Raw genomic sequence first — 72,089 nt, 5'->3', positions numbered from 1 at the left:
ATTGTCCGATTTCTGGTTCAGCAGTAAGTAACACATGATACAAAAGTTATAGAACATGGTTTTTGTTTACCATGAGGAAGCACTATTTCTCAAGCCCCTTTCTCAACCTCTTATATCCATTGGCAAGAGTGATTTATGGTTTCTATGTTGATGTTAAGGAAGTGTGACTATATGAAGTTTTAACATAATATTAGGAAAGGATCTACTTTGCTAATGTATGTAATTAATTACCAATGTATGCCTTTATTATAATATATGTATAGATTAAATTTTTTTTTACAGGAATTCTTAGTTAGATAATGGTTAGTATTCTCGACCATTTATTTTATATTTTTTTTACAGGAATTCTTAGTTAGATAGTGGTTAGTATTCTCGACCATTTATTTGATATTGCGACTTTTAGTTTTTGGCTTTTTGTTATTCAATCCGTATCTTTTAAATAGTCAACAAAAGTATTTCGTCGATATTTCTTTTTAGGAAGTAAATTTGGCTCTGTGTTTAAAACATCGGCGCATCCATAAGCTGCCACACGGTATAATACAACACATTTCGGTTTACTTTTTCAATAGCATTTATTTTAATTGTTTTTTTTTTTTTGTTATTCCTGATTCCTCCCTCCTCATGCCTAAGGACATCGTCCGACACAGAAAGTATGTAGTATTATTTTGGGGTAGCATTCTTATTAGTCATTTAATACTTCTATTGCCGTGACCTGCGTCCAGGTCCCACTACTGCTTCAGATTTATAGCGTTGTACTTCGTCTTGTCTTAATATAATTGCTCGTTCCAACAGCCTTTTGTGTAAATGTACTCTTTATTTATTAACAGAACTTTTAATCTACTACTGTTAAGTAGTATTTTAACTATTCGGATATTGAAATAATGGCGAACTTTAAGCATTTAACGCAGAACAAAAGAATTGGAACTGCGAAATAGGAATTAAAAGGACCTCCTTTGTTCGTTTAATTGCGCTAGGTCATTTAAAAACAGTGTCTTCAATTCCTTCAATAATGAAGATGAGTTCAAACGGTAAAATGCAACGGTAAAATTGAAATGATTTCAATAAGTTACGTTAATTGGAACATTAAACACATTTTATTGCTTAATTAACATGAAAATTGACTAAATAACTTGCCACATGAACTTCAAGAAAAAGCAAATACTTTTCTTTTTTCGAAAATTAAAGAACAGGGGAAATCTAGCACAGCAGTCGAAGTGACAACAAAAACAAGATACTTTGTACATTTTAATAACAGATAAGACATAACAGAATGTTCTGTAGATTAAGAGGGAAAAATCATCAAATCACTGTGAGGTCATGGTGAAAACTTTAGATTTCTTCATTCTCAAACAGTCAACATTAATCGGCCAATAGCAATCGAAAGCTACTACGAAAAACAAAGACTTCAGCTTATGCTCAGGAGGCGATTATAATATTTATACATTGCGAAATGTAATGACTCCGCTGAAATAACGGAAACCCTAACAACTTCAGCATTAAAACGAAAATAGTCAGATAAGTCGGTTTAATTTTTGTTTTCACACCCCAAGTCGAAAGAGTGAACATTGGACGTATTACCGCTACGCGTAATTATACATCGCGGGTGACTCTAACCCACACCGGGTCATCAAACTTTCTTGGGCAACATGCAGTTGGTATGTTTACAACGTTTTGGGGCGTATGCCATTAAAATGATTTTTGTCTTTGCATTGTTGGTTTGTTTGTCCGTCTGTCTGTTTGTCTGCTTTTCTGTCAGTATTTATAGCCACTACGTTTAAGCCTATTTAATTCATTTCTCTTCGTTTCACAGTAGACTCTTTAGTTCATTTTATTTTGGTCTGCTTAACATGGAAGACTGGCTTGTCAATTTTTACTTTATATTCTTTCTATTTGCAACTGTTTATATTACCGGCTCAAAGGTTTTCCTTGTCCTTTTTCATTTTAAGACATTCAGATACTGTGACCCATTTTTCTGAAAATTTCTTTTGATTCTAATTTCATTTTTACGCCGCTAAGGCTCATTACATTTGCAAAATATTTTGACACTGTGTAGACATTTCGACGTTAATGGCCGCAGAGGATGCTGCGTGAACGGTACTTAAGGACAATAACATTCTTTTGGAGTCCATTAAATTACAGAATATTTTTTTGGTGCATTAGTAAAAATCAGCCACAACTACAAGTGATTATTTTTTTACTTCGTCTTGAGTCTTTCTTCTCTTGCTTATTCGATTTTGATTTCAAAATCCTAAAAATTCAATTAATACCGATATGCTTCAATCCGATATGCTCTGCAGCAGTGATGAATATTAATGTATTAATTTAATGGAACATTAGGTAAAATTTGTAGGCACATTATTTCGGCGATTATCTGTTTTATTGAAAAAATGATTTATTTGCGATTAAAAGTACAAAAAAGTTGAGTTTTGTTTGTTTTAAGTTTGTACTTTTAATTGTATTATTTAAAGGATAATTTTGAATCTAATGCCCCACCAAAAATTCAAAGAAAATGTGGCAGGTTCGTTTTTTAATACCGAATATTTCTTAAATTCCTTTAAATTTCTAAATAATAATTTACTATCTTATAACAATATTACTCCTCGGGAAGGTATGCAGATCTGAGGTCAATTATGGCTTAGTCTGATGAAGTGATAAACAATAATCTAATCAAGGCGTAAAGAGGGATTTTAAAAGTACCACTAGTTAATACAGAGTAAAAGTGCTCAATTGCATTAGGTCAAATAGCTTCAACATAAAAAATAACAGTATTGTGTTTCTACTGGAAAGATGTGGAAATTATTTATTTGCAATTCTTAAAAACTCTGACGAAATAGTAGATTCAGCCTTGTGATGGAATCCTAAAGTAGTAAGAAGCAGAGCTTAACCCAAAATGACTTGGCACAGATGTATTAACAAGGAAACATTGTAACGACACGGATTCGTCGTTTTAATTCTGCTGAGGTATGACTCAGTCGCGGTCCGGGTCGTTGCAATAAATTTGTTTTATTGACTAGTTCGAAGCTGGTAAACCAATGAGTGGAAAGTAAAAGACCGTTTGTTTTTATTATTTTAAAATTTTATTTATTAAAAAAAAAAGATTATTTTAAATAACTTATTCTAGTCTTGATTCTACTCAGTAAGTTTTATCCAAAGACGTCAGAACATCAAAGGGTTTTTTTCAAATCTACGTAATTAGTTTCTAGCCAAAGACGTCAAAACATCAAAGGCGTTTATAAAGTCTATTCAATAATTTTTACCCAAAGACGTCAGAACATCAAAGGGTTTTTTCCAAATCTACGTAATTAAATTCTAGCCAAAGACGTCAAAACATCAAAGGCGTTATACAATCTACTCACAAGTTTCTACGAATTTATTTAGCCTTAGCGTCGAAACACTATAGGCTTCTAAAAGTGGACTTAGCGCTGGAGTAGTGATCTACTCACTTCGGTGTGCCGGTGCTAAGTGATCTTTCATATAAAATCTCCGCTATTTATATACGACACTTTGCTTTGCTTAATTGCACGCACAACCGCACAAGTATAATTCGCTGTCAGCTTTGTTATGCTTGTCGTGTGTGCGTATGTTCGCGGTTGGCTTTGTTTTGCTTGTCGTGTGTGCGTGTGTTCGCGGTTGGCTTTGTTTTGCTTGTCGTGTGTGCGTGTGTTCGCGGTTGGCTTTGTTTTGCGTGTCGTTTGTGCGTATGTTCGCGGTTGGCTTTGTTTATTTGTTTCAAATATATAAATCGAGTTTTATCCAGATGATTTTTAGTAAAAAATAATAAGTTTTATGTAGGGCGGAATTTGTACAAAATTCCGTCCTTACATTTCCCTCCATCTTCGGGGAATTTGAACTGGACTACTTCGTTGAATGGTTTCGTGTCCGCTTTCTAGGATTCCTAAAAACTTTGAGGAATTCATCTTGATGTGTACTGGTGTAATCATAATCCTGCTCACGTGGTACATCTGGACTCTGACTTTTCGACTCTGTGATGAGTATGAAACTTCGCTGACGCGGTACATCTGCACTCTGACTTTTCGACTCTGTGATGAGTTTTAAACTTCGCTGATGCGGTACATCTGGACTCTGACTTTTCGACTCTGTGATGAGTTTTAAACTTCGCTGACGCGGTACATCTGGACTCTGACTTTTCGACTCTGTGATGAGTTTTGAATTTCGCAGACGTGGTACGTCTGGACTCTGACTTTTCGACTCTGTGATGAGTTTTAAACTTTGATGACGCGGTACATCTGGACTCTGACTTTTCGACTCTGTGATGAGTTTTGAATTTCGCTGATGTGGTACATCTGGACTCTGACTTTTCGACTCTGTGATGAGTTTTAAACTTCGCTGACGCGGTACATCTGGACTCTGACTTTTCGACTCTGTGATGAGTTTTGAATTTCGCAGACGTGGTACGTCTGGACTCTGACTTTTCGACTCTGTGATGAGTTTTAAACTTTGATGACGCGGTACATCTGGACTCTGACTTTTCGACTCTGTGATGAGTTTTGAATTTCGCAGACGTGGTACATCTGGACTCTGACTTTTCGACTCTGTGATGAGTTTTAAACTTCGCTGACGCGGTACTTCTGGACTCTGTCTTTTCGACTCTGTGATGAGTTTTGAATTTCGTAGACGTGGTACATCTGGACTCTGACTTTTCGACTCTGTGATGAGTTTTAAATTTTTCTGACGCTGTACATCCGGACTCTGACTTTTCGACTCTGTGATGAGTTTTGAACTTCGCTGACGCGGTACATCTGGACTCTGACTTTTCGACTCTGTGATGAGTTTTAAATTTTCCTGACGCTGTACATCTGGACTCTGACTTTTCGACTCTGTGATGAGTTTTGAACTTCGCTGACGCGGTGGTACTAAGCACCTACAAGGTGTCTGCTCTTGTGGATTTTCTTGCTGGGCTTTTAAATAATCTCGAGGTTGTACGCGTCGTGTCGTTATGCTTGACTTTGGTAGTGATGCTGAAGTCACATTTCCAGTTATAAATGCTGTTGCTTGCTTAGCGGTTGATTGGTTCTGAGGCTGATTACTTCGTTTCTGATCAGGAATGGACGACTCGAAGCTTAGACTATGGATAATTTTATCCCGTGCTGGCATATTGGGTATGCTTCTCATTGTATTTTGTACCACCATCGCTTGAGGGGACTCGACTATCATGCGCCCTACGTTCACTTCACGGACACAATTACGGCTCACTTTATCCTGTTCTGTACTTAGTTCTTCGAAGTCATCGGCAAGTGTTGTTAATTCATTTAGGCTTGTAAACTCTGAACGTTTAATGTACATCCGGTAGTCTGCCTTCATGTTTCGATACACCCGCTCCAATTGCGAACCTGGATCCATGCCAGTGTGTCGCATTAGATTTATAATGTCAAGTGAGTAATCCTTGAAACTTTCTTTTGTCTTTTGTAGTCGTGTTCGTACCTCATTTTCTAAGTTTTCGAAATATCTACATGATATGAAGAATTTGAAGAAATCTTCCTTGAAGCTTGACCAGAGGGGCCAAGGTTTCTGGTTGTTGCGGTACCATCTTAATGCTTTATCTTCAAAGAGTATTGGCATCATCTTGGGAATTAGATTAACATCGATACTGTACATAGCCGCCAGTTCCTCTATGTGATCGATGAAACCTAGTGGATCCTTACCACCGTCATATTTACAGGACCACTTCTGTACCTCTTCAACCACCTGAAGGTAGGAGCGCACTGGAGGATTTATTGAACTTCCACATGTTCCTGGTATTCCTCTTGATCCCACCGACATTGTTCCTTGTTGCGATATTCGTTAATATTTTATTCTCTGGATCGTAATTTTTTTATTCAAGCCTTGACCACTGTGATTTGACCAATCAGGTCCCTGGTAAATCTTTTTCTTTCCACTTGGAATACTATCGAACACTAGTCCCTGCTCGGGCGCCAATTGTAACGACACGGATTCGTCGTTTTAATTCTGCTGAGGTATTACTCAGTCGCGGTCCGGGTCGTTGCAATAAATTTGTTTATTGACTAGTTCGAAGCTGGTAAACCAATGAGTGGAAAGTAAAAGACCGTTTGTTTTTATTATTTTAAAATGTTATTTATTAAAAAAAAGATTATTTTAAATAACTTATTCTAGTCTTGATTCTACTCAGTAAGTTTTATCCAAAGACGTCAGAACATCAAAGGGTTTTTTCCAAATCTACGTAATTAGTTTCTAGCCAAAGACGTCAAAACATCAAAGGCGTTTATAAAGTCTATTCAATAATTTTTACCCAAAGACGTCAGAACATCAAAGGGTTTTTTTTCCAAATCTACGTAATTAGTTTCTAGCCAAAGACGTCAAAACATCAAAGGCGTTATACAATCTACTCACAAGTTTCTACGAATTTATTTAGCCTTAGCGTCGAAACACTATAGGCTTCTAAAAGTGGACTTAGCGCTGGAGTAGTGATCTACTCACTTCGGTGTGCCGGTGCTAAGTGATCTTTCATATAAAATCTCCGCTATTTATATACGACACTTTGCTTTGCTTAATTGCACGCACAACCGCACAAGTATAATTCGCTGTCAGCTTTGTTATGCTTGTCGTGTGTGCGTATGTTCGCGGTTGGCTTTGTTTTGCTTGTCGTGTGTGCGTGTGTTCGCGGTTGGCTTTGTTTTGCTTGTCGTGTGTGCGTGTGTTCGCGGTTGGCTTTGTTTTGCGTGTCGTTTGTGCGTATGTTCGCGGTTGGCTTTGTTTATTTGTTTCAAATATATAAATCGAGTTTTATCCAGATGATTTTTAGTAAAAAATAATAAGTTTTATGTAGGGCGGAATTTGTACAAAATTCCGTCCTTACAACATAAATCTTTTAATGAATTGAAATACATTGCTGGAAATCCCGATATGTGGAAACCTTATGTAAATAGACTAAGTTCTTAATTAACAATTTTTTTTTTGAAAATATCAATAATAATAATATTAAAGTCTTGAGCTAATCATTTAATATTTTATATACGAATATTATATTATACTCATATATATTATAGATTTCATTATTTTGACATTTATTTCGAAATATAGAATTAATTAAGAAAACATCAAATAAAGGATTTTTAATAAAAAATAAATAAAAACTAATTATTTAAAAAATAGAGGAATTATGTGCACCTATAGACATAAATATTTTTAAAAATTTGAGGATATTATTATGTTCCAAAAATATAATATTATAGTATAATATAGTAAATATACGTATGGGAATACATATACTATATCATCATTTAAATATTATATGATTCTCATGAACTGATATAAGGATTCTATTGTATTGTCTTTTCATGCAATTTAAAAATATATGAAACTGCCGTTATATATGCACTTTTCCAAAATTTTCTGTATCCAATACCAACAAAAAGACAGCTCTATTCTATGGACTTTGAACTATGAAAGAGTACCACTGCGATAAAAGTCAAAATTTAGTTCCTTTTTAGTCTGTGATGTTCTTTATTTAAAGCTTCTTACAAACTAGTTGAACTTTCAGAATATATAGATATAATAGTTAAGTATGATGAGTTAATGGTTATCAATAGGATGATTAGACCACTAAATTAATGTCTAAGAAGAATATTGTTGTTGAATATTTGATGGCATCAGAGAAGAAATCAAAAGAAAATCAAGAAGCAACATTGCTCAATAGAGACACCCCGTCTATTTCTAAGGTTATAGACGAGGAAGTTTTAAAGAAATTTTTCATAACAAAACGCTCTGTTGCCAACGAAGAATCGATTGACAATAAATTTTAAAAACTAATTTAGTAGAAATACACCGATGACTCCAAAACAGTGAAAAGCGAATTAAAGGATGCAAATTATTCATAGAATAGGGATATGGATAGATGATGCCATAAAGTTCGATTTTATTTCAGACGGGGGTTTCGACCTTAAACTTGAAGTAAAGAATTACATACATATGTATGTACTAGGTTAGGTTACTGGAGCCGTCCGAAGACCCACTTAGACCAAGAGGTCCATTGTGATACCCTAAAGAATTTGACACCTGTCCCTATAACCACCTGGTATTGGCTACAAAGCCATTGACACGAGCTATGGAAATAGAATCTAGCTCTCTTAGTGAATAGAAAAAGTGCGACCCTAAGTAGGATAGTCTATGTCTTGCGAACACAAGACACTGTAGCAGATGTATGTACTATGTATATGTATTGTTTGTATCTCTTGTTATTGTACAAATAGTGATATATGTTGTTTTGTTAATAACAAAGTGCTATAAAGCGTCTTTTTTTGTAGTATTAAGAGTATAAATTTATATTGCAAATCTCAAAAAAAAAAAAAAAAAAAAAAAGAAAAGAAACAACATGGATTATCTGCGTTCGAATTAAATGCTGTTTTATTACTGCTAAAGTGAGGCAGTTGTGGAGCTGCCAAATTTTGACTTCCTCTTTGTTGTAAAGAATTCAGCTGCATCAGATAATGTTAATTCTAAATTGAGTATATTTTATCAAATACCCTTTAGCTAAGTACAAATTTCAATATTAAAATTGGGCGTCACTTAAAAAATATGTTTGCAGCACAACGTTAAAGCAGCTGAAGCTGAAGCACAATTACTGCAACTCTGAAATATGGCAGCATATGTCGAAATGGATGCAGGCATAAACTTCCAAATGAAGTAAATAAAATAAAATGAAAATTCAATAAAATAAAATAAAACAAAATATAATAAAATAAAACAAAATCGAAAAGTACTCTAAGAAACAAGTTTCGAAACGTGCTTCAAGATAACTTAAAAGTAAAGTAAGAAATTTGCAACTGCAGAAGCCGCTTCAGACCCAGTTACCCCACCTTCTAAATCTCAGAGCAGACAAGACTGTGGCATAGAATCATTACTTGAGTTACTGCCGTAAACTTTTTGTGCTGTTTTCATAGTCCGAGTAAGGAAAATTTGCCTATGAATGCAATTGAATTCGGACGAATACTTCCTTAGGTTGACTGTTTGTTGTACGTATATGCGTCTATGTTTTCGGGGAGTTGCGCATATGATTACATATACTTATATACTGAAATGCATATGATTATTTATATATTTTATCAGCGATCAGCAAACGAATTTGTTGATCATTTCACTCAAGCCTGTTCTGCAGACTCGTACGTGCGGTGAAGCCTTTCGGTAATCACAAATTTAGGTTTACAGTAGTGAAAAAATGGTAGCAGGCCAATTTCAGGAAAACGCAGTGGCTATGTAAACTAAATACAGTATTTTGGTCCGCTTGATATTAAATACAACATTTGCCAGAATTTTCCAATAAAACTGATGTATGAGGAAAGTGTGAGCTGAACTCAATAACATATTTCACATTACACACGCCTGCTTCGCACAAAGATGCAAATCTGAACAGTTGCTTTCCAATTATAGTCAAATTTTGTTTTAGTTTAGTTTAAGGATATTTCCAAGAATAAAATAATTTCCTTTTTTTTTTTTGTGAATATTATTAGTAATTTTTTTTTTAACGAATAAGTGTACTCTAAGTGCTCTACATCGCAGAAGAAGTTTAAATTATTCAAATTATTATCAAATAAATATTAATGATTAAGGCTGTACTTACAAAAAACTTTCAAAAAATACAAAGGAAAGTTCAAATATTGAACTTCTTCTGTATTACTTTCTGATAGATATGACCTCCACACAATAAACTTAATGGAGTTTCACAAAAAAGTTCTATAGTGTGAACTCACCTTTCATATTTGCTCTCAGAGCACTTAAAATCGAAAATTTGAGTGTATAGTGGAAATAAATAAAGCCAACTAAAGTCATTTCTGCGATATTCTGAAAATTGCTTAATTAATTCGTCTATAACATCTCTGAAAAATGTTTAAGTAAAAAACGTAACAGCTCTTTTATTAAGTAAGTTTTCTATAACATCCTTTTATAGCGAAAGAGGATTGTTACAGTCAGAGAGTACAATGAGAAAGAGTACGATAGAGAGATGTGAAGAGCGTAAAAAAGACAAAGAGAAAGATGAATAGAAAGAGATATCGAGGTAGAGGATGCAAGAGACAGAGAGAGAAAGGACGGGAAAGAGGGAAAGAAGGGAGAAGGAGAGGGAAAGAAAATGAGGGAGAGAGAGGAAGAGGGAAAGAGATGAAAGGAAATAAAAATACAGATAGATAAAGACGAAGAGAGATAGAGAAACAGATAGAGAGAGATAGAAAGGCAGAGAGATAAAGGTGAGAGGAGATAGAGAGAGATAGATATATATAGAGAAATAGAAAAACAGAGTGATAGAGAGGGTGAGTCTAATACAAAAAGCGATGGAAATCAAATGAAATGCTTTACTTTTGCATAAGTATTTCTCGTCAGGGTTTGAATCGAATGAAAGTCGCCCCGTTACAGAAGACTGAAGTGCTGAGTTGTTCAATACATCAGCTGAATATATCAAATAAAATTATGTAAAGAATATTTAAAACTGTGTTGAAAGTCAAGCGTTATAAGTTCTCAATAGGACAAGATTTCACCGATGTTAATAAATTAATTGGGTTCTACATAGCGGGACGAAGCTACCGCGTTTTCACATTCGTCGACAATAGCCAAATATAACATCTGATAAGATAAGTTTCCAAATCCAGGAGATCTGGAGAGATCATATCAAAGTAGTCTTTACAAATATTGTAATAGGTAGGTTACCGGTTATGACGCTCAGTGATCGATATTCGCTATCAATGATGACATTGTATCAAAATCTTACCCGATGGAAGCATATTTGGAAGTTGTGTTAATTTCATTTGATAATGAAGTTTACTTAAAACTCCATTATTTCACATTTGCGGTTGAAAATATAATTAAATTTTTAACTTAGTTTAATATTTCAATCTTGTTGTTAGATATGTTATGATAATGTGAACTAAATAAGCTCACATGATGTATATTGTGTGAAGAAACTGCACACAAATTTTTAAAAAAAAGTGATTAAAAAAACGATCCATAACTCCATTTTCTTCACAATAGCTATTAAAATAGATATGGTCTATAAATAAAGGATGTGCGCTAATTGTGGAATACAATAGGTTCAACACTGTTAAAAGTATCCACTGAACAAACTATATACCTTGCTAAAGTGATGCAAGCTGCGTTGTTAGTACCGCTGTTGTTGCATTTGATATCCTTGTTGCATGCGTTAGATTGCAAGTAAAATGCATTTGCATTAATCGCGCAGACAACGTAGGGAAACATATCAGCACGAATATGTACACTGAACTTAGACCAACGTAATGTCTTACTTAATAAAAAAATAAAGCCAATTGGATGCAAACAGGACATGTGCATGCATAATATTTATTTTGTTGCAACATGACAGGAGCAGCGTAATGTCAACATGAGCTACATAGAGTCATAAGTTGAATAATGAAAATATTTTAGGACGCAACAATATTTATGGTATGTACTCACACTGAAGAAGTAATAACACTAAAACAAAGTAGCACTGCAAAAATTATGCAATTTGCATATATGAAGTGCACAACAAGAATAGAATGCGTTTCCACTGCACCAAATAAATTTAGGTGAAAATTTGAAGTAAATTAAATGGTTAATTTTCATTAATTAAGTAACGGTTATAAAGAAATTTAGAGTTAGGAGAGGTTGATGTTGCGGCCTTGTGCCCACAGCCCACTTCAGCTCAAATAATGGCCCGTTGTTGTGCCACGGATTAGCGTTTGGTCATACGCAGACCAGAAGTCAGCGTATGGTCAACGGTGAAATACATCATTCCTCAATTTTATAAGATGACAGCTCAGGCAGTTCGGTAAGATAAGGGCATCCTAAGCTTTTAGATCTACTAAAAGAGTATAGTTTTACAGTACAGTTTTTAGAGTACAGTTTCCTTCCATTATGTTGAGTAAATTACGCCTATTTTGAAGCAGCTGACTGACACGTTTTTTGGAACAGTTCGGATCAGGTTAAGATCTGATAGTAAGATTCATCTGCTCAATTTTGCTTAGTTATGCTCAGATATTTTTGTTTCATTGCTAGTTTCGCTGTTGCAAGTGGGGTACGAATATCTGAGTAATTATTATCAGGGAGCAGAATGCGTATCTTGGTAAGCTCGTCTGCCCTGCAATTGGTCGAGATATTCCTGTGTCAATAACCCATGTAAGTTTAACACTGACATGCTTAACTAACTCGTTAAAGGAAGCTAGAGATTATGACTATTGTATCTACTAGTGATTTAATGGCAGCTCCGAACGAATCAAGATTTTTACATCAGGGATCTGATCACCTACGCCTTATTTCACTAAATAATGGATCTCCATTATTTCTGCTTGAAGGACACTGCAATGGTTTGGCAGTCTAACAGAAAAGCTAAGAGCTAAGACAAGACGAAATTGCTGACTTCTGAATATATCGTATTTATGATAGTGGTTTTATTGTTTAATATAGAATCAATATCTATCAATGTTGAAATGAAGAATTTTGTGTTTTTTTTTTGTCAGCAGATAGTTGTAGTTGACTTGACTTATTAGGAAAGAATGAATATGTTTGTATGGTTTAGTGTAGGAGCGTACTGAAAAATTCGTCATGGAAAGACATAGATTCCTATTTTTCATTTAAGTAGAGATAAAAATTCTCGAACGATTTGACCCGAAAAAATTCAAACTGACCAAAAAAACCTATATTTATATCTATATGCTATATAGCTTTATATATAGATATCATATAAGTATATACCTAGATATTATGTGGGTTTATACTAAGATATTTTATATCTAGGTCTATAGTATTTATGTATAAACCTATATATTTTCTAAGTATATACCTGAATATTAATATAAAGATTTTGATATCTAGTTTTCCTTCATTATTTTGTTATTCTGACATATATTGTAAAAAGACGATATATTAACAGAAAAGTAGAGAGAAAGGAAAAGATAATACGGCGTGATCCCTTTATTATTAGGTTTTATCAGGATTCAGTATATTTCAGTATATATGTCAAACATATGTTTCGCCAATGGTCTTTACTTATACAAAATGGATGCTTTATAACCATGATGCATATTAAACATGCTAATATCGTAAAAACTTACCTCCTAATAAAATGATTGGAGGACATCTGGGCATGTTAAAAGACATAAGCAACTGTCAATAGAATATCGCATCTATGAAAAGTCATTGAATGGTGTGGTGTTAGGTCTGAAAGTGTAATGGATTCGTATTTTTTTAAAATGAAGAACACGTCAAACGCTACAGTATCATGATGCCAATTTCAAAAGTTTGATGGACTGATAATTTGGGTGCTGTGAGTGTAACTTGTATTTACGTTTTCTAATGAAAATTTTTAATTGATACAAATATCCTCAAAGTTGCCTCTACGTTTGCCTGGAGTTTATTATATACTACATACATAATTTAGCGCATTCTTTCGATTCCTACATCTTACACAACCATGAGTAAGAACACATATCAGCCTCTTACACTTTAATTTAAGCAATTGAGTCCTCTGCAAGATATGTCTGCATGCCTCTCATCCATATATCTGCTGAAGTAGAGTTGCGTTATGGAAGCACTTAATCTTGACATGCTCGATAATTGCCACAAATCAAAATCTTTTGAATTGCTTCGCCTTTATGCTGCATATTTGCAAATACATTGCTTATGCTTAGGCAAGATGGTCAATGCGCTTGACCGCAAATTTCTATTGAAAGAGAATGTCCCCCAGTAATTGTTACTGTCAACCTACAAATTAAAACCTCATGCCATATTCACTAGCATTGCATAAAATAAACAAATTGACTTTGACCCACCATATTAGAACACTAAACTTATTGCTTTCAATGCATATACCGTATATTTCGACAAATGTTTGCTGTTAGAGTAAATACGTATGTATGCATTGCTTTATAACTAAGAACTTTTGTACAAAAGCTGGAAATATAGTACAGATACGCATAGACGAAACAATTAAAAGGTAACGCAACTTATGCACCCAATCCATCCGAATGCACTGAATTCCAATAGAAGGGTGCCCGCCTTTTACCAACTGTCATCTTGAGAGCAAAAGTCGTCTGGACTTGTTGATTTTACATGAAGCGTAACTCTGCTCGTAACTGACTGCGATTCTGCTCAGACTTAGTTTGGTGCACTTACAACCATGCACACAAAGTCACCCCCCTTCAGCACAAAACGTTCAGCTGTACTCTGTTTTCTTAGCCATTTTGTGTATTTGTACTTTGCGAATGTTTGGTGATTCTGATAAAGCAGTGCGGTTAGTAACGTGGTGTGAAAATGTATACCGAAAGGTTAATATTTTGCAATGTTTCCATCTGTGAAGCAGAATTGAAGCCACTGCTGGTATGCGACGTCACCCTCACTATTTTTGGTATTGTGACTGTCGACGTCATTGTCGATTCTGTTGCATTGGTTCACCGCTTTGACATGCTCGGACATTTGACTGTGGCAATTTCGTTATCAATACTACAGGTTTGAGTGGTCTTTTGTTCGTATTTATGACTCAGTCAAAATTTCATGATATGATTGTAAGTGAGCTATTGTTCTAAATCCGAATATTCCTATACAATAGAGTGCTAAAATTTGCTTTAGGTATAATTGTAAATTTACTTTCCACGTCTTGCGGGCAAAATGTCACAGCCATCAACAAATTGAGATTCAATCAGAGAGGATATTTCCATTAAAAGTTTTTCTTTATTATTTTTAAATGTTATTAAAAAGTATAATACAATCAACAACCTATTCATACAAAAACAATAAAAATTAATTTTTAATAAAAAAATAAGCTAATTATGATTTTAGACAGAAATATATATTTTTTTATATACTGAGTCGTTCTTATTAATAAAAAAATGTATTTTTGAAAGTGAAATATATGCATTTCTAACCAAGTAGCTACTCTAAGATGTTCGAGCTACTCGATGATGTTCAAGCTACTATAAGGTGTTTGAGCTACTCGAAGATATTCGAGCTACTCGAAGATATTCGAGCTACTCGAAGATATTCGAGCTACTCGAAGATATTCGAGCTACTCGAAGATGTTCGAGCTACTCGAAGATGTTCGAGCTACTCGAAGATGTTCGAGCTACTCGAAGATGTTCGAACTACTCGAAGATGTTCAAAGTACTCGAAGATGTTCGAGCTACTCAAAAATGTTAGAGCTACTCAAAGGTGTACGAGGTACTCGAAAATGTTAGAGCTACTGGAAGATGTTCGAGCTACTCGAAAATGTTCAAGCTACTCGAAGATGTTCAAGCTATTCGAACAGTTTTGAGGCCCTATGTTTATCAAAGCCATTGATGTAGAGCGTTAGTTTTGTTTAGCATGGGATTTTGGCACTTGATATAGTCGTTAAGTCTATATTTAGAAAAGCTCGCATAAATTACTTGTATTACTAAATCTTGTCTGACGTTATTAAGTTCCAAAAGTAAAAATTATAAAAGTTCGTTAAATGAATGTTGTCTTTGTTTTATAATTTAATTGAATCAAATAATCGAAAAAATAAGATAATATTTTTTAAAGCTATTAAAATTAATTTCACCACCTTAAGAGTATTCCGCTGACAATATAATATACGTATGACACATTTTTTTTCCAGCTGTCAACAATTTTTAAAGTTAATTATTGGAATTGTTTTCAAAGAGTGCAGCGATTCAGTTCTTATCTCCTTAATCGTCTCGAATTAAGTACCTCAAATTGATTTCTTGAACTTAAGGACCAGCCGAAAATTACACGGTACTGTATCAGGCGAATATAAAAGTTGTGGAAAGATAGGAGTTAAACCAAAAACCAAAAAATGTCAACTCAATATCCTATACAAATGGATGCATTTTCAGTTTAAAAAAATAAGCGGTTTTCTAAAGCTTCTAAGACCCACTGAGGTATAAAAAGGAACTTCATTAATGCTTTTGGGTAACACAGATGGAAAAGAAAGAGAACTCTATTGAGAAAGACTAACAACACTTTCACAATCTAAATTGCTTTTAAGAACTTACAACCTAAAACGCTTCAAAGATTGCATAGCGCAATCAAAAAATAACCTAAGAATTATTAAGGGATTATTGAGCGTTCACTGCATATTGAATAATCACCTATCGAAGTTAGGAATTCAATCCAACTCAGACTGCAGATACTGTAGAGAAGAGAGAGAAACTGCATACCATGTGCTTAAGGAGTACCCATGATGCACAAGCGGAAGAAACCCCTAGGAGGATATTTCTTGGATCATAAGGTTTCAAGACTAGGGAAAATGGACTCTATACTGTCTTTCATTAAGGACACAGTGCAGTATCCCTTCTTTTAATAATAAATAAAATAATAAGACCCACTGATTGCTTAAGTTGCATAAAAATGGAATATTGGAAATTAATTAAAATCAGATTGTCTCGTCTATTAAATATTATTAAAAATAAATTGGGAAATGTACATAATAAATAAAATATTAGGTGATATATTAAATACAACAAATAAATGCAAAGTTACATTTGATATTTTGTTAAAAAACATGATCCTAAATCATTCTCCTAAGCCGTTGTAGATGGTGTGAGTGCTATTATTATCTTAGTGACTCGATAAGTACTTCCTCTTTTCTTAAATAATCCTTATCTAAACCTAAGCCGAGGTTGTATGTAACGTAGGTATATAACAATATAATTTAAAATTGATTTGTTGACAGCTTGACTAAACGAAAACTTGTGTGTAGTCCACATTTCTGAAATAAAATTATTAACAAAAATTTTTTTTTTAATTAATTTGTGTTTATAAAATGAAAATAACATGTATTGAAATCTATCTGCAAACAGAGTTGAAAAACAAAAAATTTGTTAAAATTAAGAATGGCAAGAATTGAAACAATTATTACATAAAATATATAACTACGTTCGCTACGAGTTTTATATAAAAAAAAATTACATTTAATGAAAATTAATGAAGAATGTGTCCCTCAAGGCAAATGTCGACAAAAAATGTTTACCAAACAGTACTTTAACGTGACTAAATGAAATGTCAACCTGTGCTTTATAAAAAATGATTTTTTCCTTCGCTTCAAATAAGAAGAGACCGAAACTGTTTCGCACATAAGAATGATAATTACAACATTTTCACGTAAATGAAATATTTTTTAAAATAAAAAAAGACGAATTTTTAAGTGTTTCTATTAATAAATGAAAAACTTTAGTAAAAAATTATGAACCCACAAGTTGTGCGCATGAGAGGAAAAAAAGATTGACGCACTCTACATTGGCGAATAGCATATCTTTCGGTTTTCAGATGGTTTAAATGCTGTCTTCATACATAGAGAATACTTTATTAATACCACAATCGTATAAAAACAAGTTACGAGTAACATTTCTGACGTATCTATAGTATGAGCTTGAAAACATTGACTCAAGATTTTATCGAAAATTGTTGGAAAATATTTTGTAGTTCAATCTAATAGAATCTGATATAGAGGACGACATATCTTTGGCTCAGCTTACACGACGAAGTGATTAGTAGTGATTATATGTAAATCAAAATCATGTACATTTTTCTGAACAGATCTTTTAGCTTCCTGTAAAATCAATCGTTATCATCCATAACAATAAAATATTGGTTCCCAATCATCAATGGTGACAATTGAACCACAATTGTGTGGTGTCACCGTACAGATTAAGGTAGTAGCTACCATGCTACGATTGAAGAAGACCGTGGTTTAATTATAGTTGTTTCTGTATATTTAATTTGCAATTTGTTGTTAGATGTTATTGTGATTATTCCATATATAGAGAAAAGGGGGTAATAATGAGAATTTTATAACCGATGATTTGATTTTGAATATAGTGCATTAATGGTTGTGGGATTTAAACATTTTAATTAATTTTTCCACATTCAAAAGTATGAAATATTTTTGTTATAATAAATTTTTCAGTATTTTTCTTAATATCGGGCAATTTAATCAGATCTGTCTGTATGTCCCTCTTCTCTTTATCGCAGTCACAAGATTCAAAATCGAATCTATTACGACGAATTTGACATTGCGAACAATGCATCTTATCGGAGACTACAAAACCCTATTATATTATATTTTAGAAAAGAAGTTCAGAGTTATTTAACGTCATCACCTGTCGTGGAAGCTTAATACGACGATGCTCTTAACACAAGTATCAGTATATTGCACCACTCCATTGGAATACCGACGAGCTCCGCCGGTACTATACGCTTGAATAAAGTTTTCTCCCTTAAGAGGAGTAACACCTCTAACACCTAAGACCTGTTTGTCTTTGGATCACAGTACCTGGTCGAAAAATGCAACTCTTCATCATACAAAAGTAAATGAATACAGTCAATCTATCTGGATCTATGAAAATCAACGGAAAGAAGTTTAAGTGTGCAAAAGTTAATGTATTATACAGTGCACAGACATATTAATTATGGAAATTTATATAGAATTCATATACTGATATATATTCAGATATTATAAAATATATCAATCATAAAAAATATTTATGGATCGTAGCAAAAAATTGTGATTTGGATACTGTTTCAGTTTAGTTTAAAGCATTTTAGCTTTACTCTTGAGATAGTGCCATTGAAGCAGGAAGCGGACTGTGGACTGTGAATCGAATACGAATATAGCGTGTGGGTGATCAATTTAGTTCAATGATCCAAACAAGAATGAAATTTTCAGTACATGCATAAAATTTGCTATTCTTCTACCGAGCTATGGTTTAAGTTTTATAAGAATAACTTTAGCGATACTTTAGGTATAAGAACTCGCTATTCTTTTAATGGACTATGTTTTAAGGTTTATAAGAATTACTTCACCGGTACTTTATGATGAGTTTTGAGTATAATAAAAATATCTTAAAAATAATACTGCAGATGATGACTAGTCTTCAATTTTTATGATATTGAGTTTTTGCATCGAGAACAAATGACATTACATAAAATTATATAAACAATATGTATTATTTCAGATACTATATATAATAATTGTTATTACTATATAAGAATAATAATCTGTGTAATAATTGTTATTACTGAAATTGAAGATACCGACCATATGCAGTAGTGGTTTAGAAATGTCTTTAACTGATCAAAATAATCTAGATATTATATTATACTATTGCTTATATGATATGATATATTTATAAGATTTTATTTTAAATAGATCGAGTGTAGCGCACAGACTAAAAAACTGTAGTTAATTAATTAAAAAAGTTTGCAATGAGAAATTTGCTGAATTTCGTCAATTTTTTCTGTTCGGCGTCCCTTTTTCTGGCGAAACGCCTGATTATTGAGCGTAAAAACTGGTAGCAAAAAACCCTTAGTATGTGTCGCAACGGGTTATAATTTAAATATTTGCAAATATTTAAATTGACATTTTTAAAAATGTTCAAAAATGTCAATTTACGTATGAAAAATAGCTAAAGGCGCTCGAAAAGTTGACGTTTCTGTGGAATACGAGTCGGTTTTGTGTGTTGAATTTGTTGTGATTTCAAATAGTCGAATGGCAAAAGTGTGCAGAGTACGACATATGTCATTTGACTGGCAGATCCATTTGCTTCATTGAACACTATTTTGCAATGTATGTAAAGTGCCATTGAATTGGTGGCATGATTTTTTTTACCATATGTATCCCATTTAGGACCTGCCAACGAATCGGCAGTGCAGAGTGCAAAGTGCAACTTTATTCCAACGGAAGAGAAAGCATCGAATTGAAACTACATAAAACTTAAATTGGTTGGACGTGGAATTCAGCCAAATACGCCACACTTGCAAAAAGTCGCACTTCATTCCGTCGCCTTTCGTCCTCTCAATTGCAAAAAACAAAGCGAACTAATTTTATACAAATTCAATTAAACATAGCAAATCCCTAACAGTTGTTTGGAGTTGTTGTTTTATTTTTGATTTTCAGTTGGGTTTCGGCTTTTCGCATATTGGCTTGCACAGTGGATACTGAGCCGTCAAAGTGCTTTTCGCTTCTTATCTGCTTTGCAATCCATTAAAATTGCACATCGTTTACACCAAAAATCAATTCGCTCAAGCATTTAAGCGTACAAATGCTGCCGCACGAATTTGTTTATCCCGACTTAGCTTCCAGGAATGGAGTTGCTATTTTGCCTAGTGTTGTTGCAATTGCTGCCAGTTGCTGGCGGGAGGAGTGCGACGTATCGTGCTTTGGTGCTTGGTTCACTACAGCAGCATCCACTATAGCAATGCCATCTGCAACGGCAGCTTATATCTTGGCGGCTTGCAAAGCTTCAAATTTAACATTGAAAGCCATAAATTCATTTGTACGTATTTCTGTTCTTTACTGCTCTTGTTTTTATTTTAGTCTTTGTCGTTCATTTTTTTATATAAAATTTTGGAATTCTTATTTTCATACCCGATAAATCCAACTTTACTATGAATATGCCAGTCAAATTGCAACCGAAAGATATTTGTGCACTGAAAGCATTTAAAATGCTGTGTTTGCATTGCATTTCAATATTTGCATGTTTATGCATTGCAAGTTGCGCATTTACTCCGTGTGGCGCATTGCTAGCGATAAAAACCTAATTCGAATCGTCCGTCGTAGGTCTTCTATTAAAGTGAGTATTTAAAAGGAGTTGCCAATTGACGTAATCAGTGACTCAAGTGAAATCAAACGAAATACGATGGGCAAGTGTGGCCTTTCCAGAGATGAGCAATGCTTATAACTAGAATAAACTGAGAATTTTAGTGCAATCAATTATAATAGAAAGTAATCACAATAATTACTATAGTAGAATTAATAATTATAAGAGATAATACTGTGTGACACTAAATTCTCTTTGTTAATTTTTGAGCGCAAATCTTCAATCCGTCTGTCTCGTAGATAGGAGGCAAATTGCCTGGGATATCTGGGAGTATTGGGTTTAAGTTTAAAACTACCGTTTAAAGGTGGTAATGAAAACCTTCTATTTTAAGAGGTATGAGTTCCGTGTTTTCAGTAATGCTGCCACGAATTCCCCAAATTCCCCTTGTCAACGGTTGAAAAGACGGATTTTCCAAATATTTCTTAAAATATAACGGATTAAGACCTCATCTTTATCACAGTGTAATCAATTAAAAGTAGCTCTGAATGATGAAAATTATCGATTGCAACTATCGAAGGCAGTCAAGTGCCCAAAGGGCTTTGAGAAATTAAAGTAACTCAAGTAGACAATGAATAGCACATATATATTTAAAAATAAATATATTTATGCATCATTATCAACTAAGTTTACGCTCTAGAAAATTATATTAGTGCTAATAGGACTTTTAAAAAACTTAAAAATGATGTATCTTTAAATATCATTATTATAATACATACTTACTTACATTCTGCTGTCCTTTTTCTCCTAGTGGAGCATAGGGCCTCAACAATTCCTCTTAATCTTACTCTGTTGCCTGCTTCTCTCATTATTTCGTTCCAGAAGTACTGTGCGACTTTAAAGTCCTACCGGCTGCTACCTTGTGGACTCCAGCGTAGGGCTTGTTTTGTTATACAGGATGCTGCTTTCCTAAGCGTTGTCATAAATCGATATTGGATACGCACTTTGGTCACCATATTTTTAGAATTCTTCTTAAGCATTTGTTTTTGTGTACTCGGATACGCAATTGAATAAAAGTCATGTTTTTCCACATTTCACATCCGTAGCACAATGTTGACTTCAGTTCGAGTTAAATATTCGAAATATAGTATGGATACTTATTTTGTAAGACTTCCAGATATTGTTCAGCTGCACTGATTTGGCTTTACTCAGCCGAGCCAAAACTTTTTTTCAGCACCACTTTTATCCGTAATGGTACTGCCCAGATATGTAAATGATTTAATGTGCTCAACAGCGACATTACCAGTTCTGATGAATGAAGGATTTGGGAGAGTCTAGCCGCTGTACATTATTTTTGTTCTTTCATTTGTTTATATGTATAGACCGACATTGGATGCACATCAATAAAGCGTGTCAATTTTATTCTGTAACTCAGAACTTTTGAGGATTAGAAGACAGATATCAACTGCATAGTCAACATCGCCAAGTTTGCTAAAGCGTGTCCATTGTATTTCCATACTATCGCGGGGACAGCATTATAATACTTAGCCACAACTTACAATTCTATGGCGATAAGTTTCCATAGTACTAAGTTTAGTATTATCGTTATCCATTTATTAAATTTCAGTGTTTGAGATGATATTCTCAAATCAAATTAATTTTTATGGACATTAGTATTATAATTCGTTATTTATTTGGACAATTTGAGTGTACACGAGTGAATGGCCAGTCAATATGAGCACAGTATGAACACTTTATAGATTTAATATTATATATTCGAGTACATGATCTTAAAGTGTGCCATTGCATGGCGGTCCATAGCTTCCATCTGGTCGAAAATTTTTCATAGTACTTCTGTTTCGAGCACTTTTCTGTTTTATGCTTTCAACGGTGTAATGGTCCAGAAGTAAGTAGTATCTACAAGTTTTATATATATTAAATGTTCGATGTGTCTTGGAATGTGTTTTTAATAATTAATTGATAATAGTGTAGATAATAATCAATTGGAGTTGAGAGATTGAAACACACCTCCTTCCGAGTTTCGAATGAATGAATCGAGGGTCTATAGTTATACATATGTACATTCATTATCAACAGATAATATTCATTATTAACATTTCTTTTGAAATTCATCTAAAATTATCGGCAGGTCCCCTTTTTCTGTTTTTACACTCTCTTCTCAATGAAATAAGAATCTGGGTATGGGTCTGATTAATTGTTCTAATATGTTTTGGAATTGATTCATTAAGTTTGATACTAAATTAAATATATATTGATTACTCTACAGATTACTAAAACGAATACCTGTTCGGTTTTCTCAACACAAAGTTACATTCCACATCACTAATTCACAGGCTTCACGTTCTACGCCAAAGTGTGCTTCACTTGTTATCTCAAATATTCAAAGTGAATGTGTTTAACAAATTATATCGGAAACGCGCTTATATGTTTAAAAAGTGAAGTAATCCATGAAAGAGAAAACAAACTAAGTAAGGAGTCGATAGATACGAATGTGAGTAACTTTTATTTTATTTGTTATGTGTTCATTTAATCCAGCGAAATCAAAATGGTAATGAATTTCAAAGTGTCGTGACGCAAATGACGCTGAAGCCAAGAGATTAGAGCATTGCCCAGCACTTCCAAAGACCACAATGTGAGTTATGCGCTGCATTAAAACTGGTCCTGCATTTGACGGCATATTTGAACCCGTGTAGTTGGTGGGACATGTCTACCCGCAATCATTCCGCTTGCGGTATAGTAATGCGATACTTATACGAATTACTGAAATGGGTCAAGTTTCTGATTATTTTGCTTGACATTGAACGAGTTGTAAATTTATTAGGTGAGATCAGTTTATTTTGTGTCAATAAAGTCATTGCTCGATTATATGTACAAATAAAGGGTCAAGCGAGTAAATCTAATAATGACAATACATCTTTAATATCTAAATTAAAATGTTGCTTATAAGACTATTATATACTTTCTTTATATGTATTGACATAAAAATAAATTTTTTATAAGATCGGTACAATCTTACAGCGATAAAAATAGTTATCGCACTAAAGTTTAGAATAATCAATAATGTATCTCGTACTTTACATTATGTACGACTCATCAAACAGACATCGTATTATGTTATTCTACTTGTGTCTTATTCTGTAATTCCCTATTAGAATGCAGTTGGTAATTGGTGTTTATTCTGAAGCCGTAAATTGTTTATTATATTTCACCAGATATAAACTAATGACTGGGTATTATAAGTTATTTCTTTCATATAATTATCTGATTAAAATTTAATGCCAGCAATATTGTATGAAAATAGGCTTGTCACATAATTATTTCACATCATAGTGTCTATACTTTTCAAAAAACGACTTTTTAACATGATTTGACAACGTTCATTAAGTAATGCATCATTATTTAAGTATTTCTTGATCTACATATATATCTATCAGTAATAGATGAACTAGTCTCTCAGTTAATGACTAATGGTAAGAATCTTTACATTGAGAAGATTCGGCCTCAACTTAAATCGACAAATGGAAGATATTGGTTACATATGTCTATATGTATTACATACTTTTAAAACGTGATTGCTAATTTGATTTCATATCACAAAACTATAATTATATACTATAAAAAATAAGTATATAATTATAATTTGCGAAATGTGTTTTATAGATACCGTCAACAATATTGTCTGTAACTAGTGACTTTAGACTACATTAATACAAAAGGTTTCAACGAGATCTGTTACTCAGTGTGTTTAATAAAAATAATATAAAATAAAGAATGAACGAGGTACTGGCTTCAATGGACGTGGAGCTTTGCAACCATGGCTGATCTGCTCTTCTTCTGTCATCCTCATCTCCCAATGGCGCATAGGGCCTCCTGCTAACCGATTCTAATTGAACAGTACACATTTCCTTCTTCGAACGATGGCGAAAATTTTTATTATTGCATCCCAATATAATCTAGACCACACCAAACAATCAATTTTACTTTTTTATATAATGGTTTAGGATTATCGCTTCAGGACGGCTTGAGGATTATCTTTGCTACATACGGACGGCAATTTCGGTTATTGACGTAGCCATTTAACCAGAAATGAGCTTTATTACTAAGCACAGTTCTTGGACGAAGTGTTCCAACTATCAAACCTTAGTTATGAATATCGATAGTTCTCATGCAGCCAAAAAAACACACGTTGTAAGTATGAAGTACAAACTACTCTATTCTAATTTTATAAAATTAATACCTAAACTCTATGTAACTTATTGGGATACCTTTTTCTTTGTATATTTGTTTTTAATATAACATTATATATATATACAATATTTACAATATTTCCTAGTACAGCTACTAGTCAAATATGTCCAACGAGCTGTTAACATTTAGTAAATAGAGATTTAAAATAATATAGTCAAAATAATATTATTGTGTTATCATCACCAGTTCAAATAGTTTAGTATGGAGTAGTCGTCTTAGTAGTGTTCGATATCGAAACTTGTATCAAGAAGCTTCCCAATAGCAGAAATAAGGAGTACAAAGGCCTTTAGAGGGTCTTTTCTGCGGTTAGTAGAACTTACAGACTTGTATTTTTTACTATCACTTTATTGTTCTTGATGAACCAAAATTAAAGGCCTTAACTTCTCGCTGCATTGAAAAGGTCTTTAAAAAGCAGCATAATTTCTAAAAAAGACATGTAATACGGATTTCTAAAATGATTAAAGCAAAGGCCTTACCATCTAGCTGTGCAGAGAAGACCTCTAAACGATTATAAAAAAAGCTTGTATTTGTTATTAATGCCAAATTTGATATTTCCGTAGTTTTAGTAGATATGTACATTGAGATCATTGAGTACCAGGGGCCGTTACGCAGCATTGAGGTACTGACATACGTTAATTTAGACATATATGTATAGCTTTGTTTATATTTACAATTGCACGCTAGAAGAATATACTTAATATTTGCCGGAAATATGCTTTAAAATAAAAATATACTAAATATGATTTAAAATCTATCTAATATAAAAGTATAGACATTAGTCATCAGCTGGCAATAAAGTTCTATAGACAACCTAATTACCTTCTGCTCAAAAAGTACCCGGATTTTGTAAATAAAATACACAAATTTAAATTTTTAATTTATCGCTAAATGCACTTGAGGTAGTCTCACATTAACAGCTGCTGTAAACAAACTATTTGACAAATGGCGCTCAAATTTGTACTATATGTCAAGAAAGGGTGTACCAACATAACAAAAAAAAGGTCTATTACTAAAGGAGTAGTTAACAAACAACAAAATCCGGATACTTTTTGAGCAGAAGGTATGTCTGCAACGTTATTCTTATAAACTTTTCTTTGTCAATCTTTCTTATTAGCAACTGTTGTAGTTAGTTTTAGTTAAAGAATATTATTTATTAGGGGGTTTTAAATATATATGTTTCAAATTGTATAAATAAACGCAAGAAGTATTTAATATTTGTGAAGTAATGAACTTCATATATTGCCAAGAAAATGATAATCAAACGAGAGCGTGTTATCAAATCAAATTTATTCCTTAAACGACTTTTAAGAAGGAAAAGAATATTAAAAAATTTTTAAATTATCTCAAAAGTATTGAAGGTCCTATGTACCTGTTTCCATGTGTATCTCTATGGATCATAAAATTTACATTTTATTAAAACGGTTTATCGAGGCGCATCAAATATTCTTTGACGTTTATGAGAACGAATTTTAGGCAGAGTGAATGCGTCGCATTGGGGCGCAGCGTGTGAACTGTCAACTTAATGTTTGCATTTGAAAGATTTGCTAAGAAATAAAAATGAGTCCACTGTCGCAATGTACGTTCAGACATCAAAATATAATTTACATAATAAAATTCATTGAATGAAATAAAATAACGTTTGAGTGATGTTTATCTGCAGGATAACCGAAAAATTTTAGTGGATTTTTTTGACGTCAAACAAAAATGTTTATGTTGTGATGTTTGCTGTTTGCTGTTTTAAAAGCTGCATAATTTGTAAGCATTTTCCCCTTCACTAATCGAAGAGAATTTTCATTCCTGGAATCTTCCAAGTAGTGGAGAACTAAAACAAATGATGCTCGAAGAAATGTTTTGGATGTAAGCAGTTTAAATAACTTTTGCATTTATTTAGACAAAAACGAAACGATATTTGTATCTACACACCGCACTTACACTGCTTCTGTCTGTGTGAGTGTTTGGAAAACTGAAAGTACTAAAATTAGATTTGACATGTTGCACATCATAGATAAGATACAAGTATATTCAACACCGAAAATCCGTAAATCGAATGAAAAATACTCTTTCACCCCTGCGGCGATGTGCGACGGTAGCACAGATTTGTAATATTTTCAACGGTTTGCATTGTGCTCCTTGGGGTCGGAGAGTTTGAAAGTTGCGGAAAAAGATAAATTGTTTTTCTTCATGTCTTACGAAATATTTTTCTTGTTCGGTTGCAGCAATTTTTTCGGATGTAAAAATGTAAACGCCATATTCTCTGCATATCAAAAGTTACTTAAACGACCAAGGCAGGCCGTCGAATACTCCGACTGCTGTGTGTATTGCCAGAGAACCATTACACAAAATACATCAAAGATACGAAATGTTAATATTAAATTTGATTCCAATTTATATAAAACATTTTGTTTTCAATTTTACTGCATTTGTTTCTGTGAACGTAACTTTTTTTCCAACCAAACTTACTTCGGCAAAGTGGGTGAAACATCAATTTTAATATTTATAAATTATTTTGAAATATGAGCTGTTGATGTTGCATCCAAAATTATGTTATTTATGTTTTTATTACGATTTCAAATTTCAAATTAATGTTATATTCCTTTACCCACACATTCGGCAAAAACCTTACAAATCCCTCTGTACCATGGGGAGAGATGCTGTAGTGCAAATGCAGCAGAAAAAATAGAAAGATGAAGTAACTTAGACTCATTAACAAATTTTGATTTATTTTCACAAATAATTCAGCAAAGAAGTTGACTTATTTCAAAGTTATATAATATATTTGTTACTTGACTTTTGTTAAAATGCAGAAATATAATAGAAAAATATACCAGAATAGGATAGATATTCCAAAGTAATGCAAAAAAGAGCTCAAAGAATTTCTTTCACTTCAACAAATTATAATTATTAAGGAATATAACCCCATAATTGTTTTACAACTCCTTCGATAAAATAATAGAGCGTTATAGTTTCAGTATTATAGTGTATACTGATCGAAAGATGAGGAATAATTATAGAGGTTGAAATAACTTACAGAACTCAGAAGAAATTTCTTGTTTGAAGAGCATGTACTAACCATATTTTGGAGCATTCCAATAATACAGTGGACAAATTATTAATGAATATAACCTCATAATTGTTTAGGGACTCCTTTGACAAAGTTATAGAGCATTGTAGTTTCAGTATTATAGTGTATATTGAGCGAAAGACCAGGAATAATTTTAGAGGTTGAAATAACTTATAGAACTCAGAAGAGTGCGTTACCATAATATAGTTTGCGAATTTGACCGGAAATATTTACGTGTGTTAAATTTCAAATACTGTGAGTAAATTTCAAACAGTTTTGTTAAATTTCGTATAACAAAACAATCCTTTATGTATGGTTAGCCAAAAATCAATTAAATAATATAATAAAAAATTTTGTTGTTGAAATTCACTGCTGTTCAGAAACCACCTCTCTAGCGAAAACAATAGTTTCTTTCATCAAAACGGACGTTAAAAATAAGTTTAATAGGAAAGGATCCATTATAATATGTTATAAATCAAATTAGTTGTCCGTCACCTTCAAAATCAAGAACTACATCGTCAACATTAAATCATAAGTTTTGCATAGCAACTCGTACCTTAACCATGTTAAACAGGCTGGTAGTAGATGTCAGATGTTGGACTTAGTAAGTACTTTTCAAGGTGATGCTTAGAAGCAAAATGTTTGTTTCCTAAAGCTAATTAACTTGAATTTAAATTTTGCTGAAGAAAGTTATAAGCCTCGCACACTATGGAACACACCGGTTATGAAATCAATTACCATATATAAATCCTCACTGAGTTACCTTTTTAATATCGGTGATAATGACAATAATGACAATATTACAAAGCTGTCATAAAGTAATATTAAATATTGCAGATAGAATTATATAAATATTATTTACTATAGATAGCAAATATTTTATTAAAATATTATTGCAGAGTAAAGCTCTACAATTCTCTATAATAAATAAATAAAAATAAAGAAAGCAGCTCGGAGATTGACTGCTAAAGCCACTCTCACTTGAACTCGCGGATATAGAAACATTAAAGTGAATAAAAATCAGACAATTTAGCCTGTATTGTTGCTTTCTTCGCTGTATCTCTTAGGATACCGGTTTATGTTCCTTTAGTGCTCGTACTAAGGGAACAACTTACCTTTATTTTCTTCAACTTATCTATAATAAATAGAAGATGCTTAAGTTATGTGCAACTCACTGATTAACCTACATTCATATACCAGAATAATCGGTAATAAAGGGTTACGGAAGGGCAAATATTTACCTCACATTACAATCAATATAGTTGTTTGGTATTATTATCATAAATATATTTTTAATTAAATTCAATTATTTTTACTAAATTCATTTTGATAAATTTATAATCAATTGTATTTGATTGAACTTATAGCAAAATAAAGAAATATTTGAGATATAGATTTTATTAAAATTTTTTTAATTATCTACTATATTTGAAAATTCGTAGAGTAGCTAAACCTATAATGAATTTACTTATTTAATAATAATTGGATCGGATCAAAACTTAATAATGCCTTCATATTCACAAAAATTTTTTGAATCATATTAATCAAGCTTTCGCAAAACTGTAGGTACATTTTTAAAAAAGAAATTGGCCCATTGTGTTACCGTATGAAGAAGAAACTCAGGGTTTAAAATCACCTATAACCTTTGGCGAAACTCAAAGTGCTGTTTAGTGGGAGGTCTTGTAATTGACCAAAATCCTCAAGACAGGGAGATCCTAAAGTGTTGAGTCGTCGCCGGGCATGAGCTAGGTAAAAATAGAGCAGATGGTAGGTACTTTCATCGTCTTCGCTACAGTTGTGACAGGTACGTTTGAAAGGGAGACTTGATCTTTTAGTATGGTTCCCTAGGCTATGGTATAGTGACATATAAGTAAACCTACCATAATACTGACATGTTCACAGGGCATCTCAATGAGAATATTGGATTTGCTTTTAGTGGAAAGTGGTCAGATTGCATACAGACGCCCGTACTATATGTCGTTGAGTTTTTCCATCTTTTATTAAAATTTTCCGTACAGAAGGAACTCAGTAAAAATTTACATGACAACAATATGTTGTGTAGGTATATGTTATTTGTGTATTTGAGTATATTATTATTATTATTTTTATTTTTTTTTTATTGTATATATTCCTATTAATCATTTAAATTTCCCCAATTTCCAAATATATATAAACTATTTTTATTGTTTATGTTCATAGGTTATTGTATAAATTTCTACAATCTCTATATATATATTATAAACTGTTTTTATATTATATATATTAATATTTATGGTATTGTTTAAATTTCTACAATTTCTAAAGATATTTTTGACTTTCCAATTAAAAAACTTTACTTTAAGTTCTTAATCGTATAAACGAGACATCATTTATTTTTCATAAATTTAAATTGTCAACTCAATAAGGTGCAAAACATAAACTTAGTAATGTACGGAAATGATTCTAATCCTTGCAAGGATGACAAAGATTTGAAGGCAGACGAAGTTGCGTTTTAACCGTAAAAACCGCCGAAATGACATAATATAAAAAAATGCTATCGATAGTAAATCCAAGTCCAAACGTAACTTCAAGTCATTTTCCTTTACAAAGGCATCGAAATGAAGTACTGATAATATTAAGAGCTCTCAACAAAAGGAAATAACTTCACTCTTAAATAAACTCAGACTTGAAGCCGAAAAGAATGATTAATGGAAATCCGCTTATAAAAAAATATAAAAATTTTGCAAGTGTAATATCTAAAGTTAATAAACAGAGACGTGCCCATTTCGTACACTCCAAGTAAAGATAAAAAGTGAAAAAAGTGTCGAAGGAATGACTTTGTCTTGCGATTTTAGTGATTGGATTTGTGACGAGAACAATTGATATTTCAACAAGAAGAACGAAAATAACGAAGCATACTTTAATGCGTTGTGTGCTCTGACTCGATTGGTATGCAGGCCAAGAAACCAAAGAAAAATGTTTATTGCATAAAAAAGTAATCGGAAAAATAGAAATTCATGCCATCATAATTAAACTCGAAGATATGTCAAAAAGTGACACAACTGCAGCTGTCACTTCTTCGAAGGCATCGAGTTGCGATGAGTACTTCTGTATGTGCCACACACAAATATCAGCGCTCTAAATGGTCTGTGGGTTAACTGGGAGCTCTGCACTGCTCTAAGTAACACCGATTCGAAACGAAGTTACAATTTTGACAAGTGTCGATTAGATGTAAAATGTCATTTATCATTTATTGAAACAGTTTGTGGGGACAATAACAGGAATCCACACCAAGCCAAGTAGCGCTTTTGAAATAATACGTCAAAAAAATATACATTTTCTGTACTCTCAGTTGGCTGAGTTTGGCGGTGCTTTCCTTCTTGAATTTAATTACATGTCTTCTCTGTTTTTCTATATGAACTGCTGCATATGTGTATGCTTGAAGAATGCCATATAAATTGATGCCTACCTCTCTCTGTCCGTGCACTGTACGGATGGGATGTAAAGGATGTTAGTACCTTTTAATTATTTTATAGCATTGAATTTTTGCATACACTTTCATGTTGTCATAATTAAAATTATGAGTTAAAAGCTTTGCGAGATTCAACCCATTTCGCAATTACACAAGTCGAAACTCAATCATATGTCTCTACGCCCATATGACAGTTTTGTTTTGTTTGGGACTTTTTTGTAACATTTTCGACTTTTTTGTTCTCTGCCTATGCGATATATGTTTATCCTTTCCGTCATATCAGTTTTCCTCTCCGGATTCGTGCCGCTTGCTTTTATTTTCATATGGTGGAATTCGGCGTTTCAAATGTAATTTTCATGAAATGGAATGTTTTAATTAATTTATATTGTACGCTTTTATTTCGTTAAGTTTCGATGATGAAGGCTATAATTTGTAATGCTGCCGGGAACATATATGACAATGTCAGTGGCACTCAGTGCTTGTGTTAATGTTAGTTCCAGTGCGTCTGCCGAAATAACATTTGAAAGGGTTTAACTGCGTATCGAGGCAATGTGTTCCACTGAAATTACTGTAATTATTGTATATTCGTACAGTTTCGGAAGTAATCATCAAGTGCGTCCCTTTCAATTGTATTTTTAATATTTTTGATTTAATTCATGAGAGGAAGAATTTATTGCAGAACAAAAAAAAAATGATAAAAATTGCAAAAGTATTCGATTGAAGTCGACAATATACATCATAACAAATTAATTAAGATATATTTAGAATTTGGATGTATCTAAATAGTTATATTACTTCTAAGTAATAGAGACAAACTTAGATAACATTTATCTGTAAAAAAAGTAATATATATATATTATATATATATATATATAATTTTTATGTTTAGTATATATAGTTATATAATATATATATTATTTATATTATATATATATGTGTTATATATATTATGTTATTTTTATATATATATTATAGTTATATCATATATATATGTTTAATTTATATATATATGTAAGATAGATTTTTTGTATAAGGAAAATATAATTTATAATCCAAAATAATAAACTAAATATAATTATATGTAATAAAATTCATAAACTCATGGGACCGACTGTCACCGCAATATTTCTACCACTGTTAATTGACTTCTTCTTCTTTTCGACCGCGACTTTACGACTGCTACTTTACGACCTCTGAATTCGACTGCCAAACATCAACTCTCGACTTTACCTCGTTCTTTCTAATATTACTTCTATAACTGGGGTTGCCACCCTTACTTATATATAAAGTATATATAATACATATATATATATATATATATATAATATATATATATAATATATATGTTCTTAACACACAAAAAAAAACCTACTTATTTAGAACAGCAAATCACACTTTTGCTATAAATGCGAAACAACCGCTACTATATTAAATGTTAGGTTATTGGCTAACTTCTATATTGAGTTCTTTGGAAAACAATTTCCATATTTTCTAACAGATGAATATTTATAATTTTTTAGAACCAATTTCACACTTAATGGTACTGTCATAATACACTTCAAGAGTTGATATAGCAATTGTAGTTTCTGAAAATCTAATGTTGTGGCATAGATTATCTTTGTTGCTTTAGTATTTACATAAAAATAGTAAATTTTTTTAGACCATAAAAAAGGTAAAGAATGCTCTTCAAGCAAAAAAAAAAAAATTATCCAATATATTTGGAGCAAAAGTGCTAATCGCGCCAGAACCGCTTTAAAATATTTTATTCCAGTAATTTTGATATTCATGATAAAGAAGGAAGTAACGATTAAGTCGAAAAGAAAGAGAAAAAAATAAAAAATCTGGAAAATAGACGAAAAAATAAAATGAAAAAATTATGTATTATAAGTCAGGACACGATCCACGGGTCTCTTGCGGTCTGCGGCTAATATTTCTGTGGCATGTTTCTAACCTACCACAATTAAACAAATTTTTCTTTATTGTATTAAGGTAACATTATAATATTTTATTTTTATTGTATTCTAAATAAAAGAATTAGAATGTTTTACCTAATTTATTACACTTCACGTTAATTTACTTAACTGACAAAGACTTTAGTATATATTTCTTTTGACAACTGGTCCAAAAACTGCAATCTAAGTCATTATATTAAATAATAAAATAAAATATTTCTCTTTTGACAACAAATAATATTAATAAGGTTGATATTGATAGAATTGTAAAAGATAAATTAATGAAAAATTAATAAAATTAAATTTAATATTATCGTTATATATTTATTTTTCTCCGGCAAAATTATAAACGTATGTATATATTTTTGCGGCCCTCCAACCTATTCAGTCTGGACAGCCTTCTTATAAGTCAATAATAACTGCAAAGTCACTAAAAGTGCAAGTTTGTTGAAATCATCTAATCATATGTTCACAAAACCAAAAACTTACTCCATCACATAGTATCCATAATGCAAATATCTTAAGACATTATGTGGTATAAATGCTGTAATATAGATGTTGGAGTTGTAGACTATATTCTATATTAATATATATTGTTGACGTGAATTAGTTTAATTTACTAAATTTTATATATATTGTCAAGCAAGTACTAATACATTAAATAGTAAAACAGTTAAAGTCGTTTCAAGCATCACAAAACCACATATATATACATATGGTATATTAAAAAATGTGATATTGCCTATTTGCTATGCTCACCTAGCTATGAAAACCAGGTCATTTTCAACAATTGTCTAAAAACGGATTGAGTAACATCTTGAGGCTTTTGTGCAATGAAAATGATATAATGAATTCCACAAAATCGAAATAATCAATTCAATCAATATTTTGTTTTATTAAGTACTCAGATCACAAATCTAAAGAAACAACATATAATATATTAACTAACAACCAATAGGTGATCTCATTCTTTTCTAAATTTCGTAAAAACTGTTTAAAAGTAGTATAATTGTGCTTAACACTAAACTACAACATAAAATTTACTATGTAAAGCTCTGTATATATTACTTTGATTGAGAATTCAATTGTATTCAATAAACGTTATTCATATATTAAATGTTGATAATCATTTAAGATCAAATATATCAATACATATCCTACTGAGTTAATATATTTAATGTTATTACAGCAAAAATTTATTTGAAATTGCTTTTTTATATCTAATTACTTCAGATCGTTACTTTTTGAATAAGTTTTAATATATTTGATATTTTATTAAAACAACTGGTTATAATTCTCAATAACTTTACAAGCTAATTACTATATATAGAAATTGATTCCATACATGGTTGATTAAATTTTAATGCAATGAAATAACTTTTAGTACCTTTATTTTTCCAATTATTTTTTAAACCATTATCTTCGAATTCTAAAACTTCAAAGAATAATTACATATTTAAAATTATTACTTTTATAACAATTCATCCGAATATTATTCATTATTATAACAAATAGTATTTGGTGGGGTTATATGGCAGACTAAATTCTATTTTTAGCGTTTTGATGTGGAATTAATTTTGAGTTCTAATCAGTTTTATCATGTTTTAAAAATAAGTAAATATTTATATAAAAATTCTGTTACGATATACACAATCTTTAAAGAACCTTTTGACCATTCACTACTTTTACTCTACTTACTTGATGTTCGTCATATAAATGGATCTTCTCCGGATCTTACAACTCTATGAAGAAATTTGTTTCAACGTAAAAAGTTCACTAGTACACCCTTTTTAATAAAAATAAAGTATTATATATTATATTTCTTAGGGATATTTCACTCCTTTTTTTAATAAAAAAAACATTTTTCACTACAACAATCTTTAAAACAGGTGTTCATCTGAGATAATCTCATTAATGATGAGGTTATCCCATCAGTTGACAAAAAAACGGCGAAGACTTTTTGTGTTACTAAATATTTAAGAAGTAACCAAAACTCTCCCCAACTAACATGAAAAGCAAACAGATCTTACAGACTTTCGCATCACTCAAAGCGTTAAACTAAGAATATATCAAAGAGTCAGACATGATCATTTAGCTATGAAAACCAAGTCATTTTCAATGATTGTCAGAAAACAGATTGAGTGACATCTTGAGTTCTTTTGAAACCGAAATGATAGAAGAAACTTAACGAAATCCCAGTAATTTGATCTAATCAAGAATTTTTTTTATATTAAATATCCCGAATCACATATGAAACTAAAAAACATATATAAGTTAGGAAGCGACATGTGCTCTGATTCTGTTCTAAATTTCGTGAAAAGTATTGAATAGTATTGAAATTTAACAATTAAAAATAAAAAAATATAATTAATTAATTAATTCAATTATTATACAGCTGGTTTATGATTTCGTTCTAATATAAATACAACAAGTAAATTTATTGATAAAAACTTTCCTAGCAAAAGCAACAAAACTCCAGAAAAATATGCGAACATAAAAAGTCAAGTACGGCTTTGGGTTAGTTGGTTAAGGTGCGCTGACTTTGAGCTTCAAAGTCGGCAGGGCACGAGTTCAACCCTTAGCACTTGCAGTCTCAAAAATAATTATTTACGAATAATTAAATACAAGAATTATTTCCAAGCCTACTGATGATGGTTATTTGGCAATATTCAAAACAACTGCATGGTCAGTCAAAAATTTAATTAATTAAAATAATATTATATAAATGAATTTTTGTTGTTGTTTCACTACTGTTCGGAAAACCTCCTTATAAAATGTTGATATATAGAATGCCAAATCCCATACATAACCAATTTTATCAAAAGGAATTATAGCCTTCTTTGAGCTTGTTTTCCAGTAATACTTTTTTAAAGTCATCCATCCATCTTACTTATTAGTTTTCGTTGCTAATAACATTTCCTCACATAACTCTCACCGGATATTTTCTAATAATGAACTATCTAGCTATTATGATGTATAGCACAAGATTTGCTGCGTACTCTGCGCTGTCAATAAAATTCACAATCCATTTCTTCTCAGCAATCCTAGTCAATCTTTTTATTTACTCGAGTAGATCTGAAGGCTTGATGCAATGTAATGTGATTAATTCATATCGTAAATATATATCTGTTTAAAAACTGGAACTTTGTGTTGTTAAAATTCTTTTGTAGGTCCCAAGTATATTCTGTATTTCTAGTTTTTCATCTCTTTTCTATATCCAAGGTTCAAGTGTTGTTGTCGCCGTTTCTAGATAATTTCTTATTGGTATTTTGGTTTAAACGTTATAATTAGTTAATTAATGAACTATACAATGAAATAACTAATATCTAGCAATGATAGATTTTCTATTAAATCTATTCCCAACGCTGTATCAATAATAACGAATTATCAATAACGAATTATTTTCAGAACTGTATTCAAAAGAAGGTATAAAGTGAAACTCGCTTTATACTACATTCACACAAGAGTTTTGTTTGTAATCTTAACTGTCAATTGTTGTTGCTTTCAATGCAAAATGAAAATTTTTGACAACTAAAATTACAAACAAAACTCTCGTGTGAATCTAGTATTAAAAGAAAGTTCGAACTTTGTTGTACATATTTTTATATGTCAAAGTCAGTTTTGGTAACTGGTTTTGAGCTCAAAGTCGATTTCAATCAGCAAAATTCGTAATATAAACATGATATTCGATTTATTGTCATTTAAGAAATTGACGAAATGAATTAATACAAATTTTAAAAAGTTTTCGTAGTATGGACACATCTTCAAATGTAAACACAAAAATTGAGTCTAAAATATTTGAAAGATCTAAACATATCTTTTGACACGACTATTAAAGAGAAAAGGATATTTGAGTACATAACTGTAGGACTTCTTTAAGAATCAAATCAGTTTATTACTATATATAATCTAGTATTTCATTTGTGAGTCTCAAATTTGTTTCTTTTTTTATGCCACATCTGACGGGTTCAATTGATTTTATGTATCAATATTGTAGACGGGGTTGTATACTAATTAATCCTTAGTGGTGAACGTGTTTAGTATTTGCTACCAAGTAGTATTCACTGTGTAAATCTCTTTGACATATGCAAGAAAGTTTTCCGCTTTCCTGTTAATTCCTCCATTTTACAATTACCTATACAAAGCCAATTTTATTTATTTATTATTTAAATGAAGCAAATGTGTCAGTGTAAACACCATATTTCGTGCAAAATTAGTTTTATATTAAACATGTCCAATACTATATGTTGGTCAGAGTAGCAGTTCATTGTATACGTTTTACAAGAAAAAGAGGTCGTTACGGTAATTGAATTAGAAGTGTTTACATATCCCATATTAATTGAAACAATTTGGCAAACATTGAATAAGTTAGTTCTAGAGACCCTCATACAGAAAAAACACGTTGGAAATGAAAGTTTAAATAAAATTTAATTCAATATTAACTTTAAAAAGAAGCAGGTGAAAATAAGCCTTGCATAATTACTGTTTAACCATTTTTAGATTAATATACTTAAAATTTTTATTTCAAATTTTGTTTAATACAAATGTTCCTCAAAAGTAAATATGTAACATTAAACATGTCACATTAAACATTAGTAATTGCTTTCAATAGTGAGTTTCTTTGGATTAAACTTAAGTTAATGGTACTTGCTTGCAACAACTTTCAAAATATATCATAGAATATTTAGGGAATATAGAGAAAATTATAAACTAGTCAACACTGAATAACTGTCAAAAAACAAAGTTTCTTGACAGTTACAAACTATATTGTTATAATAAAAACTGTTTGTTAGTTAGATTGTTTTGAAAATATCTTGCAAACAATCACTCGCTATGGTAAAAGGGAGAGTGAAATTTAAGAAGTGGCTCTTTGAAAAATTGCGCGAATGGGAAGCAGATGAGGTGATTTTTGGTAATTACATAATAGATATGTTGGAGAGCGACGGGCCAGAGGACGAGAAGGTGGAAATATTGCAGGATCTCCTGAGTGCGATCTTAAGTGAGGATGCCACCAACTGGGTTAGTGCCGTACTTCAGAAATTCGATGAACTTGGTCTAAAGGAAAAGGAGACATTAAAACCTTTCGTCACTGAAGTTAATGGTCGTGTGCCTAAGTTGCTTGAAACTCAAAAAGTCCATATGGCTCCTGAAAAATGGAAGTACACCAAACTCGAGCAATCCATTCGTGATGAAATCGTTTCACGCTACTCATCTAATACTGTCGTTAAAACTGATAAGCTTCAAGCTCGTAGGACTCGTGCATTAACTAGCGTCTTCTCTGACGGTACTGAGTTTTATGATGTCGCCCAACTACAAAAGGAACGCAGAGAAGAAGCACGTCTTGCCAGGGAGGCCCAAGAAGCAAAGCAGCCAGACGAACGTGAGGTGCTTAAACAGTTGCGTCAGCAAAGAAACGAGAAGCGTAGAATGGAAAGAAAGGCGCGTCTAAAATTGTGATCAGCATTTATTTACTGAAGACGAAATGATTACAACGCTGTTTATAACTAATCTTCATTCATTTACATACTAAATATTGTAACACAGACAACATTTTAATAAATACTAAGTAAGATATAATTATTTATTTTTATATGAATACAATATTCAAAATAGTTATACGTTTGTAACTAAAATATAATACATTCTTTAGAATTAATTATTAATTTGATTTTTAGTCTAATATATCAAAAAGTAAAACTAAAAAACTTAATTTTAAAAAGAAAATTTTGTGTTGCACTGAAGTAGAGTGAATACCTTTATTTCTAAAAAAACTGAATTATTGATCAGTGATCTTTGAATATACTTCCCTGATTTAATTATTGGAATATCTTCTCTCAGACTATAAGTACCAAGGATTGCAGTTATTAGTTTTATTTTTAATGATGCTAATACGTTGGAATATTTGAATAATTTTCATACTCTCAATCTCAATCTATCTTTTGAAATAGTTTAATCTATGTATAGATGTGGTCTTCCTACATTTCCTTATAAATAATTCTGCCTAGGAAAACTTATTCTCTTATTCATTCGTCTAATGTTCTACCGAAAGCATCGACAGCCACAGTGCGGGAACTTAAACCACTAAATGAGAGGGGATAGTTGAGATAAAGAAGTCTAGTATAATTAAAAAGGGTGCAAGGTAAGTGGAAGGTAGGGGCTGGAACTTAAAACTCTTTTTAAAATAAAGTAGTTTAATTATAAAAAATTTTTACAGATACAATATTGTAGATATTAAGAAAGTTAAATAAATTAAGTATTTAAACACTGCACTAAACAATTTTTCTATAATAAAACTTATGTATTTAAAAAGTATGGTTATCATATTCGAAAGCTTAGTTGGAACTGTTCTGTCTTTTAGCTCACTTCTAATTCTTATATATATGGTAATAACCATTTATCTTAGTTTATCCATCGGTAATTGGAAATAGTTAATCATGCTTATATTTCGTTGGTTTTCCCTCAGAAAAAGTGGATTGCCAATCCACTGTTTCTGTCATCGTCTTCACATCATGTCATTAATCAATCTCTTCAACATTGATTTGCCTGGTATTCTGTACATAAGGCCAAGCCTTTAAATATGATGAGCCGTCATAATTTGAACAATATTGTCTCCTTAATTCTGCCTCTTACTTAAAACAGTAACAAGACTGAACCAAAAATTCTTAGTACATTTTTTCTTTAATATATTGAGTTGTTAATCGCATAAGTATGCAGCCCGTAGATCTCACACATATACTCTGCAATCGGATAAACTAGTGTTTTAGTATCACGTGCTCAAAAAAGGTTATGATAAGGAACTCGTGTCATGACGTCAGCTAATAAAAATTTATATATTTGAACTTATTGATATTTCAATTTAGCGGTTTTAAAACTCAATTAAAAATACTAAACCGGTAGACTGACTTCACTCTTATGTGGGTCCCTGAACATCGAAGGGAGCGAAAAAGTTTACAGCAAGGCTTACTGGTCATTCCTTCTAATCATTGGTGTATAGAAATCCACGCAACGAAACTGTGCATTAAAGAATAAAGAAACCTTTAAACATCCGGCTTTGGGGTTAAGAGGAAACAGCTTTTTAAGAAGCTATCTCTTTGATAGCTTAGACTGTTCAACGGTAAAGCCGAGAGACCTAATAAATTATCTAAACTCAACGGAATCGATTTGCTCTGTATTCTTCTATCTTAGGGTTTCATACGAGGAATGTGGTTGCATAACCGCGAAAAATCGTTAATTGAGGTATAGGGAAAGTTATTTGATGGCCTGTAATTGAAACCAATCAATCAACTAATGAATAAAGTTTCTCATTATTTCTAGCAAAAGTATGTTGTCGACAATATAGTTGACAATGACATGGTTTAACAGTTTATGAAAGAATGGGAGATATCTTTTAACTACTTTCACATTAAACTTACGACTATATTTATCCTTTTCAGTTTAGTATCAAAATTATGAATTATTATTTACAGATAAGTTTTCAAAGAATATTGGTTCTCTTCATCTAGCTGTCAATTGAATGAGTTGATCATCGGACTAGTTCAGCTGCTATTATTATGATTACTACAAGACATAGGTACATCAGAATTGCAACAGCTACAGCAATAACTTTATACGTACATGTTTGTCGCCTCCGGGTATTGCAATTTAAGTTCAATGATCTTATATCCTTACAACTATACAATTAATTCAACCATTTTATTTCATTTCATCCGCACGATTCAATTTGATCCGTTACAATATGAAATATGGTTGTCGTTCTTACAGATGTTGTTGTTGTTGTTGTCGTTCCATGTCAGCCATTCGCATTAAATTGCACTCGTATTGATGGAATGGAATGGATGCATGCTCTGAAAAACGAAGAAAATGTATATGTAGAAAAAGTTACATATAAACACAATCGTTTAGCCTTATTCCCACTTAACAAAATTGCATTTTACTGGTTTTCAGTTTCATTACAAATGCAAAAATGCAATATGACCGCCATTATTATAGCTGCTTCTGCAATTCCTGTTGGTGCTGCTGCTGCTGCTCCTGCTTCTAACTTATCGTTGCATTGCTGCTGTTATGGTCGTGTTGATACATTTCTTTGGCTGATACAACAGCTATTATTGAGCTCATGTATTTTTATATTTGTAGATCTCTGCTGCATTTGTCCATCTGCCTGTTGACTATTAAGCTGATATTCGTTGCTGCCATTGCAGTCAGTGCAGATACGCGAATGAATAATCAGTAATGCGTCTGCGTACTCGCACACTTGATTCAGATACATTTGACTGGACTTCAGATGTTCTGGTTTTTGATTAGCTTATTTGTTAGCCCTTTTCCCCTTTTCATATTTGCACTGCGTCAAGTGAATTTTGTAGCCATCACTTAAGCAGCCATACGTCGATGATCGACGACCGACAATCGACGATCGACGATCGAGTTCTGTTTATTATTGAAAATCTATTTATTTTGTGCAAAAACCAATGCGAATTTGAATTTAGCCACCGGACCATGCATGTTTAATTTAAAAACATTTTTATGAATTTCTGTCTCTTCACTGGATCGTTGCTTTAGTATCTGCAAGATACATTTGCTTGTCTGTCCGCGCATATAACTGACTGTCTAACTATTTATTCTTTTATATGCCCACTTATAAATGCTTCGGTGGATGTGCTTATGGCGGCAGTGCGTTCAGCTTACCGTCTGTCGGCTTAGCCGTCTGCTCTTGGCTTATTTGTGCATTTATCTCCTTTGCAAATATATTTGTAGATACATATATGCACATATGTATCTGCTTTTGGTTTTATTGCCTTTTCTGCTCTTGGAATGGAGTGGCAACTTTGATTTGCGCTGCTTTAACGCTGATGTATTCCCATAAGCGAAATCAATAAATTACGTGACAGGAATATGAATACGATCGGGCTAAATTGCCAATTGTGTACCAGAGCGTACATTGATTTGGCATGGCTTACCTGTTTTCATATGAGTTTTGTACTTTGTTTCATATTTATTTTTACTTTACTTCTTCTTTTCAAGTTTGATTGATTCAATCAATATATGAATTTATATCGTTTGCAGATCTGTGGAATAAATTATATTCGACTGTGTAACCGGGTTTGTTTTTTTCTACCTAGTCCTCCTCGATGTTGTTGTACTTGCTCTTATATCTTGAAATATTTTCTTCTGAAAATTGCATCGGAATGGGTGGAGTGATCTGTTCGTACGCGATAAAGGTGGAGACATCATTTCCATGTTGTAGATATGCAAGCAAAATATTGTTTTATTACTCCATAAAAGGATCGATGTGTAATTTGATAAATTGTTTGAAATTTTTATTAAATTATTTTAAGGCTTGAGGAAATTGTATGTAATAAAATTCTGTTTTTGTTTTTCGCATAACTTTTAAGAATATTCTCTTTTTGGTATTTATGAATAATTCTGTTGAAATGCAGATCACTGATTTATTCTTTTGCTTGTAATTTAAGTTAAAAAGATGATTATAAAAAACGGCTTTTGTGGAGAGGAACGCATATATAACTGGAATAAAATTAAGTAAAATTGCTAAGGACGAATTTGAAGTTTTACTCTCAAGGAGTTTCTATACGAACTTAATTTTTTACTCGGTTTACGATTACTGATAGCCATTATATTTTTCAGTATGAAAAAGTATATAATCTTCTTAAATGACAATCGTCTATGTTGAAGCGTCCTAACACAATCTCAGTGAATGCCCTAAATTAAGTAAAAACAGACTTAAATACTTAGGGAACAAACTTATAGCTCTTCAAAATACATGAAAGAATACCTACAAGACTCTAAGATTTATTAAAAACCTAAGGATCGGTTAAAAGAATTAAGGTCAGCACAATAGAATAACTGAATTACGGTGTTTAGTAGTCTCCACTTTATCGGCTAATAGTAATAAAAAGAAACTTAGTAAATATTAAATATGTACTTCCGATATATATAGTAATTTCATTTACCTGAATATAAAAATGCAACTGAAGAAAGTCAAAATACGTCATTTTATGAATCAAGTAAAGATAAATTATATTAATATAAATAAATTGTATACTTATTAATATAAATAGATGTAAATAAATAATAAATTAAAGTATATTAAAATTTTAATTAAATCATTATTCAAGGCGTTCATATAACGACTGATCGAACAAGTTTTTGTCTCCTTCGAGAGTGATAAATTCATTCGCACGTTTCGGTAATGTATAAATGTCGCATTTTAAATTGTCTTAAATTATATTATCTTAAAGCCGTAAAATAGGTTTCTGTTTCGGCAATTACTTTTTCATTGAAACGAAATACCCATAGGATCTGTACACAGATGCTAGCCACTGGGAGTCAGTCTTTCAATTTAAAATGCAATTGAGTATTTTTGGTATCATAAAGTAATTCTTTATATTGTATAGTAGGTATAGCATGCTATATCAAGTACATTCAACTTTCTGACTTGGAATCTCAGACTTTAAAAATCCTAACATTGAACAGAATCGAAGCATTTGAAATGTGATGTCACAAAAGTATTCTAATGATGACGGACGGACAAAGTTTCAAATGAAGAAGTTCTAATAAGATTGAGACAATATAGAAAAGTCCTAAAAGCTATCAACGGAAAAAAAACGAGGTATTCTGCTGCAATTGATTGTAAAAGGCAGATTCGAAGCAAACGCGGCATAGGAAAAACCAATGTCTTGGCTGAGGAACATCCGACACTGGATTGACTTAAGAATGATTGTAGACTTGGTACATACTGCCGCATCTGAAAGAAAAGCAGTTGGGTGAATTGTTGAACCTATACATGAGACACATTAATTTCGGTGACGCTACGACCACTAATTGTATGCGATCAGTCGTAATAACAAAAATCAAGCTCACTAGAATCCGCTGGGCGGCTTTTGGGGGTGAAGAAAAATGACAAACAAACCTGCTTCGAAAATCTGTTGTGGAATATTATATAGTTAATGACAGTGTACAGATCATATCTGCGCTGTAACTAGTAGTAGTATATTTAGGATCAATGAGGAGAAAGTTCATTGATCGGACAGTGGATATAATTTCCATGACGAGGAAAAGAGTAGAAAAAGTAGTAAAATATTTTGTAGAAAAGTTTTCTTAAAAAATGTCTAATAAAACTAGTTGAATATATATAATAAAATAATATTTATAAAATGTAAATGCAATAATAATTACTGGATTGAAAGTATTTAGAAACAATCAAGGAACGATTGATATAGCATACAAATCACAAGGCAACTGTGATTGGTAGTGATCGATTGATATCAATCATGTTAAAAATTATTATTAAAGTGTTTTCAAATTATTATTTATTTAAAAATATTGTTTTATATTGTTTTATTTATTTATAAAACAATATTAATAAAATTAATATATCCTTACCGATTTCCAAATTTTGAAATTTTTTAGTTTAGATTAATATATATATATTGATTAATTAAATATTTATATTAATATAGATATTTATTAGTCTAGCCTAGTATAGTCTTTATTTAAATAAAATTAAAAATAATGAAATAAAAATATGTTAATAAATAAATTAAATTTTGATTAATAATAATTATTAAAAAATTAATTTATTATATTTTTAAATAAATATAAATTAATTTTAAATGTAAATTTAATATAAATATAAAAAATAATTTTTTTTTAAAAAAATATTTTTTTTATATTTAATAAACATTATTTTTAAGAAAAAATATTAATTTTTAAAAAATATTTATATATTATAGAATTTATTATTGATAATTAATTTTCTTCTATATACACAAAAAGACACAAAAAGACTTATTTTAAGTTTCCAATAAGTTTGCTATATTCAAATCAGATTTATTTTGTTGTTAATATATATCGCTTTATGGCCTTAATATTTAATTTGCTTAAAGTATGACATATCTCCACTAGTTCTCAAAATTAATCTTTCATCCATCATAAAGTATTAAATGATTATGCAGGTGCAATATATTTCCGAGATAGATGTTGAGATTGAGCATTATACCATAGTTGGCAAAGTTCTACCAAATGTTTTAATTGAGAAACCAAGTCAATGGTAGCGATTGTTTGGCGAATTTTATGTGTCTTGCATATGATTGACATGAGCATATATGAATCTCATATACTTGGTTCTCATATACTTCCTTGTTGTTTGTGTAATCCATATGAAAAGAGCATATAATTGTTGGCAATAGATGGCGTGAGTAGTTTTTTGTTAAATTAATTAATCAATGTAAAAAGTGAAAAATTCTAAAGTTTGATATTAAGAGAATAAGGATATATTAGCATATAACGTAATAGAGAAACTCACAAGCAGGAAGCATTGAATTTTACAAAAACCATTGTCGAAATCGTCTTCTAAAAATAAAAGATAATAATTTTGAAAAATATTCTGAAACAAAAAAAAATCAAAGAACTGTTCGATAATAACTATGGTTTTAAGAGCAGTATTGAAACCTTGATCAAGTGAAAGCCTTATGGTCAACTGAAATGGAAACCAACGGCTTGAAAAAAAGTGAACTCTGCACTTTGCAGTCGTTTGATTTTTAGGAAAAAAAAGTTTATATTTAATTATTATGATGTTTTATGTTGAAATATTTAGGGAATTTTGTAATGTCAAAGATTAATAATCTAGAAATTATTTCGTCTTTATTGCAAATTTAATTAATTTATTTTTTATATTTATAAATATATTTTTATATTGTTTAGTATATAATTAGGTTATATTAAGTTTTGACTGTTGTAAAACAGAGAGCAATCAACTTTTATTACAATTTGCTTATAGGAACACTTTTATAGATCCAATACACCATCAATGTGTAGATAATACCAAGACTTTGAGTTATAGTGCTAAAACTACCATTACTCAAATACCATTTCTTTAATACAAAATACAGTTTTAAAACCTAAAAAAGATATCATTTTGTGAATCAAGATGTTGTTCTCCATTAGTTCACAACTAATTATAAATCCACATAGCTTGTCACTTTTTCTCAAAGTATGCATTGCAAAATGAACAACAACTTCTTTCTTGAGTTTACTTTTGAGATCCTTTTTATACATTTATCTTTTTTACTATACTATTGATAATGTAATAGATTTCCTAATATTTCAACTTTTGATTTTTTACTATTAGGTACAACCCGTAGGAAAACCAACGCTTTGGTTTTCTTATGATTTATGGTAGCTTAATAAGAGACTTCCATATCTAGCTGTAAATAACACTTTCATAGAAATTTTCGGCTGTAAGCAGAATCATGTTAACAATATCTCATTCAAAACAAATAAGATCAGAACAAACTGATTATTAAATGGGTGATAAAAAAATCTTTTTGCCTCAACAACAGCGATTAAGGACGCTAACAAATTCTTGTTCTTCAACCGCAAGAAAAAAGAAGAGAATGCAGAGATGTGATATGCAAAAGCTATGCGGAATCATTATTACAGCACAACATGACTGCAACTACTATCAGCAGAAATTAAACATCCTTTAGACTGCTGTTATGACTGCTGTACAGACAATAGAATTCACTGAAAACTCAACACTATATTGGGTTCTCCAATTAGTTATTGAAAATCAAAAACAGCAATGTACTATAAAGCGCAACAGCTTGAAAAGCTACTCTGCTTTTGTAATAGAAGAACAAGCCATTAGTCTTTACAGAGAGAATACGATAAGATCCATCATGTAATACCACTGATGCATATCACTTTCTCTTCTCTTGTAGACAGCTGCTTTATTATTATTACTTGGCATAAGCAAACCTGCAGTTCGTGTACTTACTGAAGTACTAATGGGGCACTGTGTCTTCAAAGGTGGCGAGTTTTAACAAGTGGATTATGCAGGAGTTGTCAAGATAAAGAGGATGTAGAATCTATCAACCACTTCTTGTGTCACTGTCCAGTACTGCAGACAAGCCGACTTCAGTGTCTTGGGGATTGCTTTTTGCTGGTCTGACAGAAATAACAAAAGCAAACTTATCGGATCTCCTAAACTTTATCTGAAAAACCAAATGATTTCAGAAGGATAGTGATCTTTAAGCGTATCACAATGGTCAACATATGTCACCGAGTGGAAGTGCTGATAACTGTCAGCACGCGCCTTTTTAGCCTAACCTTACCCACTTGGGATATATTTGGGATTTCCCGTATTACTTAGGATATGTAATTTCATTGTTGTATAACCTGGTATTTGTTAGATAATAAGATTAAATTGATTGCACCCATAACCATAAAAAAATGTAGTAAAGTTTGGAATTGAGAATGCATTTTTAATTTTTTGAAAATTCGTTTTGGTTTTGGCATATCCTGAAAAAAACTTTTGAACTTAAGTACAAAAATAAATTCATTTCAGTTTGTAATAAATTTTAAATGTATGAATATAAATGAAATTTTCCAGCGCATTGGTTGTTGATATTCATATCTTCTTTCACAGTGAACCAATTTTAAGTTGAACTCCTGTGAGGAAAATAGACTGACTGCTAGATGTACTCTAACATAAAAAGAACAAGCAAACGTCTCCAAATAAAAAGAAGTAAAAATCATGTAGAATAAATTGTCAGAAAAAGGAAAAATCACTTGACACGCAAATATGAATAAACAGGAATGAATATTCATGCGCGCATATAGTCAAACACTCATGCGAATATGAATTTGCAATACTTTTTACTGGGTGACGAAACTCTTATCCATGCATTTTGGGTTAAAATATCCATGCATTTTGATATGCCCTATATAAAATGTTCAAAATATTTGAAAAACTGGCAAACGATACAGTCATATATGTTTCAAGTCCTCAAAGCGAAGAGTTTAGACCTAGTAAGGTGAAGCAGAAACTAGGTTAATATATAGTACAAACAGATAATACCTTGAAAAGTGGTCTGGATGCAGATCGAATAAATGGCGAATAAATGGAATGGGTTAAAATGGCGACATAAAAGAAACACTTCTCGAAGTAATGCGATAGCGATTTCGAGGGCGAATTAGCCCCCGGATATTGTAGTCCCTATACTACATATTAATGTTAAACAGCCCAGACACACCATTCCGACTGCATTTCACCTCCTCATCACAAACAAAACAAAAATGTGTGTATGTATATATATATATATATATATATTATATATATATATATATATATATACAATAATATATATATAATATATATATATAAACAAAATTTAAGTTTTACGTTTGAAAATTATAACTGATATTTATTTTGATAATCGGAAGCAATAAAATAAGTGCACCAAAGTTGAGTGCACCAAAGTTGAGTGCACCAAAGTTTTCTAGGGCACTACGGCACGCCTTCATTTCAATTTTTTTAAAAATCATTTTCACTTACCATATTTTTCCTTTCCATTAAGGTACTGGAGCACAATATGATGGGATAAAATAATTTTTTTTCCTTATAAGTGGGGGCTACCCTATTAAGTTTATTGTGATCGAATTCGAAGTCCTACTCACTTAGCGATTTCATTAGGTATTCTATTAGAATGGTACTTAAATGCACTCTGACTTGAATCTATAGATGATGGATGATGGATATTGGTTAAATAAAATTTTTTACAAAGCTAACAATTGAATCATTCCCAAAACTTCCGAATAACCCTGTAAGGCGTGTTTTAGATAGAAATGAACTTATGAAAACATAGATATAAAAAAAATGCGAACCTTCACTTCATCCTTATGCTCACTCCTTGAAATGTGCAGACACTTGCATAAATTCTTTTCGCGTCAAAGGATATTTGCCAATGCAATCTCTTCTAGAGATGAAATGCAATTCGTATGCTTTTGTGTAGAAAATGAATATGAACTTTTTGCGCTTAGGAGTATGTGTATGTGGGTATGTGGGTATGTTTGTGTGGCTTGTGGTGTGTGGCGTAAACTGTTTTGTTGTGTTGTTGTGTTGTGTTGTGTTGTGTAGTTGTGTTGTTTGTGCTTTTGTTTATATTTGTATGCTGAATCAACAAAGCACAAATGCTGTGTTTGGTAAGTACTCACACAGGTGATGTATGCTCTTCCAGGTCGTGTTGTGTTTTTCTTAGCCAAAGGATGAGGTTGTGAGTGGAAATGTGCGTATGAGTTGGCGCATATACCATGACGAATACAGTGCCGTAGGCAGAGGTGCTGGCGGAAACGAAGAATATTGTTGACGAAGGTAGGTGACCTAAGTGTGCAATTTTCACAGCGTTTTTTATTGCATTCATTTCGAAAGTTTAAGCAATCCAGTTTTTATTTCCCGTTCTTGTTTTCTTTCTGTATCTGAATCTTTTTTTCCTTTTTCATTAGAAGAAAAGTATCCTTGTTTGTTTATTTGCACTTTGGAACGTATGATAAAATGACAAGTGCTGACGTTGACACTTTAGCGGTGGTAAAAAGAAACACTTGCTGTGCTCTAAGTGTTGCAAATATTATTTGCTGACATGTATGGGAAGAATTTGTGAGAGCCCGGAAGGAGATGAGATGATTTTTATTGCTCACATTAATTGGGGTCATTCACAGGAACACATAAAAATTGTGAGAATATCAACAATTTTTAAGTGGATTTCTTTTTTTAAATGTGTAGGAATAGTAGATGAAGCGGATCTGTTTTGAATTTTGGATGTAATTAAGCAAAACAGAATATATGTTATATTTACAATGCAACAATTTGTAGGTCTCTATAATTAACACAACCTGAGATTGGGCCATTATCAAATTGGTCTACAAATACCATACAGATATTTTTATTTTAAAAAAGAAGCTCATAAAACTTTTTTTAGCGAAATTGGAGTTGATGAGTTTCAAACTCGTTCTACTTATAAAATAGTTAGGTGAGTAGAAAAGAAAGGAGGACCGAATCTTCCTCAATTAGCTAAGAAAACCGTTTTGATTTCACAATTCCTCATAATGACGGGTAGAAAAATGGTAAAGTTAAAATCCGGCAGAAGCATTTTTAAAATCGACAGTCTGGTCAATGCTAATACTGGAAATATTGATGAGTGTGTTAAAAAAGAGAGCCTCTTAAAACTAAGCCTGCTTCAGGACAATTCTGGACGAGGACACAGCTGGTGTTCTGGCATTACAGAAGATACTACAGGGTAGGCCGAGCTTAGCCCCATGCCATCCTATGGTCCAGTGCCCTGTAAAGACAGATATAAACTTTGATACTTCTGATTAGCTACTGTTTATCAAGTCAGAGGTTCTACAATTTGCAATAAATTGGCCATATATCCTTTGACCCATAAGTAAATTGACCTATAAGTAAATGAATTTTTTTTCAATTTGTTCAAAATGACAGTACAAAATTTTGACAGGAGTTCGAAATCAAGACGGGGTGTTATAGATGCTTCATCCACTTATCAACAACTTCTTACAGAACGCAAAAGGAAAACGCAAACTACATTTGATGCCTTCTTGACAAAAAGGCAGAAAATTGGAAACACAGAATAGACTGATTGACCTGACTGATATAGAATTTCATTTGTTTTTATATATATTCGTTTACATTGCTTTTGTTTTTGTAAAAAATAAATATTTGGTTTTATTATTATTAAAAAAAAACATAATTATTAAATTTAATGCATAAGCAATTTTCTCTTAATCTTCCCCTAAATCCATTATTTACATGTTAAGATAGCATCGTTTGGTGCTGCTCTATTTTGATGGAACGTATCCTACGCGTTAAGCGGGGTCTTACTGTATCATTAATTGTATTGAAAAAATCCATATTTATTGTTTTCCTTTATAAATATTATGGCATGTTCAATCATAACTCTTTAAGCTCCTGCACTCAAAATCTCTTCAGAAAGATTTGATAGATATTTTATACTGAAACAGTATTTCTTTTTAAGTGAGAAAGCTTGAATTAAACCTGTTTAGGGTTTAAAATAAATTCTTATTTGATCATTACAATAAATTTTTAAAATAATATAAAAAAATATTAAATTTGTTCAACATGACAATAAATCCTTGTCAATCACATGCGTGACATGCTGTCATTATCATCATCATCATTATTATAATACTCGTAATAATATTAGCAGAAATAATCATTGTAGTCCACAGTGGCAGGAAAGTCAGTGGAAGTTAAACCAACAGTAGCAGACCTAGTGCCATCAGTCAGTTGTGCTGAAGTGAAACAGCATCCACCGAAACGCGCCCACCCGCATGAAGCAAATATGACACTTGAAGTCACGGCCGCACGTCATCTTGAGCAAATCGATTTGGCAAAATAACGTCAACAATAGCAACAGAGAGAAGTAACTTTTTTAACAACCATCAACTCAACAACTCAACTTTTTTCATTGTTGCGAAACTTTTTCTGGTTCGTGTTTACAGATTAAAAAAACCGCCTCTGCGGAACTGATTCTTCTCTTTTCCAAATATTTTAATGCGAAAAGGCGCAACCACGCGACCGCGTGACAAAATTACTTCTTGCCTTCGAACTTTTGCAGCTCCGAGTTTTATTTTTGACATCTGTGCCAATGTTTATTTGCATTTCAGTGCGATTCCGTGTGAGGATGATCTATTGGAACCCAACTATGCACAGACATGAAATGAAATTTGAAAACATAAAAGTTTTCATTGGTTGAGTGCCAATAAATTTTCGGACAATCAATCATTCGGATTTGAGTCCTTTGTTAGGAAATGAAGGAACGGTGCTCAAGTTAGAAATTATTAAAAATATGAAAAGAAATATACAAACTTCACAATATGAGTTGGGGATCAAATTTTCAGCTATTTAATTTAATAAAAACCAACCATATTATATTTATTTTGAATTGAGTCAAATTCATGAAAATATCTAACAAAGATTAACAACAAAAGTGATTTTATCAATAGAACTATAGACCATAGAACTATAGAGAGGAATATAAACTTGTTGAGTAACATTTGCATACTTCTTTGTAGAATTGTTCCCAAAAAGGCACTTTACCTACATATAGTAAGTAAAAAATATGCAAAACAGTTGTCTCTGCAGAAAGAATAGTTTTGAAATAAAAATAACCATACTCAAAACATTATCTTTCAATTCGTTGAACTTGTGTTTCTAAATAAAGCTATACTTTAAAAGCTCAGTTTAATTTAAAGCACGGCAAGTGCATTGGTTTTATATACCTTTTCCTCAAAAAGTACTCGGATTTTGTAAATAAAACACACAAATTTAAATTTTATTCCAAATTTAATTTATCTCCTTCAAAATGTGCTCCTTCTGAAGCTATACACATATGCCAACGCTTAACCCAATCTTCCATACACTTTTCATAGGCCCGTGAAGGTATGGCTTTTAGTTCCTTCAGCGAATTCTCTTTTACCGATTCAATCGACTCAAAACGCTTACCATGAAGGGGCAATATGAGTTTGGGGAACAGAAAAAAGTCGCACGGCGCCAGATCTGGCGAATATGGTGCCTGAGCGATGACAGTGGTGCCGTGTTTGGTCAAAAAATCGCGTACAAGAATTTTCCATAGTAAAAATCGGTAAATGCACTTGAGGTAGTCTCACATTAGCAGCTGCTGTAAACAAACTAATTGACAGATGGCGCTCAAATTTGTACCATATATCAAGAAACAGTGTACCAACATAACAAATAAAAAAAGGTCTATAGACCAAAAAAAAAATAAGTAATAGACCTTTTTTGAAAAAAGTCTATTACTTAAGGAGTAGTTAGCAAACAACAAAATCTCAAATACTTTTTGAGCAGAAGGTATTATATATATATGTATATTTTTAAAGATGTATAATAATATTGATTGTTAATATGAAATACTATAAACTGAAAGCGAATATTGAATTCTTGAAATTCGATTTTTATTAGCACTCAGACGATTTTCTTTTAATTACTTATAAATCCGTAAGCATTACGTCTAAAAAGAAGCGTGGCTACAGACCCAAAATGCGAACAGAATTATTAAATCTAGATATCTTTATATTTATGTATAAGAAAAAAGTTGTTTCAGAATTTTTAATATTTTATTGATTCAAAATAGTCAGTTCGTAAACTAAACTTGGAGGAAGGCAGTTGAAGAGCAACTTTCGCAAGCCTAGGTACATATCAAACGATTTGTAAAGTAAAGTAACCGGTGAGTTTTAAAAAAATTGCTATACCGAGTAGAAGAATCACAAAATTTTTGTGGTTAAATGACACTAAGTATATATAAATAAATATACTTTACTATACTATACTAAATATATTATATTATACTTATGTTAACATATATACTATACTCACGCTTAATATTTAATTAATTTTGTATTGAATAGAGTTTTAGCAATATTTCAGCAATTTTAAAAAAGTCTTAATTGCAACCCAATGCACTCAAATGCGGTTGGATTTATTGAAAGTCCCCACTTCAACTTCAACCGGATTTAATTTTATTATTTAATTTATTTTCACTCGTCTTTGTTCAGAAGAGTCCAGAAGAGTTAAAATGTCTTTGGTGTTCGATTATGTGGTGTGCTATTGAGATTTCTTGGATACCACCCACCCTCCACATTAACTTTGTTGTTTGCTTTAGCTGTTTTGTATTGGCCTTAGCTGTGCTGGTTTCTTGAACTCTGTGACTTTTCTTCAAAGTGCACAATCGCTTGTAATGGGAATATTTGCCTGAGCTGTGGGACAAAGGACGAACTCTACTACAATCATTATGGATTATTCCTGCCTGTATTTGTGCTTTTATGTGTGTGTGAGTTTCTGCCAATGTTGGTATATTAATGGGTGAAAGGATTTGTTATGAAGAAAAATATTTGCCCTTTTGCTACTTTTCACTGGGAATACAGCAGCAATGCCAACAACAACAACAACAATAGCAATGCCAACAACAACAACAACTTCAAGTATAAGAACTTCAACGAATTATTTATTATTAATTGAATACAAAAACCCAAAGTTCATTTTATCTGAGAAGTTTGTATGTGAAACCTCATGCCAAGTAATTAATTTTCAAGTTTGCTGTTATATTTTTTGCTTAATCTTTGATTTTGATTTTGATTTAATTACAAGAAAATGTACAACTGAAAATTTTGCTTACAACTTCTTATGTTCTAATGGATACATTGATTTCATATAACGAAATATTTTTTAGGGTTGATACCTACAATATGAATTTATTTCCAAGTTGCCGCAGTACTGAGTAATTCGACTACGATATAGTCTATATCGTACTTTCCGACCGGCAAGGAGGCAATATTTAGGAAAATTTCGATTAGTCTGCAATTAAAATTGTTTTTGGTATTTTTTTTTTTTGTGTTGTTTTTGGTTGACGTCGTTTTTCTTTACTTGGTATGGCATTTTACAGAAGTAAATTTTGTAACTTTAAATTAATTTGACAAATGCTGTTTTAAATCTTTGAGATTGTTTTTTGATTTTTGTCTTAGAAAGTTTTAAGTTAATTTTCAATTTGTCAAAGTTAATTTAACATTAAAGGCACAAACATACAAATGGATCTCTAATGGAACTTCAATAGGAACATTTTAGAAAGTTTTGTTGGAACGGAATTTATATCAGAATAAACGCCACCGATTCACCGAAAGTAATAATGAACATTAAATTAAATTCATGAATATAGAAAAGATTTAAAATTTTCCAATGCAACACTGATGTAAACGTCTAGTTATTTACTCATCTATATGATCTTACAGCGATAAGATTAAACAGGTTATTTTAATAATTTATATAAAAATATATTGATTACACTGATTGCTATGTGAGACCCCAATAGAACTTATAAGACTTTAGTTATTATTTTATCTATATAATCTTATAGAGATAAGATTATTAATCTTATAGAGATAAGATTATTAATCTTATAGAGATAAGATTATTAATCTTATAGAGATAAGATTATTAATCTTATAGAGATAAGATTGCTAATCTTATAGAGATAAGATTGCTAATCTTATAGAGATAAGATTGCTAATCTTATAGAGATAAGATTATTAATCTTATAGAGATAAGATTATTAATCTTATAGAGATAAGATTATTAATCTTATAGAGATAAGATTATTAATCTTATAGAGATAAGATTATTAATCTTATAGAGATAAGATTATTAATCTTATAGAGATAAGATTGCTAATCTTATAGAGATAAGATCATACAGGTCATTTTAATAATTTACACAAAAATAACTCATTACACTGATTGCTATGTGAGACCTCAATAGAATTTATTAGACTTCAGTTATTATTTCATCTGTACAATCTTATAGCGATAAGAATATACAGGTTCTTTTAATAATTTATATAAAAAAAAACGTTGATTACACTGATTGCTATGTGAGACCCCAAGGGAACTTATTGGATTTAAAGTAAAATTTTTCATAGCTTAATAATCTGTTTACGCATATCTTTTTTGACTTATTTATAGTTTAAATCTTCAACTATATATAAGATAGTTTATAGTTAAGATATATTTGTAGTATTAAATCCACTATTAACGTCATTAGTGTCATGGTGTTAAGTTAACAGGCTGAATAAGTTACTTCAAATATACGGTACGTTCTCGGATATTGCATGTGTTGACCAAATTTATAATGGCTATGAGTTGAGTTTGTTTTAATAGTTGAAATTGATAGTGAAAACGAGTAAAACGAAGCTGAAGTTGAGGCACAAAAAATCGTTCCCGCGCAAACACTTAAGGCTAAAAAACAAATATTATAAGTGTATACAATACGTGCTTTAGGTGTACCCATAAATAATATGGATGTATATATTATAGGTGAATAAGTCCTATGATATACAATTTTTACAATAGTTATAATATAGGAATAAAAGAAATTTTAAGTTTTTTTAAGTATCAACTTTATAATTATTATTATAAAAGTAGACGTGAAAATTGCCCAACAGCCGGTACTGCGGCCAGAACAGTCCTATTGTATGTATCAACTTATTTCTTTCGTTAGATCAGTTACGAGCATTTTTCCTCGGTAAGTGCAATAACTCAGTATTTGCAGCACCCTTGATTTCACTTTAGGTTGCTAGAACCGAGAACGTATTGTATTTCATATTTCCTTTAACCAATAAACATTGAAAAGTTTTTCGTGAGTACACCTAAGAGGCATATGAGACAGTGGCCCCTTTTCTATTAACCAGTAAACATTGGAAAACTTTCGACAGGTGTAGCAAAGAGGGCACCTGAAACGGTGACACCAAAAAATGTGGTCTAAGTAATGTGTTATAATTAAATAAACAACTAAATTTTAAAAAATTCTGTTGTTAATAAGTGTGATAAGTTGCGAAATTCAATATTTATAATAACTTTATATAGTAGGTGATTTGTTGTAACAATATACTAGAAAATGGTATTATACAAGCAATTTCTCAAGTCTATCCAATAGAATAATTGTATAGCAAAAGATCATATCCTATGACATACAAGTATTAGATTGTGTCGCATTAAACTATATATAAAATATATCAACACAGAACCTTCAAGTTTACTAATTACAGAGTCACATTTAAGAGAAAAATAGCTATATCAGAGCTATAACAGACCTTCTTTTAAAACTATTAAAGTGGTTAAAATTTAGATTTAAGAACTTTTTTTGTAGACAATGAATGTTTAATTAAAATTAATTATAAATATTACATATAATTTTTTAAAAAAATTTTATACCATTTTTTCGAAAAGTGTTTAAGGTATTATATGCGAGTTAGGTTGAAGTGGTCATGAACATAAAATACCATATAATCGATTGCCTTATATGAACATGAACATCATGAACATAAAAGCCCGCTTGAGCTCAAATAATGGCCAGTTATATATACCATATAATCGATTGCCTTACATGAACATGAATATCATGAACATTAAAGCCCGCTTGAGCTCAAATAATAGCCAGTTATATATACCATATAATTGATTGCCTTGCATAGCATTATCTTATATACGCATTTTAGAAATGTGTGATGATTTATGGGTTGTAGAAAACTTAAATATATTCACATCACTGTTTATTTCAACAATTACGACTATACTCATTGGCTTGTGTTAGAGCCAAATTTTCATTATCCTGAACAAATAAATAATAATCAATAATTTTGATTACTCTGAGTCGTTGCTTTGAAGACAATCTAATGTATAACGAAACGAATCCAAAATTATTTCTCTTCTTGATTCTTCTTCTTCTTCTTGAGTTAGTGCTATTACGCACTTTTACTCTATAATGGCTGGGGGGCTTATCTCTACCCGACACTAGGCTCTAACTAGGCGAAGAAATCATATCATTTATTTGTCTTTCAGTTGATGACGGACCTTAAATCAGCATATCTTCCTGAGAGTCCAGAAGTGGACTTGAGGATTGTTAGGGCGGGGTTAATTAGCGTATCAACTTTAGTGAATAATTTTAGAGCTCTGTTTCTGATATATTTTTTCACTGAGTCAATCCTAAGATCTCTATGTATGTAAATTAATTCTCAAATCTTCCTAAAGAAATATATAATAGTAAACAAATGACATTAAAATTTTGTAAGAGTTAAAATCAAATTATTTTTAAAGATTATTTTTCTTATTCCATACTTGAGGTATTGGTGTGGTAATGCTCTCGACAAGACTTCATTTGACATGCAAATATCATGTTTTTGATAGTAGAAACGAAATTTTCCAGTAAGAAAAAAAAAACATTTTGTTCCAAAAGGAAAATAGTCCCAACACAGTCCTAAAAGTTACATTCAAAAGGATTCCCTTATGAGGCTTTTACCGTTTCATTGAATAATGAAGCATACAATGTGGATACAGTTGTTAATGGAAATACAAGTAGGAATGTATATATATTATGTTTTTCAGTTTTTCATTACAGTTTTTATGAATTATAGCGAAATATTTCTATGCACGCTAAATGTATTCACTTGCATATCCTCGCATTGAAATGTAATACTTGGTGCTTTTTAGTAGTTCCACATAAGAAATTGCCTCCAGTCACAGTATGAATGCGAAATAAAGTAAAAATTATAAATGATTACGAGGCGGCACAATAATAACTCATTGAAGGATGATTCCTTCTTTTTCCTCAAACTTTTTCCTCAAATATTATTTGCTGCCTTTTCAGACGTTTTTGAGCGTTTGAGCTACGACATGCACTATGAGCTACATAGAAACTTCACCCATAGTGCCAAAAGGAATTAGAAGTTAGAAAGAATCACTTTTCTGTTTTAATTGAGTCCTCGTTAAGACTCCATGGAATCACTACTTATTTGTTTTAAGTAGACAAAATCCACCGTGTAATAGTTAAGTCCACTAACACCTCCTAACACTGTTAAATTGCGTGGTATAAGCACGGTTTAAAAAACATGTATAAGGAAGTGTAGTTTTAGGGAACTGATTGATTAACAGTACTAAGTTCATATAATATAATTAAATTCTTTTTAAAAATATGAGTGGAAAATGTTAAGGTGAAAATACTTACAAACTGTAAATTAACAATCAATAGACGATTTTCTGATTCAATCTAGTATTTGCGATCAATGTTGTAGCATCATAAAAACTGGAAAAGTATCTGGAAGAATACCTGGAACCTGTATTAATGAATAACATATTTTATTTAGCTTAATTGATCCATCTGTCTAAAACCACTAACAACTGATTTTAACATTGATTACTTTTTCTATGCACATATAGGTATACCATATACTCGTATATTCTATATTCTATATTCTATACTAAACTTTTCAGTGCATTCGTATATGCTTAGCAAATATTGTTCACAAGTAAATAATAATTTCTTTCAAATTTAAAATATATTCCAAAGCTGACTTGAGTTTGAGTCCTAGTCGTATGTGTTTGCCATCAATTATGTTTGTTTTATTGTTTACGGATATGCCAGGATATTTAAGTGCACTTATGTGAAGGCGTATTTTGTGTTTTGCCAACTCTTTTTAAAATGATTTATATAAAAATAATGCAAAAACATGAACCCAGCACAAGCGAAGTGCAATTTTCACAATATATAGCCTTTGAAAGCGAAACTAAGAATTATTTAAATCAAAATTGAAACGAATTAAGTTATAAATAATATTTAATAAATGCATTCATACTGTATATGAAATATGGCCATAGGAAATCCGAATGAATGTGTTATAGTAAACCAAATCAACTGTCTTACTATTTCAGTACTCCAATATATTAAACATCCATTATGACATCAACTAAGTAAATATACAAATTAATTATATGGTATATACAGTTTTTAAACAATAGTAAATGGTGCCGTTGGTGAATAGTTAATAATTTTAAAATAAAATATAGTTTAAATGCAGTCAAGAATTAAAACTTTTAGTGCAAAACAGGATCAACAATTTTGAGTCTTAGTTAAATGGAAAGTTCCTTTTATAAATGGCTTAAGTAAGACCCAAGTATGAGGTCTTGACAAATGAGTTGTCATCAAAATTACGTGAAAATACAAATGTATTTCACTACCCCTCGAAATGAAACTTTCCTTTGATCCACAAACAACTTCGATTGAACGATGTTACTATATCACTTTGGTTTGAAAAAAGAATACGTTCCTTCAGAATACCTTCTGCATAAAAGGTATCCGGATTTTGTTGTTTGGTAACTACTACTTAAGTAATAGACCTGTTAATGTGAGACTACCTCAAGTGTATTTACCGATTTTTAATATGGAAAATACGTGTTATACGCTGAAGGAACTAAAAGCCATACCTTCACGGGCCTATGAAAAGTGTATGGAAGATTAGGTTAATCGTTGGCATATGTGTATCGCTTCAGAAGAGCGTATGATCCTAGGTTTTTCTCAGAATTACTTATAATAATATAATACTTTAATTTTTAATATTTATAAGTTAACTAATAATTAAATAAATTAATAAAATAATAATAAGTAAATAATGAAAAGTTAACATTTATTTCAACAATTAACTATTTAAACATCATTTAAGGATCGTGTATACATGCTTACAGATATATCTTTTCGAACATTCTAAGACTCTGTTATTCAAAATAATTCCTACTTTATTTTATAAGAATTAAAAAAAAACTGACAAGAAAAGTGGTTCTTCATCAAGCATGTATTTATGAAATGTTTATGAAAGACATGGTTATTGAAAATATTTCTATCAATCTACTCCTTCAATCTACTCACGCAAGTAGTTATTGCTCAACTTAACACAAGCAAAAGTCAAAGCAAAAGCATTAAAATTGCTTAAAATAGAAAGAAAGGAGAGAAGCGTGAAAAGTGACAATAATAAAAATTGATAAAGAAGGTCCCGATAAACTGGAAATTTTATATAAACACCTTTAATGTTAAAAATTGTATCCAAAAATTTTCAATAAATTCTGATTCAGTTTTGTTGCTTTCCTTTCTGCTATCAGTACTGCAATCATGCTTTTCGTAATAGGAAATCAAATAATATATTTAACAATTGCTGAAAAGAAAACAGCAGCACGTGACCAATTTAATTAAAATAAATAGCAAACAGTTAATGTAAAATAATAAACATTTTTTCAATGTCAACACATCGTAGGGTTTGGTCGAAGAGTAAAACCGGAAAAATATGAATTTCATTGAACAAACAGACATTCGAATGGCAACGTTCACAGCAAATGAATTTCGTTGAAATGCCGATTTTAATTTGATTCTGACACATTAAAAAATAAATAAATACTTATTCCAAAGCAGAAAATTTCATTTCGACATTGTCTCCAATTGTGGGGCAATGCTTGCATCCTGCACCCAATCGTACGCAAAAAATGCACAGGTCAAAAGGGTTTGAAATTCATCGATGTACTTGCTGCAACACGCACACTAACAAAACAGCCTTCAGCTGTCATTTCGAATTCTGTGCTAAACCTACGATTCCAAAATATTTGCCATTTACCCTTGCCAGTGTTGCAATCGTGAAAAATAGTATTCTACTGATTTTAGCCCTAAGCTTTTTACATAAAACATGTGCGTTAAAATACTAAACGACTTATTGTTTGCTAAGTGGGTGCGAGTCTCTCCGTTCACCATCTCACCATCTCACCGCTCAACTCATGCCTAACTTCATAGGCCGTCACTGCTCCTGCTCTGTACGTAACGAAATGACGTTTATTTCCATAATCAATGTGACAATGAAAGCGGCCACCACAAAGGATTGGTACAAGTATACAAATGCTCACGCACACACTTCCACGGAAACCCTTTACGCATATGGGTCCCCACTACTCGGCATTCATCGACTGCGAACATTAAAAAGCCTCAAATCCAATTTGAAATGGAAATATGAAATGTGATTCCAAAATTGTTTTCATTTTAAGTTATTTTTGCTGTGGCGCTAGAGAGTGGGGCGCTCGAATAATATTGTCTGGTATATTGTTTTCCTTTATGCGCATTTACTCAGAAAACCAATTTTTTTTCTTTTTCGAAAAATACTACGAACGTGTTTTTGCTGCACAAATAACAGAAAATGTCTTTATAAACAAAATTAAAAATTTGGCAATAAAATATAAAAAACAATATTTTAGTACTGATTGAATCTCATTCCTCAACTTTAGAGAGTATCCATAGGACAAACCTGTATTCTATAGAAGCCAAGTACTCCGACAATAAGTTTTCATTATCAAAGAGAAATTAAGAAATTTTGAACATATAAACCCATATATCCGTTAACAAAGCTTTTAGCAGTAAAAGCGATTGATTATCGGTAATGATATAACTTTAGACTAAATAAATAGAAATAAAAATTACAATCCTTAAGCAATATGTATCAGTAGAGTGACAGTATCTTTCTTTTCTGTTACCTTATAATGAGAGAGGGTATAGTACAAACGTTGATTTTGGGAGCAACGCTGGCGTTAATTAGTTACTAACAATAGATTAGACACTTTCGGATGCTGATATGTTGTAATGCAGGGAGAGCTGGCGGCAGCGTGACGTGGTAACAGTTTAGTAGTGGTTACGACCTATCATTGTAGAATGATAGAGCTAAGTAAAATTTAATAGCGGTACCACTAATATATTTTAATATTAATTTTATATTTAATTTAATATTTAATTTAATATAAAATATTAATATAAATCAATAATAACATTTATTAATATTTAATATTAATATTTAATATGCATCAAATGATAAATACAGCTATTGGATTATATTATAAATACTATAGGTGCTTATAGGTATTATAACTTATAATATATATAATAGGTTGTAATATTTAATTAATCATAATATAATATTTAATATGCGTCAAATGATAAATACAGCTATTGGGTTGTATTATAAATACTATAGGTCCTTATAGGTACTAATATATATATCTTCTGGACAAAACGTACACAAATTTAAATTTTATTCCAAATTTATTTTATCTCCTTCAAAATATGCTCCTTCTGAAGCCATACACATACGCCAACGCTTAACCCAATCTTCTATACACTTTTCGTAGGCCCTTGAAGTTATGGCTTTTAGTTCCTTCAGCGAATTCTCTTTTACCGATTCAATCGACTCAAAACGCTTACCACGAAGGGGCAATATGAATTTGGGGAACAGGAAAAAGTCGCACGGCGCCAGATCTGGCGAATATGGTGCCTGAGCGATGACAGTGGTGCCGTGTTTAGTCAAAAAATCGCGTATAACAAGAATTTTCTATAGTAAAAATCGGTAAATGCACTTGAGGTAGTCTCACATTAACAGCTGCTGTAAACAAACTAACTGACAGATGGCGCTCAAATTTGTACCATATGTCAAGAAAGGTTGTACCAACATAACAAAAAAATAATTTTTGGAGATCTATTACTTAAGGAGTAGTTAACAAACAACAAATAACAAAATCCGGATACTTTTTGAGCAGAAGGTAATAAGTACTATTATATATAGACATGGAAATCCAAGGACACAGTTTTTTCTTCCTACCAAGTATACTAGTATTTGTTTCAATTTTTACTCGTTATTTACTGAAACTATCATCCACACAGCTTGAGTTTTTCAACGAATTTTAAAACTCCAGCTATTAGGCACTATAAGTTATCAATGAAAAAAATTATAACAATTGCAAAAGTTTACTATAGTTTTATGAGAAAAAGGCATTGGCAAAGTTAAGCAGTATACAGTCCGAGTTAATTTACTTAAGGTCGTTTCAGACAAAAAACAATATAGCCCTGAACATTATCTGACTAAATATAAGCTGCCATCTTCAAATGCTCAAATTCGATTGTGCATTCACATTGGCTTCTGAAGAAAAGCAAGAAAAGCAAGAAAAGCGGGCAAATTTCAAATGCTGGCTTCTGTTTTTTCCACCTATTTTGCATGCTTTTTAGGTTTACAACAATAAAAAATAATTGGAAAGATGTAAAAAGACAAAGATTTGTTATGGAATGCATTCTTTAGAATAAGTGTAACTTGTATATTCAACGGCGAAACGAAAGATTAATGGAGGATGTCTTAAGTGCAGAGGCGTAGTACTCAATACACTTTTTGCGATTCTGCTGATTTCTGTTCCATTTCATGTTTATTTTTTCTTTGTAGTTTTATTTCGGTATATGAGTATTTGCGCTATTAAAATGGAGAAAAAAGTATTATTTTACCTGTACATGAATGAATTCTTTCTAACCATTTTGTCGGTGTTTCGGCTACATTTAAGATAAAAAAGTTCAAATTATACGGGAGGGATTAAGCAGATTGCGATTACGACTGCAACAGACTGTGTATGCAACACAAAATCACGTACTAAACGAAATAAAATTACATTTCATGCAGAAGATCAGACAGACGGACAGGTAAGTTTCGAGATCAGCATTCGCTTCCACATTGACCATGGAGCAGTTGTGGCGATGGCTGTTTCTGCTGCTGTTGCTGCTGATGTTACTACACAATTCCATATGCCCTTGAGTGATTATTTCAAAATGGAAGCATTGTAATTCATGATCGTGTCCGAAGGGTGGGAATATAATGAGCCTTTTGTCGTTGCAAGTAGCTGACTTACTAATTTTATTACATTCATAGTTCTTTCTAGATCTTGAAATAAATTTACTCATCAAAATAATATATTAAAATAATTGTAATAAAAAAAGAAATGTAGTAGATTAGTTCTTTAGTCTTAATTCAATATATCATCTAAAAAGGCTATAGAAAATAAGCTTGAATTATGGTAATACAAATTACTTGATATTTTGTATACACATTATAAGCTTTTAAATGGTTGCTTATGTAGATATGTACATATCTAACCATAACTGGCTGAAGCATAAATATTACTTAATAAGATTATAGTAATATTTAATAATAATATAATATTTAATAAATAATAATATACTTACTTAGTGGGATGTTTTCTATAACTATCCAACTCTAACTAGTAGTAGGGCGAACTTTTTTGACAAACATGCATTAAGCTCCCTAATAACGTTATCATCGAAAAAACTAACAACATTATGTGCTTTATAGGACCCTCAAAATATAATATATGTAACAACCTAGTATCATATTTCAACAAAAATCAAATTTTAAATAATTTGGAAGAACTTGTGCATTACATTACCACCAAGCCAATTACTCTTATATATTTCAAGCAAAAAAAGATCAAAAAAAGTCTATGCATCACCTTCAATAATATTGCCTCAATGAAGAGTAGCATTTAAGATCCCTTATTAGGAAATGACACCACAATAAGTTTTTAAGATCTAAGTACATTGTTCAACTAAACTAATTACCACATACACCTAACCTAAACTAACCTAGTTCACATTTACAAACTTGTATCGTCTTCGGATATATTCAGTACCCTTTAGCAGGTACCTTGATTAGTGGTTAATATCTTGATTATCTTGATTTGTCAGCTGTCTTGATTCTATCACCAGTTGGAAAGACATCAATAGACATATTATCTGATTGAATTTTATATTGAAGATACGGAAATCATTTACAGCAGCCGTGTCTACCATAAGCAGATAACGTAAAATGTACTAACAATTAAACCTGAACAGTATTCAATAACGGATACTAGTTATCTACTTATAAAAGTGTCTAAAAAACTACTTGATCTGACCAAAATCTTAATAAGCTACTAATTCTTGTCAATACATTTACAAAAAAAAATTTTATAAATATTACAACATATTATAATATTATAACAGGACATTACCCATGAATTAAACATCAACAGAACCGGGTATCAAGGAAACTCTGGAATATCTTATCTGTTTCTGCACGGCTATAACGAAAACTCAATATTCTAAGTTCTTTGAAGCTTTAGAATATTGAGAATATTATATGAATATGAGAAGAATATTGATGTGACCTACTTTATAAAAATTGTAAATATTTACTTTATTGCTCTATAGTTCATTACAAGGGTCTTGTAATAACAGGTAATTCGTCTAACTGCTTAGTAAATTAAATCAAATCAATGTTTAATATATTGTTAGCAACGTTGTTAATTTTAATATAAACTTAATATTAATTTAGCTCACTAGATATGTCTATTTAATTTTAATAAAAAATGAGATTTATGGAGATGAGTCGTTAGCAGTGGAATCCACTGCATATCATATTTGTCGTGTGCCAGAAGTCTATGTATATGATTTGCAATTTTTGTAATCGGATTTGCAGACCATGGTTTCTAACGTATGAAGCTTTGCATTATTTTTCTGTTTGATTTGGAAACTGTTTCCTAACGAAATAACCACATTCTATATCATAACTCAATTTTCTGCCAAAATTTCTGATTCCCTACCTAGCAATCGGTACAGCTTTCCATATTTTAATTTGATCCAAACGCTTAAATAACATACATATTTTGAATAAAGTATACTATCACTAACTGAGGTTAATAACTTTAATCTGGAAACGCTATGTACCTACCAGGTCTGTGCGTGGTATCGGTCAGCTAGTTCTACCTACCTATCCCCCAAATCTATTATTTTAATGCATTCCATCATATTATATTAATGTTTTCCTTTTGATGTTTAGTGAATATTCTAAGAGTTTAAAGTTTAAATTAAAGTTTTATCGCTGAGTTTACGTCTATTTAATGATTTGAGCATTCATGGTCTAAAGAATACTCATCACAGTCTAATATTTATTTTCGATAGAATTTCTAAATAAATTCGAGGAACAAACATTTTTGTTAGTACTTCACTTTTGTCTCTTTATTGCTTTAGAAAATTATTTAAATTATGTGCAATTTAAGAAAATCATATAAAATTAAAATCTTAAATAGCTAATTAAGCAAAGGAGAAGTATCCAATCTTCAAACAAAATTATTTCCTACTGTTTTCGGAATGGAATCCAAAGGAAGGAATACAGCAATGAAGAGGAAACGAAAAGTAAAATCAAATCAAATGAAATCTAACCAAACCAAGTCAACCGACTACATAAATTGTTTTAATAAACTCGGTTATTGTCAGGACAACAATTATCCTCAATCGTAGGACACATTTTTTGTGTACGCAAAGCGGAATATTTGACGAAATTGAGCTGCCGACATAGCGGAAAGTTGCCATATAAAGTTGGCTGGGAAGGAAACAACACAAGACTCGCAAACTAAATTAAAATCTTCTGTTAATTGAAACATTAGCAAACATTTTATCTCTTCATTTACATTCAAATTAACTCGTAATGAATACGATGAATATGAACTTTTAAGCACTTGGGGTCGTCCATTCAAGTCAGAAATGTTTTCAGTCCTTATTCTGACGCCTACGCATACGAAACTTTCTGCAAACAGAATCAACGAAAACTCGATTCTTGATGCTCGAAGCCTGATGCCCGATGCTCGATGCCCGATGCTGATTTCTTCGCATTTAATTACATGTAATTTTAGTTGTAAGAGAAAAATTGTCCAAACAAAAAATTAAATCAAAAAAGAATTTAATTAGGGAAAAAATTCCTTGCATTCCATTTATGCTTGGTGTGATTTCTGCTCCGTGACTTAGCTTTTATGAGTTTCAGTTGCGGGGGTAAGCGCACTGGCAGTTCATAGAGTTAGACTGCTCTCGTCTGAGCAAAGAAACGAGCACAACATGGTGCGAAGTTTATTATTTTCAGGGTCGTTAAATGTTACAGTTTCATTGTCTACCGTTACCAATTTCTGTCCGCTTTATGTTTGCTGATTAATTTGACAGACATTGTCAAAGAAATCCCAAGTACTTTCCAACCCATGTGAAGCAGAGTTCTCTTCGGCACAGGCAGTCTGTCTGTGATAGTCTTATAAGCCGCTGAAGTATGAAATGAAAGTTCATGCACATTTTGTGAAATACTGCATTTTATGATGAAATATAATACAAATTTTCTATTTCTGAGAATCACAAATACATTTTTAAGTCCATACGAATATAATGAATTTTATAATATTGACTAGTGGTCAGCCTATATGTTTACAATTATAAATACATAAGGACAAATATACTACTCGTATAATTAAATTAGATATTAAGTTAATAAGTTTATGTGATACTCACCAGGCTTAGGTCATTTTCTCACCAGACTTATTATTTTATGTTAAAATTTTTTATTTTAATTTTAAAAAAATTTATAATATATATATTTATTTATAATACATTTATAAGACTATTCTTAGCGTACATAATCACAAAAAAAAAACTATTTAATATTAAATTTTTTGTGCCAAATGTAACGCGTCTTATTACGAAAAGAAAGTATTTTAAAGTTAAAAGGGTTCATATAGAAATGTAAAAACAACAACAAAAAATTTTAGTTAATTTATTGAAGTTTGGCTGACCATACAACGCTGTTTCGAGTATTACCAAGTACTTCCATTCTTTCAATTATATTTCTTTTATGGTTACAATCGACTTAGTGAAATACCTAACATCTTAAAGGTATCAAAAAGTAGTGTGTTCACAATTATGCATGAAAATATGAGCTTTCTAAGTGGAACAGTTTTTGCTCAAAATCAGTCTAAAAACAATGATAAATCGCAACGCTCTTTTTATCTCTTTAAGCAGTTACAAAGGATTTCTGGGTTCGATATTTCACAATGAATAAAAAATTGGATTAAAACATGGATTGATTTAGACACAGCTGAATAAAAGAAATATTATCAGCTATATAGAGAGCACTCGGTGAAAGACATTCTTTCAAGTGCTGAGAAAAACAAGACTGTGTCACTAAGACAATACCTTGTGCGACAAGTCCATTGCGCTATCCGACAATTGCATTATCCAGATTTTGTTCCCAGCGTTTATTGTTTTTTTGCAGATCAAAGTTGCAAAAATGCTATATGAAGTTAAGAAAATGATTATCAAAACGGTAGCCTATTTTTAGAGCAAAGATAAATCATTCTATTAAAAAAAGTTATCAATAGGTTGAAATATATTTTATATATCTTTCTTAATGAGAGTATATAGACGACGAACTTCGAAATTCGTTTTTCTTAGTAAGACCGCAGATATGTAAGAATGTAATACTCTCAAAGTAGAGTTTTTGTTGACTAAAATCGAAGTTCTACAAAAAAATTATTTTTCCTAGCTTGACCGATGTTTGATTAAGTGATGTAGTATAACTTTTTACAAAAACAAATCGTTCTTTTAAAAAAAAATTTGATTAATTCGAAAGAATGTGAAACTATCGAAAAAGAATATATTGTTAACATAAGCTGAATTATTAAAAAAAAATTTATTTTTCTTGGCTAAGATTGGGGAATTGTTATTTTCCTAACAAGTGTTCTTGTGTATGGTGTTCTTTCATTATCCTGGTGACAAGAGTACTACTAACATCCATTACACACGAAGAATTTACACAAACGCTGTAAAGAGATTTTTTTCAAAAAGTAGTGAACTACAACAACAAAAATTATTTTTATATTATTTTAATTAAAACTCTATAAAAAAAAAAATTCCACAAAATTTTGGTGTTGTAGAACACTTTTTTTTATATTAAGTTTTAAGTCAATTTTTTGTTCGAAGTGTATATTAGTACCAGGCTTAACACATCACCTTTGGTGGCTTAACTTAGTATTTAAACTGAAGTTATGACTGTGAAGTCAGTGCTGAATATCAATTTTTCCAATTTATGTACCAAATGAATTAAAACAATTTATTTTATACTAAAACTTTTTATATAATATTAAAAATATAAAGCCTGAAAACCTCATAGCCTTTCCGGTTATCATAATCATGCAAATAAGGAACTTTATTTTTTATTAATACCTAGGTCCGTCCTCATTACGAATTATCATGATATTTATTCATTATACACATTGTTTTTGTCAAATTAAAATTTTTTAATACTTAATACGACTAATAATTTAAACTTAAAATTTGAATAGCAAATTGCTTAGGAGATTTAGTTGAAGTTTGGTTAATCCTACGTTGCATTCTTAATAGAAATAAATAAATCTCGAAATTCTCTGATATAGCCGAAGGGCATCATTTAACGTTTACGCCACTTAGAAACGTTTAGCCATGCTAATTTTTTAATGCATGATTCCTTGTGAACAAGTTTCCTTTTCCTAAAAAAGTTGCGAGCACCAAACAAAAAGCAGGGATTTGTGTTGCCTAAATGGAGACGCACAATCTTATCGCCAATAAGGCACGTTATTGCGGCATGCAATATGCGCTTGCGTGCAGACATTTCCCCAGATATTTCAGAAGACATTCTGTTGTTGTTGTACGTCTTTCTTTTTTTCGCTTTTGAAGATGCAACGCCACTTATGCGACTGCGGTACAAAGCGTTTGGAAGACAGCCGCTTTCAACTGAGTTGAGCATTCTGTTGCGTTCGTCAACACAAGTTTTTCTGTTTCTTTGAATGAATTGCAAATGCCCCCAACTTTTTGCTTTCCTTTTATTATTAATATTAAATATACAATAATGTTTTCTTTTTTTAATTTTTTTTTTAATAAGAGCATTACCAACGGACAGACAGTTTACATGAGTTTATCGTGTTCCAACAACATTAATTGTGCCGCACTTAAATTACAAGTATTAAAATTGCAACATGTTTGTACTAACTAATTTTAAAAAAATAAAATGAAATAAAATAAAATAATATAATAAATAAATTATAACGTAGCTGTGTTAAAAGAGTTTTGTGTATTCTGTCAAAATACAAAAGATTTAGAACCCATCAAACTATATTTTTGCTCCATTGCGCACACAGCAGTGACAGGACTCATCGCAAGAGTGAAAACTGTTTTCTCAGTAAACAGTGAAGTGGATGGACTGGAATAATCCACAAGTGGAAAATAATAAAATAATACAGCAGATTTCTAAAATATTTTAATTAAATTGTGTTATTATATTAATAACAACTCTGTTTTTAGATCTTTTTGGTTTGATACTTTGATTAAATGGTATTTACACAACTGGTAGGCATTTGTTAGGAAGACTTTTTAGAGATATATTAGAACCCATTATTATAAAATAGACGAAGAAAAGTAGATAACAAAAATAGATTAATTGATATATAATTGCCAAACATAAAGAAAAGCTAATACGCTATAAAATCCGAAGATTCACAATGCAATACCAGAATCTTTAAAATGATATTACCTCTATTCTTTGACTTTTTGCTATTATACTTTGCTTAAGAATCACTTACACAACCAGTAGACTACCATATATAAAGTCTGAAATCGCTTAGAATCAGAAGATTCACAATTTTACGGTTAAACAGAAGATTACTTTAAAAACAATATCGAAGTTTTTTTCTATTTTAAAAGTTAAGTATTAACTCAATATACCTCAATTTCAAATATATACCGCAACTAATTTAATACAAGCTTATAGTGCCATATTTATATATTAAGTAATGCAATAATATAGTTTTTAGAAATGTACATACACCACACTACTATATCAACAACATACACTTGAATTACAATTGAGACATTTTAATATAATACTACTAAAGTTAGTTGATTTTATGAAACGAATCCATAACCTTTGGACAGTTATTGTATAAATTGGTATTACACTATATATCTAGAATTAAAATACCTTATATCAAAGAATATATAAAATATTACAATATATCTAGTAGCTGTGAAGCTCTGTTCAAGTACTACAATAACACTGTGCGACAAATATGAAGACATTTCTTTCTTTTTTGATATTCCAATGGATTAAGGTTAGCTTAGATCTTTTCAGCTCTCCAATCTGATTTGGAGTTTTATGTCAGTTAAAAATTTTTATTTTAAAAGCTACGAATTTTACATGTTTGTAAAATTAGCCCTAGACTTTTAATTTCCTTTCTTTGCGTCCATATCATATTTGGACTTAAAGTGTATGACTCGAAATTTTTTATAAACTGTAGGTAAATAAATGATTAAACGTTATTGAAGTAAGTTTCTTTCATAGCTGAGAGATGATTGTATTAAATGAAGTGAGTTCCCATAGATCAAGCGAGCTGTTGTACGAACGAAAGCTATTGCTGAATGTAAGCAGTCAAACATCGCCATTTTTGCTGGGTTGAGCGACCATCAGAAGTAAGGGTGGATGGTTGAACTAATTTGATTTTTCTCGACATTGTTCTTAAGACTAATGCAGTTTTAAAGATGACAATATCAAATATGCTTTAAAGCCAAGACTGAATAAACATCTTAGTGTAAAACTGTGCATTCATCAAGAAAATTCTGGGATAACACAAAGCACATCACAAGTAAGAAACTGAGAAAAAAACATTTTACACATCTATCTGATCAGTGACTTTAACGATTAGCACTTATCATCTTGATAGACGGTATGACACTGTGCAGTGATGAAAGTCAAGGTCAAGACTTCAAAAAAATACCAATGTGTTACTTTTATAGGGTTGATTTTTCTTTACGATACGGATAAGAATAATACTTGTTTCTGCAGAGTCATATTTATGCAACGTACAATTAGTTTGTTGACCAATTAGTAGACACAGCTCGCAGTAAAGAAGTCTGG

At 31.3% G+C, this 72,089-nt stretch overlaps 1 protein-coding gene across 1 annotated transcript; it reads left to right on the top strand.

Annotated features, from left to right (window-relative positions):
* Nucleotides 1–38,097: 38,097 nt before the first annotated feature.
* On the top strand, nucleotides 38,098–38,721 carry LOC119688346 (coiled-coil domain-containing protein 43-like). The gene has a single exon (XM_038103025.1). It carries the CDS (start codon nucleotides 38,098–38,100, stop codon nucleotides 38,719–38,721), a length of 624 nt encoding a protein of 207 aa, XP_037958953.1.
* The last annotated feature ends 33,368 nt before the right edge of the window (nucleotides 38,722–72,089 follow it).

This window comes from Teleopsis dalmanni, chromosome X, assembly GCF_002237135.1.
Source record: "Teleopsis dalmanni isolate 2A chromosome X, ASM223713v2, whole genome shotgun sequence".
Lineage (NCBI taxonomy): Eukaryota > Metazoa > Arthropoda > Insecta > Diptera > Diopsidae > Teleopsis > Teleopsis dalmanni.
Note: the sequence above shows the minus strand (reverse complement) of the source record. Positions and strands in the feature narration are given on the sequence as shown.

Excerpts from the sequence above, each read along its gene's own strand:
- LOC119688346 (XM_038103025.1), top strand. The coding sequence starts at position 38,098 with ATGGTAAAAGGGAGAGTGAAATTTAAGAAGTGGCTCTTTGAAAAATTG.